The 72,089-nt window shown below is 37.2% G+C and overlaps 1 protein-coding gene across 2 annotated transcripts; it reads left to right on the top strand.

Moving 5' to 3' along the window:
• The first annotated feature begins 18,132 nt into the window (after window positions 1-18,132).
• On the top strand, window positions 18,133-70,685 carry SLCO4C1 (solute carrier organic anion transporter family member 4C1). Of its 2 annotated transcripts, none has more exons than XM_036280187.1 (13): window positions 18,133-18,505; window positions 21,889-22,152; window positions 47,924-48,106; window positions 49,970-50,066; window positions 51,463-51,584; window positions 53,200-53,315; window positions 54,508-54,652; window positions 55,057-55,252; window positions 60,891-61,044; window positions 65,023-65,213; window positions 66,773-66,837; window positions 68,266-68,403; window positions 70,280-70,685. In XM_036280187.1, exons 1-13 carry the CDS (start codon window positions 18,166-18,168, stop codon window positions 70,438-70,440), a joined length of 2,172 nt encoding a protein of 723 aa, XP_036136080.1. In that variant the 5' UTR covers window positions 18,133-18,165; the 3' UTR covers window positions 70,441-70,685. The 2 variants fall into 2 exon arrangements, with proteins under 2 accessions (XP_036136080.1, XP_036136081.1); XM_036280188.1 differs by lacking the exon at window positions 18,133-18,505 and adding an exon at window positions 21,367-21,646.
• Window positions 70,686-72,089: the final 1,404 nt, after the last annotated feature.

Genomic DNA, 72,089 nt, shown 5'->3' with positions numbered 1-72,089 from the left:
TTTACTATTTCCTTCCTTCTACTTGCTCTGGGGTTTTCTTTTTTGTTTGCTCTCTAGTTTTTAAGTTGTGAGGTTAGACAGTCATTAGAAATTTTTCTTGTTTCTTGAGGTAGGCCTGTAGTGCTATGAACTTCCCTTTCAGAACTGCTTTTGCTGCATCCCATAGATTTTGTGTTGCTGTGTGTTCATTTTCATTGGTTTCCGGGAAGTTTTTTATTTCTTCCTTGATCTTCTCGGTAACCCATTCATGGTTTAATAACATGCTATTTAGCATCCCTGTGTTCAAATGTCTTTGCTTGTTCTTGTTGCAATTGATTTCTAGTTTCATGCCATTGTGATCTAAGAAGATGCTTGATATGATTTCTGTCTTCTTGAACTTGTAGAGACTTAGTTTGTGTCCTATCATGTGGTCTATCTTTGAGAATGTTCCATGTGCACTTGAGAAGAATGTGAACTCTGTAGTTTTGGGGTGTAATTCTCTGTAGATATCTATTATATCCATTTGGTCTAGTGCTTCATTTAGAGTCTCTGTTTCCTTGCTAATTTTTTGTCTAGAGGATCTATCTAGTGATGTCAGCGGGGTGTTGAAATCCCCTGCTATGATTGTATTGCTATCGATTTCTCCTCTGAAGTCCTCCAGGAGATTTTTGATATATTTTAGTGCTCCTATATTGGGTGTATATATGTTTATCAAGGTTATATCTTCCTGTTGGATAGATACTTTCAATATTATGTAGTGGCATTCTTTGTCTCTAGTTATGGCCTTCATTTTGAAATCTATTTTATCAGATATGAGTATTGCTACCCCAGCTTCTTTTTTTCTTTCTGTTTGCTTGGAAGATTTTTTTCTATCCCTTCACTTTCAATCTATGTGAGTCTTTTGTTGTGAGGTGGGTCTCTTGTAAACAACATATAGATGAGTCATGCTTTCTTATCCAATCTGCTACTCTGTGTCTTTTTATGGGAGCATTCAGTCCATTTATATTTAAGGTGATTATTGATATGCACTTATTTATTGCCATTTTTGTTTAGTGTGGTTCTATTTTGCTTACCATTTCTCCTGCTAAATACAGCAGTCCTTTTAACATTTCTTGCAGTGCTGGTTTGGTGCTAATGTATTCCCTTAGCCTTTTTTTTTGTTGGGAAGCTCTTTATTTGACCTTCTATTTTGAATGATAGCCTTGTTGGATAGAGTAATCTTGGATTCAGTTCCTTGTTTTTCATGACCTTGATTACTTTATGCCATTCCCTTCTGACTTGTAGTGTTTCTTGTGAGAAGTCAGCTGAGAGCCTTATGGGGTTTTCTTTGTAGGTAACCTGTTGCTTATCTCTTGCTGCTCTTAGGATTCTCTCTTTGTCTTTACTTTTTGGCATTTTAATTACCATGTGTCTTGGTGTGGGCCTGTTTGGGTTCTTCTTACTTGGGGCTCTCTGTGCTTCTTGAACTTGAATGCCTTCTTCCTTCACTAAATTAGGAAAGTTTTCTGTCAGTATTTCTTTGAATATATTCTCTATCCCTTGCTAATTTTCTTCTTCTTCGGGGACTCCTATGATGTGAATATTATCATGTTTCCAGTTGTCCCACAGTTCTTTTAAGCTGTCTTCCTGTTTTTTCCTTTTGGTTTTCTGATTGGTTGATTTTTTCTAATCTGTCTTCTAATTCACTGATCTGGTCATCAGCTTCCTCTACTCTGCTTTTTAGACCTTCCAATGTGTTTTTCATTTCTGATATGTCATTTTTATCTCTTCTTGGTGGTTTTAAATTTCCAATTGGCTTATTTTCAGCATCTCTATGTCCTTACACATGCTGTTTAGCTTCCTCAAGATCATGGCTCTGAATTCTAGTTTTATTAACTTGCTTAACTGCACCTCATTTATCTCATCTTCGATAGGGGACTCTTGTTCTTTCATTTGGCTTTTGTTTCTGTTTTTCACCATTTTGGCTATCACAGTGGGCTTTGGAGTCTGCCAAATTTTCCCTGTGGGTGTTGGTGTTCTGCTGTTTGTGGCTCCCTCTCCTGGGTTTGGATGAGGCAGGAGGACCCACGTTAAACACCACTGTCAAGTCTTAACCTTCTGGTTAGAGCTGCTAGCCCAGGGAATGGTAGTTATCCTTCAGCTTTTTTGCCTGGAGGCTATTAGTAGTGGTCACCTGAAGAAGCTTGGTTTCTGAGTTGAGTGAAAAACTCCCTCAGGTGCTCAGTGTAAGAGGATTTCCCGAGGGTGGGGCAGGTGCTGGTTGTTAATGGGCCTGAATTGGCATTTCAATGGCCACTGGGTGGGGTCAAATCTCCGAGGGAGGGGCCACCGCCTCTCCCCAGGGCCCTGGGAAGGAGTAAGATGATCACAGTCCTGCCTGGCTGCACTCAGCAAAAGCTCTGAGCACCCTCCAAGTCCCGAGTCTCCAGTTTCCACACAGTTCCAGTGTTGTGTGCCCTCCCTCTGCAAGAGCCCAAGGTGAGTGGCTACTGCCAATTTAGCCTCTGTCTGGGCTCTGTGCTGTGGAGTCGCCTGGGACTTTAAACTGAGGGCGCCGCTCCCACCTATAGGCAGCCACAGCTGTGGCAGCTCCCAGCAGAGGGCATACCACCCAGCCGAGGTTGCAGGTCCCAGCCGAGGCAGCCGCTGGTCCCGGCCGAGGCCACAGGTCCCAGCCGAGGGCGCAGTTTCCAGCCGAGACCGCTTGTCCCAGCCGAGGCCGCAGCCGGTCCCAGCCGAGGGCAGAGCAGGTCCCAGCCGGGGCCGCAGGTCCCAGCAGAGGCCACAGCAGGTCCCGGCCGAGGCAGCCGCTGGTCCCAGCCGAGGCCACAGGTCCCAGCCAAGTCCGCTGGTCCCAGCCCAGGCTGCTGTGGACCGTGGGCTCCCGGCCCCCTCTTGCGTCCTCTCAAGCCTACCAGGATTGAGTCAGTGTCCCTGGTTATGTGGTCCTCCAAGCTGCCTTTCGGTTGCCCCTTCCTGATGATTTGTCTTTATTTTCGTAGTGATTCCAGTTTGGTCCTGGGAGATGGTCTTTGTAGCTTCCATTCACTCCATCGCCATTTTTTTCTCTATAGACACTCTTAAAACTCAACAATAAGAAAACATTTCGGTTTTAAAATGAACCAAAAATCTTAACAGATATCTCACCAAAGAAGGTATACAGATGGCAAGTAAGCTTATGAAAAGATGCTTTACATCACATGTCTTCAGGACATGCAAATTAAAAGAACAGTGCGATACCATTATATACCATTAGAAGGGTAACAATTTGGAACCCTGACAACACCCAGTCCTGGTGAGAATTTGAAGCAGCAGGAACTCCTCTTCATTGCTGGTGGGAACGCTAAATGGTGCAGGCATTTTGGAAGACAGTTTGGTGGTTTCTCTCAAAACTAAAGATATTCTTAACATAAAATCCAGCAATTGCACTCCTTGGTATTGATCAAAAGAAACTGAAAACTTATACCCACATAAAAATCGGCACATGGGTGTTTAGAGCAGATTTATTCATAATTGCTAAAACTTGGAAGCAAATGATATCCTTCACAGACAATGGGTAAATAAATTAGTTCATCTAGACAATAGAATATTATCTAGTACTAAAAACAAATGAGCTATCACGCCACGAAAAGACATCCAGGAAACTTAAATGCCTTTTACTGAAAGAAGATAATCTGAAAAGACTACATACTGTATGATTCCAACTATATGACTTTCTAGACAGTAAACAAATCAATAGTTGTCAGGTGTTAAGGGGGAGAAAGGGAGGCATAAGTAGAAAAGAGATATTTCTTAGGGCAATGAAACTACTCTGTATGCTATAATGGTGGATACATGTCATTATGAATTTGTCCAAAACCATGGAATGTGTAACATCAAGACTGAAACCTAAAGGAAGTAATAATGATTTGTCAATGTAGTTTCATCAATGGCATCAAATGTACCACGCTGTTGGGGGGTGGGGGTGGGGGTGGGGGTGAGGGTGAGGGTGTTGATAATTGAGGAAGCTATGCAGGTGTAAGACTGGGAACAGGGTTTATATGGACTATTTCTGTATCTCGTGTTTTGCTGTGAACCTAAAACACACCTCTAAAACATAAAATCTCTTGTCCCATCAGAGCTTTTATCATGTAATTACTCATTTTTCCTTCTTTTCTTCCTGATATAACTCTTATAACATTGATCTATACTTTTCTGCTTATTTCATGCTAGGTATAGCTAGTTATGCCTTTATGGGTATGGTTTTGTTACCCCCCAAAAATATCGTGCTCCTTGAGGGAAGAGATTCTATGTTATTCCTCTGAATATTCTTTCTTCCAAGTTCATATATATCTTGATCTCTGTGTGGTTGTAAATAAAATATAAGGATAAATATATTCTACCGAATAATGTTCAATATTTATTTTTCCTTTTACTTGGCATATAAATTTCTATAATTTTTCTTTGATTCAGCAATGCTGACATTATTCTATATTTTGAGTAATGTACTTCTTAATACTTTTTTATTCTAAAAGCATTGGAAGCAACAGGGAACATTTGTTTTTTTTTAAAGGTGAAGTATATTATAGGACTACCTAGGAAAACAGGATTTACTTGTTCTAGAAACTGATACTGAAATGGGTATGCAATGTATTACTGAGTTCATTTTTCCTCTTCCTTGTCTCTAACACTAAAAGGAAAACAATGTGTTACTTTGTTGCCAGGAACTGATAAAAGGAAACTTATCAGTTCTTATAACTTTTAAAATTTGAATGACTTATATAAATAAGTCATTGTGTAACATAATGTGTTATCTTTAATATTAGGCATGCCAAAGCTGCACAAATGTTTTTCATGTTCTACTTGGTAGGCAAGATGATGGCCCCTCAAAAATATCTATGTCCTAATTTCATGAGCCTGCGAATTGTTATGTTATGCTGCCAAGGAGAATTAAGTTTGCAGATGGGATTAAGATTCTAGTCCGCTGACCTTAAAATAGAGAGTTTATTCTGGATGACCAAATGAAACATAATCACAAAAATCCCGAAATGAGGAAGAAGGAAGCAAGACAATCAGTGTTAGAATGACGTGATGTGAGGAAGACTCAACTGCCCATTTCTTGCTTTGAAAAATGGAAGGAAGAGGGCAATAAACCAGGGAATGAAGACACTTTGATTTTAGTTCTGGATTTCTGACCTTCAGAACTATAAGGTAATAAATGAGTGTTGCTTTAAGTCACCAGTGTTTGGTAATTTGGTATAGCAGCAATAAGAAACTAATATATCCATTATATTAGTCCTCAAAAACTTGTAAGAATGGCATTATCACAGAGATAACATTCACCAAATAGTCTGTTCACTCTCCTCACTTATATTTTTCTAGTCCCTTTGAAGTCAGATGTTACTCATTCTAGCCATTGAAATGTGAAGAGGTGGAATGGGTCACTTTCAGGTCAGATGCTTTTCTTCTGCTGTGTCTGTAAGGTTCAGATGGTACCACTGGAAGATGGTAGCCCCTCGGTCAGTCTGGGCCCCTGAGTGACCATGTACAGCATAGCAAACATTCTGAATTCCTCTCTGAAAATTGAGCGAGAAATAAAATTTTTATTATGTTAAGCCACCACAATCTAAGAGGTAATTTGTTATTGCAATGTGACATAGTTGGTCATAGAAAATAAGGATGCCAAATCATAACTTAGTAAAAATATTTCTAGAGTTCTCATTTGAAGATAGAACTTACGGAGTTTAGACGCCTTTATGGCTAACATGACTCTTAGACGATCACATCCCGTCTACAGTTTAGCACACAATATTTATAATGCTAAATTGTGCTCTGTGGCTAGTGTCTGACATGAAGACTGTATGTTATTGAAAAGAGCCACAGAATCTTTATGAACAATAGTCAGTAGCAGAATAAGATGCAGTTAAACAAATTAAGAGGCCTGGGGCAGAGTTTACAGTAATGGCTGGCAAGAAGCCAATATTTTTATCAAAGAGCTTTGAGCCTGCCAAAGAATTAAAAGTTATGATTTTATCCTAGCCTAGTGGTTTCTAAAGGCAAATTGTTGCAATTTGACTCAGTTCTAGAACTTGAATGTAAATCTCATATAAATGAACCAGAGTCTGTCCCTAGGTTGTTTATTTCTTCAAAGTGGCCTCTGGAATCTGTTGGCTCAAAAGACTACTGGTACCAAACTAAAATTTTTAACACATCCAGTGATTTCAAATTGCCCAAACAAATAATGTTTTTAGCTATGCTGAGCTTGTCTGCTTTGCATATCTGTGCTCAACATTTGGTAACGACAGATAAAATAAACCCTGTACCTTCCTAAGGCTTCAAATTGCTGCTGACTTTTGAGAGCTCTCTGACCCACATCCCCTGCTCAGCTGCTGTGTGATGTCATTTAGACATGTAGGCCTCTCTTGTCGCCTCTCCCCTGAACCCCCAGAATTTCCCTGCTCTCCTCCCCTTCTGGGTATTGCTTCTCATCTGCTCCCTTTTGCTCTGGCCTCTGGACCTTATCATGCTGTGAGGGACTTCTCTCTCCCACATGCGAGCTTGTCAAAGTGTTGCCCAAAGAAAGTTCATCGCTGCTACTGCCACCTCATGGTCATATCTTTTTCCTTGATCAGCCCTGAAATTTTGAACACACTACAGAATCTTGTAGAATGTCTGATTGTATCTGTCATTGCAGGGCCCACTGAATGTTAATTGCCAAAAATACTTCAAAGTCGCTGAGAGAACTCACTAAGTGGGATTGCTTAATATTATCCATTTGGAGCATAGCAAAAACACCTCAAAACTCCATGGTTTTACTTTGATGTCGTTACATATTAAGGGGTATATTTTTTCTTAAATGTATTTGACCATAGGTTTAGATGTTTTGTAAAACTTTATTCTGATTTAGGATGATTTCATTAAGAAATATAACCGCTATTTTAAGGGACCGTATGAGCACATTATAATGCAGTGATTAAAACCATAGACTTTGTCTTCGAGACACCAGTGTTTGAATGTGTTTTTTCAATTATTTAATTTTGGGTAGTTATCTACTTTAAGCTACTTTTCTCATTGGAAGAATAGAAATAATAATTGCATAGAAACATGTGTCTTCATTATCTGTGACTACGTAACAAATTAATCCAAAGTTTAGGGGCTTAACACAACATACATCATCCAGTTTCTGTGGGTCAGGAATCTGGGTGTGGTTTACCTGGGTCCTGTGGCTCAGGGTCTCACAGGCCTGGAACCAAGGTGCCATCTGTGGCTGCAATCATCTTAAGTCTTACATAGAGTCTGCTTTTGAGCTCAGTCATATGATACTTGTATGGTTGTTGGTAGGATTCAGTTTCTCAAGGGATTTGGATCAAGGGCCTAAGTGGCTCACTTTCAGGTCCTTGCCTGTGGAACTTGCTTCACTAGCATCACAAGCAAGAAGATCCAGCGAGTATATGCTGACAAGATGGATGTCACAGTCTCTTATAGCCTAGTCTTAGGACTGACATCTCAACACTCAAAAACAACTAAGCTGCAACTTTATTCAGAACTCACCAGTTTTTCCACCCCTGTGCTTCTGTTTCACGATTTAATTCAGGATGTCACGTTGCACTTAGTTGTCTTGTCTCCTTAGTCTCCTTGATCTGTAACCATTCCTCAGTCTTTCCTTGTGATTCATGATCCTGACATCTTTCAGAACTGGTAGTTATTTTGTAGACTGTCCCTCAATTATGTCTGCTTTGATGTTTTCATAACTATATGGAGGTTTTGCATTATGGGAAGAATAACACAGAAAGGATTTCCTCTTTCCATTGCATCATATTATGGGGACATGGTGTCAAAGTAGATTGCCAGTGTTACTAACCTTGACAATTTGGTCAAGGTTGTATATGCCACTCTTCACTTCAGCCAAGTTACTATTATTTTTTTTTTATCATCCCACCCTACCACTTTTGACATATCCTGTTTGACAGAGACAAGTCACTAGGTCCAGCCAGTACATACAAGGGAAGGAGATGACATAATTGTGTAAATGAGGTAGGACTCATTGAAGCCATTTCAGAAGCAGCCCATCAAACTGTGAAAGGTAAGGATACAGTGGTAGGTAAGGTAACAATACAATAATACACATAAAGGACTTAGCATGTTACTACCAAAATAAATGGTGGCTATCATAATGATTATTATGAAAATAACTATATTGTGGCTCTTTTTCATTTTTATTTTTTTTTGTGGCTCTCTTTAAATTTATTTATTCAACACATATTTATTGAACCCTTATCATGCTAGAACTGAGAATACAAAGCCACTATGATTTAGGAGAAATACAGTAATTAACAGGTAAAGAAAATATTTGAGAATTGTGATAAGGAAAGTAATCAGAACAAGGTAATTGTGTGTGTGTATGTGTGTGTAATAAATATTTCAAGCAAGTCAGAGAAAGCCTCCTTGAGATGACATGTATGCAGAGATTCAAGGCTGAGAAAAAGTCCACTTTACCAGATCCTAGAAAGTAATATTCTAAGCAGAGAGAATAGCAAGTCCAAGGGCCAGGAGGCAAAGAAGAGAATGTCATATGAAGAAAATAGAAGACCCTTATGATTAAAGTATATTGAGCAAGAGGTAAAGTGTTATGAGATAATGTTGGAGTGATAGGCAGAAGATAAACAGATAGGACCTTACAGGCCATGGGAAGGACATTATTTTATTCTAAGTATGGTAGAAATCACTGGAGAGTTTTATAAAAGGTATTAACAAGATTTATTTGTACAAAGTTTGTCCTAATTGCAAAATTATAGAAAACTTGTAATAATGCAAGGAAGTTCCATATACCCTCTATGTGAAGTGAGCATTATATGATAATGCCAGTTTTGAATTACTCTTTATGATGACATCTATTCTCTTTAAAACATTTAACACAGTATACAGTCAGCCCTCCATATTCATAACTTTTGCATCCACAGATTCAACCAAGCACTGACTGAAAATATTCTGAAAAAGAAAGTCTCAGGATGTTCCTAAAAGCAAAACTTGAATTAGTTACCCATATCAGGCATTACACTGAATCCATGCTAATGAATCTGTTAGCATGGCCTATTGTAGCTTATCTGCAAATACAGGTTATATGCAAATACTACCCTATTTTATTTTATTATTATTATTATTTTTTTGGTTGATCCTCCCCTGAGGCTATTTTTCCATTGATTCATTTTATTTTATTTTTTTAGAGAAAGTGGAAGGGAGGGGTGGGGAGAGAGAGAGTGAGGGACATTGATGTAAGAGAGATGCATCAATTGCTTGCCTCCTGGTTGCCTCCTGCATGTGCCCTGACTGGGCTGGGGATGAACCTGCAACCCAGGTATGTGCCTTTGCACGGGAATCAAACCAGAGACCCTTCAGTGCATGGGCCAACACTATCCACTAAGCCACACTGGTCAGGGCGATACTACCCCATTTTACATAAGGGACTCCAGCTTCTGCAAATTTTGTTATCCAAGGAGGGGTGGGGGTCTTTGAACTAATCACCCAGTGATACGGAGTGACAGCTGTACTGGACTTTACTTTTCTAGGATTCAAAAATCAACAACATTTCTATACCTATTATATAATAACCAGGAGCCATAATAATTATGTCACTTCCCTCCATATATTCATGTAATATGCAAAAATGTTTCATAACTATAGAAATTATCTTCAGTGTTTATATCTGAAACAGTCACAAGTTGAAACTTATTGCCTGTTGGGAAATCATTTTCCAGATCAGCAGCTACTGTCTGGTGTCATTGTAAGTATCCTGTGGGCAATTTTATTTTACTGCTTGAATTTCACTCCAAGATTTTTGCTCTTACTCTTGACTTTAATTTGGGGCAGAGGGGCAAAGAAATATAGGTATAAGTTTCTGAAGCTTGGACATTAATAAAAGAATGTGTAACTGACTCCAAAACTTTGCCATCAACAATGATGCTTGAATAATATGACATACACATTATAGTAACTCATTGTTTATGCTTACAGTGTTTTCATGCTTATAGCATACCCATACTTATTGTTTTATTATACTATTTTAGGCAGTCTTGAGTGACATTCATGCAATATACCTTTTATATTCAGATCCATTACTTGAGAAAGTATTTGTTTATGTACAATTGTATGTACCTTCCTGTGTTATAACTCATTCCACTCCATGAATGACCTCAGAACTTCTTTTCTTATTTTCCACCCATATCTCAGAACTGAATCTTTCTCTCTTTGCTAACATGTACTTTAAATGCCTTAGACATAAAAAGAAAACAAGAGTGGGGTAAATAGGTGTGTTGTCTATTCAGTCAAAAATGCGAAGAAAGGAAGGTGATCACAACAAACAAACATCTTAGTGAGTCATGAATGACGCCAGTTAGAACAATCCATTTATCTTGCTGGCCAAAGCCTGGGGGAAACTATAAGGTTTCTATTTATGGGAATAAAATCAGGGGAATGAATAAAAGTGGTCTAGTGGAAAGACAATAGAATTCTAATGAATTCACTGTTCAGTTGTTTGATGAAAAAATTTAACTAAATTTATATTCTTGTCAGTATTTTATAAAATTAATGGATGATTACAGAGTTTTAGCATTATTGAATTTTATATTTGGAATAGACTTCAGTGATTGCCAACCTAAATCTATATAGTTTGACTACCTCCCACAGTATCCCCAATAACTGACCAGCTAGCTCTTTCAGTAACAGAAAATTATCTACTGAGGCAGTCTATTACATTTTGTATGGTTCTGATTTAAGGTGTCTTAAACATTTTTGTCTCAGAACCAACCTCCAACCCTCATTTTTATCAAATGGTCCCAACTGGAGATAGAAGCAGGAAAGATAGATTTCTTCGTTCTCAGGAGTCTTACTTCACAGAGAAAATACAAGCCACAAGCCATTAGTGGGAGCTCATTCAACTGCCAAGCCCTCTTCACCCATAAACATATCTATATCTGCCCCTGTCCTCATCTCTGCCTGGCCACCCTGTGTTCCCTTGCAAGCCCTGTGCTCAGGTGACACCCTCTCCTTTTCCTCAGGAACCTCGCAACGTGGCTCTTCAAGCTCTCACTTTGCATTGGCTTTTATCTTTCAGCATATAAATGTGTTCAAGTCTTCCTCTACCTGCATCCTTGTCTACATTAACTCTCATCCTGTTTTTTGGTTTTTTTTTTCCTTAAAACAGCTTTATTGAGATACAACTCACATACTATACAATTCACCCATTTAGAGCGTACAACTCAATGGTTTCTATATATTTCTTTCCTGATGTAGCCAAATAGTCTTGTCTCATCTCCCATTAACTTCTCAGTGCACACATTCTGCTTTGGCTTATACCTCTACTCAGGCTTTGATCACCATTCATACTCTAATTGAGAGGCAGGTATTAAAATCTTTGTGCATTTCTCTGTTTTTCCTTTTAGTTTTTGTTTTGTGCATTTGACTTGTATTTTAAGTGCATAATTCTTTAGGATTCTTAGATCCTCTTGATGCATTTACCCTTTTATTATTAGGAAATAACCCTCTTTATCCCACCTCATATATATACATTATCCCTGAAGTTTATTTGACTGTTGTTAAGGTAGACATTCCAGGTTTCTTTTAATTAGTGTAAGCGTAATATATCATTTTCAGTTTTTTACTTTTAGACTATTATCACTTATATTTAAAGTATGTTTGTTGTAGTCAGTATTTAATTGGTTCTTACATTTTATGTCAGATATGATAGTTTTTTCCTTTTAATTGGAATGTTTACCATATTTATACTTGATGTGATTAATATTGTTAGGTTTAAATCATCACTTCATAACTTGTTTTCTTTTTGTCTTATCCATTTTTGTTCCCTGTGTTTTGTTTTTCTGCATTCTTTTGTCCTCGTCCTTTAGGAGAATGTTCTAAAAGCTGTCAGAAGTTATAAAGTAGAAATGTAAGGGTTTTTGTTTTACCTATGCCTACTACTTTGAACTCTGTTCCTGAAAGCTTTTACTTGTGTTTACAAGTAAATTATTTTGCTAATTAACAGCAGCTTGCTAGCTTCCTCAGACTCACACTAGACTTCTCCCCACTCCCAGTACATTATGAAAAGAAACTTGGAATGGCTTCATTAATAATTACTAATTTATAGTAGAGTGATTTTTTTAAAGCATTTCTCAATATATAAGTCCATCAATGTTTTCTTCACTATATTTAAAGTTGTGATGTTTGTGTTATAGTATGCTTTTATAGAGTTTATAATGTTTTGAATAAATTATAATAATTATTACATATCAGTGAAAAGTTTAACTTTTAGTTATATATAGTATTGATACTACATAGTATTTTACACTACTAGTTTATTTTCATAACCTACTGGGTTAGCTTTCTTATGGGGTTACTGTATTAAATGTTTACTTGTTTCTTTTAAAAAAAATTATGATCTGTCATGTTTATGGATATACTTCCTTAATGATTTATGGTTAGTATGACCAAAAAAAGCGTAGCTGTAATTTTTCAATATAAATGTCTATCTTTGCAACTGTAATTCAAAACAATATTTTAAATGATCTAGTTCAGCACTATATTTTTTCTTATATATAATTTGTTATTTCTAATTATGCATTTTGTGGAGCATTTAAAATGGGAAAGTGAAGAATATTAAGATCACTTAGATTGCTTCATTGCTTTTATTTAGTAATATGAGATCAAGTGGTATTAATAAATTTGTAATACTAAGATTTTTTTTCACGAGATATATTTGAAATCATTTATTTACTCATCCATTCATCCACCCACCCACCCATCTGTCTGTCTATTCAAGAAATAGTTATTGCGTACCTACTGCAACTATGAATTCCAACTATGAGGATACAGCAGTGAACAAGTTTGACAGTGTCTACTCTCAGGTAATTTACATTCCTTGGAGACAGATCAGCAATATATAAACAAAAAATACATCTAGTAAAAAGTGGAAGGTGAACTTACAGTGATGTTATAGAGGGTGCTGGGTGGGTGGCCCAGGAAGGCCTCTGAGAAGGTAGCGTGTAAGTGGAGATAGGAGCACCTGAAAGTAGCCACTAGGGGGAGAGGAGGGAGGAACATTCAATTATGGCATGTTTTATCTAACCTCAACAGTATCTGCCCTTGCATTCAAGCTCTCCTAGATCCCTCTAGTTTTAATATTCTATGAGCCTCATAGTGTTATACTGGTAAAGGACTCACATCCAGTCTGCAGCTCTAAGGGAACTAATATAATATTAAAAGCTCACAGAAAGGACAATGATAAAGTACTTAACATAGGCCTATATGTAGATTTTCATCCCATAGGTGTACATGGAAGGCTAAAATATAATCATAAGATTTCTTTTAAGCATGGAATCAGAGCAAGAAGAGTTAGTGAGAGAATCTTGATAGCCTCTGTCATTTAGCCACTTTATCTTGGTTTATCCAGTGCCTGACTAGGAAGACCTACCTACTGTACATTCCAGAGAATATCCATAGGCAGGGGCATCTGCTCTTGTGCACATCGTTGGAACTTTACTATAAAATTTGGATACTGTTCTTTCTTCCATTCTCTATCTTCAAAAATATAGCAAATTGCCCAGCCAGAGTGGCTCATTGGTTGGGCACTGACCCATGTACTGGTTTGATTCCCGGTCAGGGCACATGCCCACGTTGTGGGCCAAATCCCCAGTGGGGGGCATGCTGAAGGCAGCCAATCAATGCTCTCTCTCATTGATGTTTCTATCTCTCTCTCCCTTCTTCTTTCTCTAAAATCAATAAAGGAAAAATTTAAAAAATATATAGCAAATAAAGTCCACAAAACAATAGCAATTTATTATCTTCTAAGATTTAACATGCTGTATTTTGACCATGCTGACTAGATTTAGCCTGGATTGACCAAAAAATGGCAATTTTCCACAGAATTATCACTGAGAAAACCTATTAAGTCTTTTTTGTTTATTTGTTTCACTTTGCTTTTCTGGCTTCATTGCAAACTTGAACCTCCCTCCTTCCATCATTGTGGCATAAAGGATGTAGGGGAATAGGAAAGTGGTGTTGATAACGCTTTCAGTAATAGCAATTTGTATTTAAAATGAAGCAATAGTACTTATGCTACTCTTTCAACAAAACTCTATAACACTGCAAGAACAGAACAGAGATTTCTCCTTAGTATAGGTGTAAATGTACCTTTTAATTTTTTTAATTGAATTTATTAGGTTGACACACTGGTTAAAAAAATTATAAGGTTTTAGGTGCACAATTGCACAACACACCATCTGTACACTGCATTGTGTGTTCACCTCCACAAGTCAAGTCTCTGTCCATAACCATCTGTCCCCCCATACCCTCCACCATCTGCCCCATCCCTAAAACATGACTGTATTTAGTTACCTCTCATGAAAGCAAAATTTGCTTATTGGTTAAATTACTTCATATTTCCTAGGTAAAATGGTGATCATATCTTTTTATACCTTTAGACACTAAGTCTATTTTTGGCTAAACTTTTTTTGATAGAAGGCCTAAAAGGATTACATACTAAGCCTAATTTGGATATCTGAACACTCTGGGGTATTCAGAGCAGAATTAGTCTTCAAATCTCATCAACCTCTGGAAAATATGAATCTTGATCTTTAGACTTTCTATGCAATAATTCTGACCAATAGAGAAAGACTGTAGCAATTAAAAAAAAAAAAATGCAGTGAGGGAAGATACCTCACTGAGAGAACTGACTTCATATCTTTAAAATGTGGCAGGCCATTTATTAGCAATATGACTTTGGGTGAGTTACTAATCTGCTCTTTAATATGTAAAATGTAGATAATAATAGCTACTACTCTTATAAGGATTAATAATGGGATATATAACATACATTTAAAAATGTTATTTCAAAACCAATGTCACCCTAATAAATTTTATTTAAAAATGTAGAAAGAAAAGTTATTTCCCATTGATACTCTTGCCCCCTATGTTCTAGGCCAGTCTAGCTAGACCTTTTTTTTTTTTTTTTTTTTTCCGTATGTGCCCCTAGCAGGAACCGAACCCAGGAATCTCTGGTCTGCAGGCCAACGCTCCAACCACTGAGCCAAACCCGACAGAGTGGTCTATACCGTTTTTGACTGTGAGGAAACAAGAAATAAGATATATGTCTGTTCAAAGATATATTTTTTAAATCTCAATACCTCAACTCAGTAAATAGAGCATATGTAATTGAAACTAAATTTTCACAAAATAATACATATGTGTACTTTCTTTCTTCTGAATTCTAGTTTATTTTATTAAGAAGTAATAGTGTTTGAAAACCATCCAGTGGTTCTCAACCTTCCTAATGCCGCAACCCTTTAATACAGTTCCTCATGTTGTGGTGACCCCCAACCATAAAATTATTTTTGTTGCTATTTCATAACTGTAATTTTGCTACTGTTATGTCTTAGGTGACCCCTGTAAAAGGGTCATTCGACCCCCAAAGGGGTTGCAACCCACAGGTTGAGAACTGCTGATTAAACCATCTTAATTGAACTGATGCCTACAGTTAGAATAAATAAAAACATCTTATTTCAGGAGGAGAGGGAACCTTTTTATCACCATATTCTCTTCTGTGGATTAAAGGCTATACTGGATATGACCATCATATGCTACCAAATCATTGCTATTAGAGAAGTATTAGCACTGAATCTAGAAGTAGCTTCTTGGGCACACAGTCAGCCAGGTGTTAAATGAAGATAGCAAGACTTGAAAATTCTCTCTAGAACTTAATAGTGTCATAGAATAGTAAGAAGCTAGGAAAATTCCAGGACAAGCGGACTAGAGAAACTAAGACAGTTAAACAGCAGTTTGCAGCCTCCTAGTGAGTCCTATCTTCCCTAAACCAAAGACACTAAAGAATAAATGGTTTGCTCTTCTGCTCCCCAACCAGAGGGTAGATAGTTTAAATGGCCCTACTCAGGGAGACAGATAACAGAAATTCAATTAATGTCATTTGCCAACCACACCCAAGGACACACAAATTAAGAGAATAAATATCATTTTGATACGTCAGCATAAAGCTGATGAATATTCTATTGATTCTCCCCTAAGACATCCCCTAAATGCCCAGCCTTTAAAAACCCTGTAAACAAATGACCCAGGAGCATGCCCAGGCATCCTCCAACTCCTTTCTTCGCTCTCAGGTGTGCATCTCCTAAATTCCAAAGGACCCCACAAGACTTGCAACCAGAGGAGCAATGGGCAGCAGCCGCTGTCCCAGACTAACCCCATGAACTTGTCTCCAAGGCCCCCTTTTCTTTGACTCCTGTGAACCAAGGAGGCCCAGCCTAGACTCTCCTATGCCCTTGCTAGTTTCACTGTGTTTTTGCCGCAGCCAATAAATTCTTGCTTGCTTTTCAGCCAGGTGTTAAATGAGGATAGCAATACTTGAAAATTTTCTCTAGAACTTGATAGTAGGATTAATTAAAATGTAGTGAATTACTCTAACTTCTAATAAAAGGGCTCTTATTTATAAATAATGATAGTAGTGTATTGAAAACAATATAATACAGCAGTATAGTATCCAGTAACATCTGAGACCTGGTTTGAAATACTTTATAATCAGTAATTAGATCTGAGGAATTAGGTTCCTTAACACTCTACAGTCTTATGAAGAATAACAACTTTGCATATGTGGCCCTGAGTACCCAGCAAAAAGAAAACATGTAGTCCTGGCCGGTTTGGCTCAGCAGTTGGAACATCAGCCTGCAGACTAGAGAGTCCTGGGTTTGGTTCCCGCTAGGGGCACATACCAAAGAAAAAAAAAAAAGGAAAACATATATGCTTTATTATGTTTCTTATTGGAATAAACATTTAATTTAGGGAAAGAAACATTTTGAGATCTTGATATATAGTTTCAAAACATCGTTGTTTAAAATATATTACTTTGGGATGTATTAGTCTATCTTTTGAAGGGGAGAGAGAATGGATCCTTCGAAAACCTAATCATGTCCGGATCATGTCACTGCACTTGGCTACAAATTTTCCTACTGCACTCACAATAAAAACTAAAGTCCTACAGTGGCCTACATCGTCTGCCCGCAATCATTTCTCCTCTACCCCAGCTGCACCCCTTTACCTGCTCTCCAATGATCTCATTCCACCCAAGCCACTATTTCTCCAACATGCCAGGCTCCCTCCCTTACCTCCTTCAGGTCTTAGCTCAAGTCACCTTCTCAGTGAGGCCTTCCCTGACCACCCAATTTAAAACTGCATCGTGTTCTTCCCCTTCCTCAACGCACACCTTCTAGCCTGTCCTTGCTTTATTTTTCCCCACAGCAATGAAATGTATTATATATTTATTAGTTATTACCTGTCTCTTATTGGATTGCAAGCACCAAAAGCTAGGGATATTTGTTCGTTTTTATGCAGGCTTGTAACTACTACCATATAATGGTGTTCAGTTCTTCAAAGTGTTTTTCTTATTTACTCTACAGGTAGAAATTATTTACGATTATGAACACTGTTGATCTTAGATACGCAATATGCTAAAGAAAGAATATCACATATATGTTCTTAAAGTTTCTTAATCTCTATTCCTTCAGTTTTGGGAAGTAAAACCCAAAAAGTGGCTATGTTGTGATGAGGGGTCAGGAGGGTAGGGATTTCCTTTTATTTTGTAAGGAGAATGACAGGTAAGCGTCTTACCATGATGTTCATGGAATCTAAAGCACTGTGCCTGTGGTTGCTAGATTCTTCAAGTCCAGACCTAGCCTGGTTTGGTAAGCAACTAAGGAAGAAAACCGCAGTATATTTTCTTGAACGATCTCCTGATGCAACTATGTTTACGGCTTTCCCGCCAGCACCCTGGGGGAGCTTTATGGTCACACTAGACTCCCACAACCTCTATTAGGTTCCTGGTCCCAGGGCTCCAGGCAGGAGAGCGGGGGCAGGGGGCCCAACGCAGGAGCCCCGGCCTCCTCACCTGGCGGCGGCAGGGCCGCACGCCCACGCTGCAAATTCCGGTTGGCTCCTGCGGTGACAGGTGAGACCTGGCGGAGCGCCAACTACACAGCCCGCAGCGAGCTCCCGGAGGAGGGTCCCAGCGGCTGCACGGCGACAGCTCGGGAGGGAGGCGGGGCGGCGGGAGTCCTCCCGCACGGGGGCGCTGCCACCTGCCCAGGGGCGGAGCCAGAGCGGACCTGGTTTTCTCGCTGCTCCGACGGGCTCCCGGCAGAACCCATCCCGACCATGAAGCGCGGCAAAGGCATCGAGAACCCGGCTTTCCTGAGCTCCCCAGACACCCCGCGCCGTTTCTCCGTGTCGCCCTCTCACGTCGAGGTCTCTGTCTTGTCCGCCAATTCCCAGGCAGAGAATTCGCAGCCCCTCGAGCCTCCGGAGCCCCAGAAGTCGCGGGAGCCACCTCTGCCTACAGCAACTCCCCCTGACTCCCAAGAGCGGTCCGGGGCAGAGTCGCTGTCGGAGTTCGAGGGGCCCTGCGGATGGGGGAACTTCCAACCCCAGTGTTTCCAGCTCTGCAACACGCCCCAGGGCTTTCTGCTTCACTACTGCCTCTTGGCCCTCACGCAGGGTAAGGTCCGGGGCCGCCGGTGAAGGCGCGGCCGGAGCGGAGGGAGTGGGGGGCGCGGGGAGCGTGGGGGGCGCGGGAGCGGGGGGGGGGGGGGGGGGGCGGACGCGAGGGGAAGGGCAGGTGCGCAGAGAGCCAGGTGGTCCACGCTCCTTGCGAGGCGGCCCTGCCGCGGGCTTGCGGGCGCTCCCACCCACATTAACCAGCTAGGATCAGACTTCCACATTTTAGCTTCTCCTGTTTGGCCAAAACGATGTAAAACTTGCTATACCGCCTTTTCTCTTTGCTGTCCTACCTCAGTTGAGCAGATTCGATACCTCCAGGGAAGACTGAAACCGCCCTGGGAACAGGTTGCCCTGGGGAATCATTCTACATGACAAAAGCGTGCATTTTGCTAAATCTCCAATTGAAGGGATTTTTGTGTGTTTTTTTGTTTTGTTTGTTTTTTACGGTTTCTAGGAAGGGATTAAGAAATTTGTGAGGGCAGGGTGGTTCTCAAAGGAGAAGCTTGTTGAATGTGTATAGTATAGGTTAGATGTTAAGCATGCCTGTTTTGTGAGTATATTTAGTTTGAGTTGTGTGCGGCCACAAGTGGTGTCCTGTCAGTTAGCAAAGGCTTCAGGCGCTGTTGAAGGGTGAGGTCTTTAAAACACTCAAGAGTTACGCAGTATCCGCCTTGTTCAAGGATTTCTTTTTTTTTTGTTCCCTTGGGAGCTACTGATAAGGTCCAGATTTTTACCCTCAAGAGTTTGCAATCGAAGCTTGGTTTGGAGGAATGAGTGGTAGGATACTGGAGAATGGCTCCCGTGAAAGAAAGCATAGTGAAGGTAGAAGCTGCTGGGCATGTTGAAGGTTAATTGGACTAAATAATATGTACCTATTTTTTGTCACTTAAATCATAGTTTTAAAATATTTTGTAAGGAGACAAGTAGGGACTAGTTGAAAGAAATGCTATCCAAGAAACATGGGAGGAGGAGTTGGAAATTACTCTTTTCTAAGATTAACAGAAGAATAACTATAAATATATTCTTCTTGTTCTTATTGCTGCTCCCCTGCCTCAAAGGAACATCAAGTCCCTTGCTTTGCACGAGTTAGGTGCTAAGTATTTGTTGATTGCAAGTGGGGCTAACTGAAGCTCTTCTACTAAAGGTAGTCTTATGCTAGAGTTATTTCCTTTTCCACCTTTCTTGACCCCCTCCAAGTTCACCTTCTCTCAATTTCTTTTCTTTTTTTTGTACAGATAGAGTGGGAGGGAGAGAGAGGAAGAGAGAGAGAGGGAAACATCGATGTGAAAGGGACACATCGAGTGGCTGCCACCCTCACGACCAACCAGGGCCCGTGACACACTGCAACCCAGGTACATGCCCTTAGCGGGAACCGAACCTGGGTCTCTCCGGACCGCAGGCCAATGCTCCAACCGCTGAGCCAAACCGGCCAGGGCAAATTTTTTTTTTTTTAATAAGATTTTTTTTGTGTTTGTTTGTTTTTGTTTTTTGGTGGTATGTGCCCCTAGTGAGAACCGAACCCGGGAGTCTCTGGTCCTCAGGCCGACGCTCAACCACTGAGTCAAACCGGCCAGGGCCAATTTCTTGATCTTAGCTGTACAAAATCTGTGTTTGCCAAGCATCTCAGTATCAAAAGGTTGGAGAGTTCAAAGAAGTTAGACACAAGTAAAAAGAATTCTTGTGTTTTATTTTAAAACATATTCTGAAATTTCTATATTATTCCAGAAGATATTATTTTACATTTAATGTAACATATTTTAAAAATTATTATCAAATATAATTGACACTCTTAAAAAATATTTAGCATGGAGTTGCATCTAGCCAGAGGTCCTCAATTTATTACCGTGTTTTTCAAGCATGATACTTGGAAAGACCATTTTCATCATATATTAATAGGTATTTAATTGGGGGGAAAACCCAATACTTGTCAAGTGAGTTTAGTTTACTTAACCCAATATTTCTCGGAGATAAACAGGATTTCTCCTAGAACTTAATTTTCTAATGTGCCTCCTATCTTCAAGCATTTAGAATAGAGAGACACAGTATGTAGTAGTTCATGGAATTTCTTTTTTTTTTAAGCAGAGTTCTTGGAACTTCTGTAGCATAATATTCGCATTGAGATTCATAGGCTTAAAGTGCCATACTTCCACAAGAGTTTACAAATTTACTTTTTCTGAAAAGTTTTACTATAAAGGCAAAGAGTTCTAATGGCTGACTTTTAATCAGTAGGGCAAATATGTTGAGAAGTTTAGTTTTGGTGAGTAAATATTCATATTCTCAGATAACTTGATCTCTGTGTAAACATGTCATTCCTAGGTACTTTAGAAACTTTATTTTACATTGACCTCTTAGCAATTGCAATGGACCTATAAAAGACTTATTAAACTGGCATAAAAGTATATTAGGACTTTTAAAACTTGTTATATCAATTTTCTTAAAATATATTTCCAGTGATAGTCTTGATAAAGCAACATTTAAAGAAATTATAGACATCATGGCTTGTGTATACTCTTTCTATTAATAAATAAATGAAAACAATTCATGGTATTCTCTTAAGTAAAAGGTGTAACTAATTAAAAACTTTGTAATTTGATCAGATGCCCTTTTTTTCAATTTATGGTAATGTTTAAACTGTAAATTAAATCAATATTTGGACAGGATATTTTTGTCATCAGTCAAAATTGGGTTTTCAGCTTTTCCTTGTTTACATTATATTCCTCTGTCATAGTAATAATAGGCAAATGAAGTGTAAGTTTTTTTTTTCTCTTTTACTTTGCCTATGATATAGAAGTAATACTTTTAATTTATGTTTACTTTTGCTCCAGGTCCTTTAACTTTAATGTCTATAAGAGTGTTAGAAGAAAAAAGAGGCTTGAGAGCTCAATTTCAACTTTCAAAGACTAAATCAAGGACCTCTTGTTATATAAAAATATGTTTAAGGATTGACTAACTTGGGAAGTGATTGAGCATTACTCAGACGACCTCTGGAATCGGCTGTACTTTTTGTACTCTTAAAGTGAGGGCTGTGAAAATATGCTACACTTGGAAACTCTGGCAAACTGGCCTCATGAGACTTGACCAGTCTGAGTTTTTGATTGTCATATAAAGAAAAATGAAGTTAGCTACAATTTAGGAAGTGGTAAGCATCAATTTTATTCAACACCTGAAAATTCACAAGTGTACAATTTAAAAGCAAATTGATTTTGTAGGGAAGTGTGTTTGGGGTTGCCTACCTTTGAAACTTTGAGTCTTTTAAAATTGGTACATTTAAAAATATCAAAAGAAACAAACGTCCAAACTTGAGTACATTGTGGTAGTAATCATAATCTATATGGTAAAATTGTAATAATGCCCATACTTTTTTTTTCTTCTCTCTTTTAGGTATTGTGGTAAATGGCCTAGTAAACATTAGCATTTCCACTATCGAGAAGCGCTATGAAATGAAGAGTTCACTAACGGGCCTGATATCCTCAAGCTACGATATAGCATTCTGTTTGTTGTCTTTATTTGTTTCCTATATTGGTGAAAGAGGACACAAACCAAGATGGCTTGCATTTGCATCCTTTATGATAGGACTGGGAGCACTTGTATTTTCCTTGCCAAAATTTTTTAGTGGAAAATACCAATTGGGGTCCCCCTTTGAAGGTAAGGATCTGTTGTGTTTTTGTTTGTTTTACTTTAAGAAGTAGTGTAAAACTGGGCCATTAACTATATATAACTTACCTACTTGTACAGGTAAGTAGGGTAAGGTCTGTTCCACTGTTCACTGATTTTTGTGATGGGAATTGTGTGCAGTAGATTACAGAGACAGATTGTGGTTTCGCCATCACTTTAGTGGTTCTAAAATTTTAATCCTCTGATACTCATTCCCCATGTTATACACAGTCCTCCACAAAAAGTGATGACCCGTTTTCCTTTGAGGTTGTGACCTCACTGGAATTCAAAGATCTATAGCTTTTCCCTTAGTGGTATTATTTGCTGTGCTTACAGCTCAGCACCCAGACTGTTGATTCCTGATTTGAGATAAAGAGAGGTGAAATTTATAGGAGAGCTGAAGCTTTTCCTAAGAATTGAAACATCTATGGCTCCCCAGAGGCACAGAACTTTAGGAGTTATCCAGCGTGTTGCTCCAGTTAGATGAAGTAGCACTATTCAGAGGCTCAAAAAAGAAATTTGATTATTTGTTTTTTCCCCTCAAAGAATAGTTTTTAATGGAAAAACAATTATGGTAATACCAGAGGAATGTGCTAATAAAAGTAGACCTTAGCATTTCTGTTTTCCTTCCTGGCATTTTAGTAGCAAATATAGAATAAAACCAAAGGGCTACCAAATCAGAAGTTTTCAGGGTCTAGGTAAGTGAAGAAAAGACTTAGAGTAAGAAGAAAGGAGAATTGGGGAACTGCTGCTATATAGGCATTATTTTTATTTTATTTATTTATTTATTTATTCATTCATTCATTCATTCATTCATTCATTCTTCATTTTAAAATATGTTTTTATTGACATTTTTAGAGAGAGTAGAAGGGAGAGAGAGATAGAAACATCGATGTCAGAGATGTCAGAGAGAAACATCCATCAGATTCTGCTGCCTCCTGCACGCCCTCTATTGGGAATCGAACTTGCAACCCTGGCATGTATCCTGATCGGGAATCCAACCTGGACCTCTCAGTCCATGGGATGATGCTCAATCCAGTGAGCCACACTGGCCAGGCAAGGCATTGTTTTTTTTTAAAGTTAAGATTATTATATTTGTGGGAATTTATGTTGAAAATTAATATTAAAGTGTTAACATGTCCCAAGACCAATTTCCCAATGCTAAACAGCAAAATATTTTCAGTAACAAAGTATATATTATGCAACATGATTTTAGAGGTACACTTATTATGTAAGCATACTTTATTCAGAAATAATAGATTATATAAGCATATGGACCAATAAGGTATGTTTTTTGAAATGTGGTACAGTTTGGAATGAATGAAATAAGGAGAATGTGTTATTAGTGGGAAGAATACTTATTTTGACTCTAGTACATTATCTATGATTGGACAAGATTTCATAAAGCCAACTTTACATAATTTCACTGGGGTAGTTTTAAGAGCGAGACACAAAGGCTATAGCATAACACCTTTTAAATCTTGAACTGTAAGGGAAATCTAAATTTTAGTCTGTCACACAAGAAACATGATACTGATTCTATGATAGCAAAAATATTACTATGCTTATAGCATGTAGGAAATAAACCTTTGTACTGAACCTAATTCCTCACTCTTGTATTTGGTCACATGCCCTACTTGTTCATATAGTATACAGACTTTGATAATGAACCTCTGACTGTCCTCAGCAATCTTCTTAACTTCATCTCTTGCCATATGCACCTTGAGTTGCAGCCAACCTGAACAATATTTCCCACAGGGAAATGGCCACAAATTAAGGTGTGTGGCCAGAGCTGAAGCCAAGAAGATTGTTGAAGCCAGATCATAAACTTTTAGTACATTGTTGTATGCTGTTTAAATTTTCCCCACATTCTTACTGATATTTTAAAATTATTTTAGCTGAAGTAGATCAAATAGAGGCATTGGCTGATCTGTACAATTTTTACTCTGAATTAACATTTCAATGATAGCTTATCTGTGGCAAATGAAAGCAAAAACATAAGGTTGTCCTTATGTTAGTTTGTCATTCATATAATAAATATTAATATGAATATATATGTTGCTGGGAAAATAGCAGTGAAACAGTTAATTCCCATAATCTGGATTTTATGTACTAGTGTGAAATATAAAGATTAATAAACAGGATAAAGATTGAGGTGAGTGGCCCTGGCTCGTTTACTCAGTGGTTGGAGCATTGGCGAGCTCGATTCCGGGCAAGGGGCAGGTACCTTGGTTGCGGTTCGTCTCCTGCCTGGTCGGGTTATGCAAGAAACCAGTGGATGTGTGTCTATCACATCGACGTTTCTCTCTGTCTCTCTCTCTCTCTCTCCTTCCCTCCCACTCTATCTAATGATAAATAGAAAAGTATCCTCAGGTGAGGAATACAAAAAAAAGAGAAAGAGATCGAGGTGAGTGTATAAAGGGAACAGATGGTATGAAGTAATAGTGTACAAAAGGGAAAATGTGTGGCAAAGGGAAGGCTATTTTGATAATAACTGTATAATGAGGAGCCAGCCTTGAAAGATGCTTTCCAGAATAGAGAAAAACATGATCAAGGACCTTGGAGCAGGAAAAAGCTTGGTAGGTTTTAGGACTGTCACTTTGGCCTAGCATGGTCAAAATGGGAGAACATGGCATGAGATAAGCTTGGAGAGGCAGATAGAGGCATGAGGACTTAGATTGTCCATTACGTGCAATGGAAAGTGTGAGTGAGTTTTACACAGGGAAGTGCTTGATCTTATTTAAAGTGATCATTTAGGCTTCTGTGGTTCTGAGGGACAAGATTGAGTGGGAGGAAATCATGCAGGAGGATTTTATCATAGTCAAGGTGAGACAAAGGTGATTGGGACTGGGTTGGTAGCAGAAGAGATCTAGATGAGTAACTGATTTTCAATGTATTTAAAAGGAAAAAGAGATAGGACTTTTTAGTGGAATGATTGTGAAGGAGGAATAAATAATGTCTCCTTCATATTTGCCATGACCAATTGGAGCCATTTCCTAGAATGTCAAAACTAGGTAGAACAGAATTGGGAGTGCAAATCAAGAACTCGGGTTTGGCCCGGCCTATGTAGCTCAGTGACTGAGCATCGACCCAGGCACCAAGAGGTCGCCAGTTCGATTCCCAGTCAGGGCACATGCCCAGGTTGTGGGCCCCATCTCCAGAGGGGGGCATGCAGGAGGCAGCCAGTTGATGTTCTCTCTCATCAGTATTTCTGTCTCTCTCTCCCTCTCCCCTCCTCTTTCTCTAAAATCAATAAAGAAAAAATATTTAAAAATAAAAAAACTCAGATTTGGAAGAACTTAAGTTTGAGTATGTTACACATCCAATGTCGTAATCTATATCTTTGAGCACGTATGTTTGTGTAAATGTGCAAGTTATTCTTTCATTTTCATTCCTGGAAATTTTCGAAAACACTGGGTTTGAAGGGCTTCCTCATTCTAGTTTTTCATAGATAATGTCATAAGGAATATAGCTCTCTCCCACAGTCAATAGTATATGAAAATGCCTAGTTGCTATTTTGAATTTTACATCTTTTTTTTTTCCTAAAAACAAATTTTAATAGAAATATCGCTGTGGTGTGTTTGTGTGTATGTGTAGGTGTTTACAATGTAACAGATAGAAAACTCAGGACTGAAATATTACGTATATAAAGGAACTCATACATTTAGAAACAAGGAATATTAGAAATCATAAATCCCTTATTTTGTAATGTAGAACCTTAGGACAAGGTTCCTTAATCGTGGTTTCATAGATGGTCAATAACAGCTAAAACTAATACTAGTTTTTGTGTTGTTTATTGATTTTCTTTATTACTCATAGTAAGTTTTGGAACTTATCATATAATTTAGATATTTTTACGGATTTAAACCACTTTTCCCCCATTTTTAAATAGCCAGTTATAATGGTTGTGCTTTCTTTAAAACATAACTTGTCAGCCCTGGCCGGTTTGGCTCAGCGGTTAGAGTGTCGGCCTGCGGTCCGGAGAGACCCGGGTTCGGTTCCCGCTAGGGGCACGTACTTCGGTTGCAGTTTGTCCCCGGCCCTGGTTGGTCGTGCGGGTGGCAGCCACTCGATGTGTCCCTTCACATCGATGTTTCTCTCTCTCTCTCTCCCTTCCTCTCTCTCCCTCCCGCTCTATCTGTACAAAATTTTCTCTCTCTCTCTCTCCCTTCCTCTCTCTCCCTCCCGCTCTATCTGTACAAAAAAAAAAAAAAAAAAAAAAAACATAACTTGTCTCCTCAAGTGAATTAATCCACTTTTGCAAATATGGGATCCTTTACCCAAAAATCTGAATTATTCAGTGTAGAAGGAAAGTGAAGTTATATGTGGGAAAAGAAAGCAAATTAGTTGAAAACTTCCTATGAAGAAATCAGAAGTAAGGGAATGTACAGTCTTCTTAAGTAACATTATATAAATAACCTAAAGAACATAACATTAAGAAATTATTTTATTAAAATCATACATGTAATTTAATTAGAAGCTGATGTAGAGAGAACTAACATATTCCCTGGGTGTTTCTTTGTTGTTGTTACTGTTGTTTTTGTTTGAATTTGAGGAAAACCAAAGTCAGGGCTCAGTTTGAATGAGATAATCTCTGAAAGAAAAGATTAAAGGAATGTAATATAGTTGGTAAGTAGAAGAAAATAAAATGTGAAATATCATGAGCATTATAATTTCCACAGGTATGAGAAGAACACAAAAGGAGGTTAGTACTTAGCAAAAGGTAGAAAAGTGCGTTTGGAAATAGCTTGAATTTTCTATACTGTAAAAAAATAAATTTAAGTAGGGTTGGGAAAGTATTTTTAAGGGGAGCTTTTATGGAGATATAAGCACTGGAAGTTATTATCTAACTTTGAATGGAGATAAAAACATTTATCAAAGGGAAGTTTTCATCGTTGCTATTAGATTCAGAAAAGGGGAAGAATTAAAATTAAGAGAGATAAATGCTTCTAAAGGCTATATTTTTGCATATATTAACCTGAAAAGTAAAACAATATTATAATACATTTTTAAGTAAATCCTTTTGACACTTTTGATGCATTTTAACATAACATTAGCATGACACAACATATTTTAATAAAACTTTTAAATATTTAAAAAGTGTAATAAATCTTTACCACAGGACATTTTCTTTTCATCTAAGCATTGTTTAATTCCTTTTGGATGAGTGTTAATTTAATGTTGTTAAGCAAAATAATCTTTTCTCTCTTTGGAACTTTAGGCAGGAGCTCATTAATCACTAGTAAATACTTAGGAATTGTAGAGAGTAATTACTAAATCCAGTAAAGCTCTTTTTCTTTATTGACCAATATTTGGGTAACTTTTCTTAAGTTGTATTATTTTCTTGTTTTCTCTTTTCCATCCCTTTCTCTCAAAAAAAGGTAGCTCTCAATACTTTTCATTTGCTTCAGCACTGCATTTCTAATGTGGATTGGTATTTCAGGGAGAATTTTGCACCAAAAGACTTCGGTTATTCAGGGTGACTATTAAAAAAGTTAATCAAGGAAAATGATTAGAGTGGGACTCAAAATTGTACTTAATTTTTAGTTACTCTTTTGTCTTTTATCTTGTACTCTTAAGGATTTTTTGTTGTTGTTAATGTGAAATGCTTACCTGGCTTGGCGAAGGCAGGGCTGATTCAATACAGGATGCTTTAACTTTGCTTGGCCTCTGAATGTTCTTCCTTCTTGATATTACTTCTTATGAAAATCCCTTTTATTTTTCTTATGTTTTAATTCATTGTAACTGTCAAGTGATGGTCATTGGCGCCAACAGGAATCCCCAGTTTGGGGTGCAGTGAAGGAGGAAACTTTATTCTGTGCAAGGTCATAGAACATGGCTGTGGAAAAACCCAGTTGTGATACAGCATGACTGTGAGGTGGCCCTGGGGCTAGGCCCTTCTTCAGCTAAGCAGCTCTGTTCTGATCTGCTCTCGTCTGGTCTGTGCTGGTCTCTTCTAGTCTGGTCTACCTTGCTCTGCTCAGGTGAAGGACATTTTGGTTTTTCAGCTCCAGCTGGGGAAATGCATTCTTCAGTCTTCATTCTTCAGTGGGAGGGGAAAGTGGGCTTGCCTCAGCTTATCTAGACAGAAGTTCCACCCTTGGTCCCTTGATATGTTGATCCTCATGCAGATGACACCAAATCCTCCTAGTTTGATGGTCCAAAAGGCACTGTCCTGATTGGTCAGAATGCAGCTGCTCTGATTGGTCGGAGAAGATGTTGATGGAGATGTAGCTATGATGGACATGGAAGCCTCAGTCAATGGTTGAAACAGGATTCCAGGAAGTCCTCAAGGGCTGGCTCAGATGGCAGAAACACAGTGTAGGGAGGCAGTGCAGTGCAAGAGGAAGGCAGCTTACTGCAGGCTTCTCACTTGGTAGGCCCCGGTTTAAAAATGGCTTCCAGGCTCTGTGTTTTGTTGTTATTTTTAAAATTTAAACCAGGAGCCCTTCTTGTAGGCATCTTCTTTCTCGAGGTCTATATAATTGAACTGAATAAAAAGGAGAGATGATTTCTTATATTAGAAGATAAAATGATATAATAAATTATTCAGAAAGATTTGAAAAGTTAATATGCACAATAAAAGAGCTAGAGCTAGTCAGTGCTCCAGAAGAAATAATTGCGACTTTAAAAAAAAAAATATCTTCACTCAAAGATACGTTTTTATTAATTTTTAGAGAGGAAGCGGGAGAGAGAGAAAGAGAAACGACGACGAATGTGAGAGAGAAACATCGATCAGTTGCCTCCTGTATGGACCCCGACCAGGGATCAAACCTACAACTTAGGTATGTGTCCTGATTGTGCATGGAACCCACAACCTCTTGGTGCATGGGACTACACTTCAACCAACTGTACCACCCGGCCGGGGCTATCATGATTTTTAATATCAGAAGTATTCCAGTCTTCCCCAAAGTTCCTAGATAATATGAATTACCCTGTATGGTTGTTACCCTTATTTAATGCCCATTGGGGATCCTTATTCAGTAAGTATGAAGTAGGACTTGGGAATTTATATATTTATATATATTTAATAAGTTTTTAATTATTGATTGATTTTAGAGAGAGAGGAAGGGAAAGATAAGGAGAGATGGTAACATCGATGAAAGAGAACATCAATTGGTTACCTCCTGCATGCCCTACACTGGGAACTAGGCCCACAACCTGAGCATGTGCCCTGACCAGGAATCAAACCAGTGACCTCTTGGTGCACAACACTCAACCACTGAGCCACACTGGCTGGGCAGGAATTTATATTTTTAAAAAATCACTAATCAGGTAATCTTATTAGTTCATTTTGGGAAACACATGTCCAGTTTAGTGTTTAATTATTTTGTAAGGTTTCACCTGTGGGCATAGAGAAGTTTCTTTTCATGTCAGGATTATTGCTTTATATGTTCCTTTAAAATAGGAGTTTCACAACCATCATGAAACACAAGGTACCTTTATGTAGCCACTTTTGTTGAAATTCAAATGACCAAACTTCTGAAATAGAGGAAACTCACAGAGATAAATGAGCAGAAAAGCATGTGTCAATGAGAAGTTAGCACAAACTCAGTTCTGTTCACAGTTATACTTTGCAAAAAGGTAAAAAAATGTATGGCCTTGACCAAGAAACTGTCTCAGCATATCCCAAAGTATGATCTGCATAGCATAGTTTCTGAAGGTATTAAGAATATGTTTAAAATTTGTTCTATGGTTCAGTGAGTTTGGGGGAAAAACTTAAAGAGGTGTCTCTTGCATCACTCTAAAAGTGAATGTATTTTGTGAATCTTTAGCTGAGTAAATGATATATGGAGTTCTGAACTCATTCACCAAGGGACTCTGCTGTTATGCTTGTCTCCTTTTACCTTGCTTTAGTCCATGTTTTCTCTTCCAGATCAATGTTTCAGTGAACAGGCTTTGTAAAATCCCTTCTGTGCTCTCTTACAGCTTAAGTATGTGATTTTGAAAGCTCTAGTTGAATTTAGAAACCTCATTATGGCTAGCACCTAGAACAGTATGTGATATATAGTAGGTGCTCAGGAAATGTATGTTGAGTTGTCAAATGAATTAATGAATGAATGGATCCATTCAATGGAGGAATATTAGGAATCTGATGATTTGTCCTTCCACAGAAGGCATTAAGTGTAGGTCATGACAGATAAAAGAGTTTGAGATTCTCTGTTCACCTTTTCTATAAACTTGGCCTAAAGTATGATAGGGCATTTTCTTTTTTTGGCCACTGAATTTGTGGAGAATTATGTTATCAGAGGCAAAATATTTTTGCCATACATGATCTTTTTTTGGGTAAGATTTGGGATCTGAAAATGTTACAGTGTGAAAAAGGAAGCTAAAATGAGAAGCTTATTTAAAAATAGTAGCTTTTGGTTTTTGTCTTCATTACTTCTTAAAATATTGATTTCACTCTATCTTCTGTACTTCTAAAGTGGTGCTAAGTGTCAGGATTTTTAAAATTTATTTTATTTTTTGTTAATCCTCAGCTGGGGACATTTTTCCATTGATTTTTAGATAGACTAGAAGTGGGGGGGGGGGAGGACAAATACCAATGTGAAAGACACATTGATCAGTTGCCTCCCACAGGACCCCCGCCTGGGCCAGGGACAAACCTACCATCCAGGTATGTGCCCTTGACCGGGAATTAAACCCATGACCCTTTAGTCTGTGGGTTGACACTCTAACCACTGAGCCAAATCGGCCAGGCAGGATTTTATTTTGATAGACTATTAGTAGTGATTATTCTTATTTACCTTAGTGTATACAACAAAAGGGAATGCTTGACAGAGCAGTCAAGTGACTCATTGGCATAGCTGTGTCTGACCAGATATAATGTCTGTGGGAGATAAAGATTAAGCAATGCTTTTTGTAGTGTTCTCAGAAAGGTTGGTTAAAATGTGGTTTGTGGGAAAAAAGAAATGAGGAAATTCTATTTTCTCAGTGTTCTTAAAAGTGCACAAATTAGCCAGTGTGTTTTTAATGCATTTTTTCTTAAATTTTAATGCTATTACTCTATTGGGATATCAGGAGCAGACAGAACTGAGCTTACACTCTTGCTTCAGCACTGGATGATAGTATTATTATGTGATCCTGGACAGGTTCATTCAACTCTAAAGCACGATGATGATAATAACGGTTGCCTTATAGGAGATTGTACACAAGCAGTGCTAAGGCAGTCCTAGAGTTTGGTAAGTGCTCATTACATAGGAGCAAGGGATAATAGTGACGTTCATGACAATTCAGTAATGGCTGTATTAATGTAAAAAAACTGCCTTTTTTGGTTTGCTTAGTTATTGGCAATGATAGTTACAAAGTAACCTGAATAACTAAAAATCTTTTAATATGGTACATTTTTTTTGTAGGTGCCACTTGATATTTACATACTTTCAAAGTATGGATAACCATTTTCAAAGTATATTAGAAAGGGTGTTAATTAGATATGTTTCCAGGATTATATTCTTATGAGATAAGAAAATAAAAGTATTTTAATGTAGCTCAGATTAATTGTATCCACTCGAAACATCACGTCAAAATATTGATTATTTATTTATCTATCTATCTTTATTGTTGAGAGTATTACAGATGCCCCCCCCCCCTTTTCCCCATTACCCCCCTCCACCTAGTTCCCACCCCAGGCCTTAACCACCTTATTTTCTATGTCCATGGGTAATGCATATATGCATATAAATTCTCTGGTTAATCTCTTTCCTCCGACCCCCCACCCCTTCCCTCTGAGATTTGTCAGTCTGTTCCATGTTTTCATGCCTCTGGTTTTATTTTATTCATTAGATTCCACATGTAAGTGAGCTCACATGATACTTGTCTTTTTCTAATTGACTTATTTCGCTTTGCGTAATACTTACCCAATGATATTTTCCCATTGATTTTTAGATAGAGTGGAAGGGAGAGAGAGAGAGAAAGAAACATTGATGTACTATAGGAATCCAGTGAATAAACCATTTAGTAACCACATTCTTTAAAAACGGGGGTTAAACACCCTGGCCATTGTGGCTCAGTGATTGAGCGTCAACTCATGCACCAAGAGGTCACCGGTTCGATTCCTGGTCAGGGCACATGCTCAGGTTGTGGGCCTGATCCCCAGTGGGGGACATGCAGGAGGTGGCTGGTCGATGTTCTCTCTCATCAATGTTTCTATCTCTCCCTCTCCCTTCCTCTCTCTCTCAAATCAATAAAGAAAAGAAAAAAAAAATGTCCTGTGTTTCTTGGAATTTATTATTTTTTTATTTAAAAAAATTTTAATGTTGACATTATTGCAAGAGTTCACTTTTTCCCACCCAACCCCCCTTTGCCAATCTCCACTCTCCCATGCCTCCCTCTTCCTTGGTTTTTACCAAATTATTGTCCATGTCCATGAAATATGCATATATGTTCTTTATCGAACCCCTTCACCTACTTTATCCAGTCACCCTCATCCAACTCCCCTTGGGCACTGGCTAGTCTGTTCTATGTATTCATACTTCTGTTCCCATTTTCTCTCATCTTTTTATTTGGTTGATTAAATTCCACATATTAGTGAGATTATGTGATATTTGTTTTTCTCTAACTGGCTTATTTTACTTTGCATAATACTCACCAGGCCCATCCATGCTACCACAAAGGGTAAGAGATCCTTCTTTTTAATAGCCACATAGTATTCCATTGTGTATATGTATCACAGCTTTTTTATCCACTTATCTACTGATGGGTACTTGGGCTGTTTCCAGATCTTAGCTATTGTATATAACATTGCTATGAACACAGGGGTGCATATATTCTTTCTGATTGGTGTTTCAGCCTTCTTAGGATAAATTCCCAGAAGTGGGATTGCTGGGTTAAACAACAGTCCCATTTTACATTTTTTGAGAAACCTCCTTACTGTTTTCCACAGTGCTGTACCAGTCTGCATTCCCACCAGCAGTGTACTAGAGTACCCTTTTCTTTACATCCTTGCTAGCACTTGTTTGTTGATTTAGTGATGGTAGCCTTTCTGGCAGGTGTGAGGTGATAACTTATTATAGTTTTAATTTGCATCTCTCTCTCTCTGATAATTAGTGACACTGAGCATTTTTTCATATGCCTATTGGCCATCTGCATGTCCTCTTTAGAGAAGTAGCTATTCAGGATCTTTGTTGATTATTTAATTGGATTGTTTGTCTTCCTGATGTTGAGTTGTATGAGTTCTTTGTATATTTTGGAAATTAACCCCTTATCAGATGTGTCATTGGTGAATATGTTCTCCCATGCAGTGGGTTCCCTTTTCATTTTATTGATGGTCTCTTTTGCTGTGCAAAGATTTTTAGTTTGATGTAGTCCCATTTGTTTATTTTTTTTCTTTACTTTTCTTGCTCTAGGAGATGTATCAGTGAAAATTCTCCTATGAGAGATGAGATGTCTGAGATTTTACTGCCTGTGTTTTTTTCTAGGACTTTTATGGTTTCACGACTTATGTTTAAGTCTTTTATTCATTTTGAGTTTATTCTGTTTTATGGTGTAAGTTGGTGATCTAGTTTCATTTTTTTTTTTTTTGCATGTACCTTTCCAATGTTCCCAATACCATTTATTCAAGAGCCTATCTTTACTCCATTGTATGCGCTTGCCTTCGTTGTTACATTGGTCTATATGCCTGTTCTTGTGCCAGTACCAGACTGTTTGGATTACAATGGCTTTGTTGTATAGTTTGATATCCGGTATTGTGATTCCTCCAATTTTGTTCTTCTTTCTCAAGATTTCTGAAGCTATTCAGGGTCTTTTTTGTTTCTGTATACATTTTGGGATATTTGTTCTATATCTGTGAAATATGCCGATGGTATTTTAATACGGATTGTGTTCAATCTGTAGATTGCTTTGGGTAGTATGGACATTTTAATGATGTTAATTTTTAAATTCATGAACACGGTATATGCTTGCATTTGTTTGTGTCTTTCTTTATTTCCTTTTTCAATGTCCTATAGTTTTCCTAGTACAGGTCTTTTACATCCATGATAAAGTTTAGTCCCAAGTATCTTTTTTGTTGTAATGGTAAATGGGATTTTTTTTTAGTTTCTCTTTTTAAGAGTTCATTTTTGGTGTATAAAATTTCTTTGATTTCTGGGTGTTAGTTTTGTATCCTGCTACATTGCCAAATTCATTTATTAAATCTAGCAGGTTTTTGTTGTAGTCTTTAGGATTTTCTATGTACAATATCATGTCATCTGCATATAGTGACAGTTTTACTTCCTCCTTTCCAATTTGGTTGCCTTTTATTTCTTCCTCTTTTCTGATCACTGTGGCTAGGACTTCTAGTACTATGTTGAATAAGAGTGGTGAAAGTGAACATCCCTGCCTTGTTCTAGATCTTAAGGGAAACACTTTTAGTTTTTGCCCATTGAGTATGATGTTAGCTATAGGTTTCTCAAATGTGGCCTTTATTATGTTGAGGGAGGTATGATCCCTCTATTCCCACTTTGCTTAGAGTTTTTATCATAAAAAAGTGCTGGATTTTGTTGAATGCTTTTTCTGCGTCTATTGATATAGTCATGTGATTTTATGCAATGTATTATGTTTATTGATTTGTGAATATTGAGCCAACCTTGCATCTCAGAATAAATCCCTCTTGGTCATGGTATATGATCTTTTTAAATGTATTGCTGCATCTGATTTACTAATATTCTGTTGAGGATTTTAGTGTCTATGTTCATCAGGGGTATTGGCTTCTATTTTTTTCTTTGTGGTATCTTTGTCTGGTTTTGGTATTAGATAATGCTGGCTTCCTAAAAAGAACTTGAAAGTTTTCCCTCCTCTTGAATATTTTGGAATAATTTGAGGAGGATAGGTGTTAGTTCTTCTCTGAATGCTTGGTAATACTTGCCTGTGAAGCTAGCAGTTTGTTTGTTTTTGTTACTTCTTCAATTTCATTAGTTTTCAGCCTATTCATTATTTCTGATTCTTCCTGATTGAATTTTGGAAGATTATATATTTCTAGAAATTTATCCATTTTGCCCAGCTTATCCTATTTTGTCATTCATAGTATTTTCTTACAATTTTTTGTATTTCTGGGATATCAGTTGTTACTTCTCTTTTATTTGTGCTTTTATTTATTTGAGTCCACTCTCTTTGTTTCTTGATAAGTCTGGCTAAAGGTTTATCAATCTTGTTTCTCTTTTCAAAGAACCAGCTATAGTTCTATTGATCTTTAATATTTTTTTAGTCTCTATGTCATTTATTTCTTCTCTGATCTTTATTATTTCCTTCCTTTTACTTACTCTGGACTTTTCTTGTTGTTCTCTTTCTAATTCTTATAGTTGTAGGATTAGATTGTTTATTTGAGCTTTGTCTTGTTTCTTGAGATAGTCCTGTAATGCTAAGAACTTCCCTCTCAGGTCTGCTTTTACTCTGTCCCATAGATTTGGGGCTAATGTGTGTTCATTTTCATTTGTTTCCAAGACGTTTTAGATTTTCTCTTTGATCTCATTGGTAGTCCATTCATTGTTTAATAACATGCAATTTAGTCATTGTGATCTGAGAAAATGCTTGATATGATTTCACTTCTTGAATTTGTTAAGACTTATTTTGTGTCCTAACATGTGGTCCATCTTTGAGAATGTTCCATGTGTGCTTGAAAAGAATGTCTATTCTACTGCTTTGGGATGAAATGTTCTGTAAATATCAATTAAATTTATATAATCTACTGTGTCATTTAAGGTCACTGTTTTCTTATTGATTTTGTCTGTAAGATCTATCCATTGGTGTCAGTGGGATGTTAAAAGTCCCCTACTCTGACTGTATTGCTATCAATCTCCCTTAAAGTCCTCCAAGAGTTTAAAAATATATATATTTAGGTGCTCCTATGTTGGGTGCATATATGCTTACAAGGGTTATATTTTCTTGTTGGTTTGATCCTTTTAGTGTTATGTAGTGTAGTGACTTTCTTTATCTCTTCTTATGGCCTTGTTTTGAAGTCTGTTTTGTCACATATGAGTATTGCTACCCCAGGTTATTTTTTTTTTAATTCTATTTGTATGGAATCTTTTTTCCCATCTCTTCACTTTTAGTCTGTGTGAATCTTTTGTTCTGAGGTGGGTCTCTTGTTGACAGCATAAATATGGGTCATGTTTTCATTCTCATTCAGCTGCCCTTTGTCTTTTGAATACAGCATTATTCCATTTACATTTAAGGTTATTATTGATAGATATTTATTTATTGCCATTTTTTTTTCTTTATATGTATGTTCCCTTATCTCTCAATTTCTTCTTTTTCTCAATGCAGCTCCTTTAACATTTCTTACAATGCTGGTTTGGTGGTAATATACTCCTTTAGCCTTTCTTTGTGTAGGAAACTCTTTATTTCACCTTCAATTTTAAATGATAGCCTTGCTGGATAGAATATTATTGGGCTCAGGTCCTTGCTTTTCATGACTTTTAGTACTTCATGCCAATCCCTTTTGGTCTAAAGTGTTTCTGTTGAGAAATCAGCTGACAGTCTAATGGCAACTCTCTTGTAGGTTATTTTCTGTCTCTCTCTCGCTGTTTTGAAGATCCTTTCTTTGTCTTTTTGTGGTTAATCCTCATCCCAGGATATTTTTTATTGATTTTTTTTAAGAGAGAGTGGGAGGGAGGAAGGGAGAGAGAGAAACATTGATATGAGAGAGACAGATTGATTGGTTGCCTCCTGCACAATCCCTACTGGGGCCAGGAATCAAACCTGTAACCCAGGTATGTGCCCTTGATTGAAATCAAACCCATGACCCTTCAGTCTTCTTACTGATGCTCTTAACTGCTGAGCCAAACCAGCCAGGGCCTTTCTTTGTTTTTAATGTTTGTCATTTTAACTGTGATGTGTCTTGGACTGGGTCTCTTTGGGTACATCTTGATTGGGACTCTCTGTGTTTCATGAACTTGTATGAGTTTTTTTCTTCACTTGGTTAGGGAAGTTTTCAGCCATTGTTTCTTCAAACAGGTTCTCTATCCCTTGCTTTCTCTCTTTTCCTTCCGGTTCCCCTATAATGTGGGTATTGTTATGCTTGATGCTGCTCCAGAGTTTCCTCATTTTCTTAGACTTTCCTCATTTTCTTAAAATTATTTTTTCCTTTTTGATATTCTGCTATGTTGTTTATTCTTATCTTGACCTCTAAGTTGCCGGTTTGATCCTCTGATTTATCTAACCTGCTGTTGATTCCTTCGAATATAGCCTTCATTTCAGATGTTGTGTTCTTCATTTCTGACTGATTCTTTTTTATCGTTTCTATGTACTTTTTAGTGCTTACTATCTCTGTTTATGTTCTCACTGAGATCAGCCATTCTTGCTCTCAGGTCCTTGCACATCCTTATAACCATTGTTTTAAACTCTACATCTGGTATTTTGGTTGTTTTCAATTTATTCATTTCTTTTTCTGGGTCTTCTCTTGTTACTTTTTGTTCATTTGGGGCATATTTCTTTGTCTTCCCATTTTACCGTTGTATATTAGATTGATCTGCTATGACTCCCAAACTTTTTCTGATGGCTTTATGATAAAAGTGTTTGTTGGGCTCAGTTGCACAATCTATCAGATCACCTGAGCTCTGTGCCCCAGGAATGTTTCTTGTGAGTTAAGTATGCCTTTCTGTTATAGTTGAGTCTTGAACACGGTTGGCCCTTTTGTGGGTGACCCTTCAAGCTGGCTGACTATAAGGGTAAACCTCCATCACCATGTATGGGACACTGTGCAGGGGCTGCCCCCCAAAGTAAAGTTGTTCCCAGCTGAGTATGTTGCCTGCTGAAATCCCCCTTTCGGTTTGCCTCTTATGTGGTTAGTTGGGTTGAGCCCTGGTATGGTCTGAAGGCCACCACTAGTTGTATTGGTTCTGGGTCCATTTGGGCAGGGTTCAGGTACAAGTTGATATCAGACATTTTGTGTAAACAGCTTTGGGCTACCTGTCTGGAACTACCACACTGTTCACTGTTTATAGCTGCATCTACTGGACCTGAGTGTGCATGGGAGGGGCCAATCTATGTATAAGGGTAAAACTCCTTTTGTTCAGATCTGGAGGCCGATCTGTAAAAGGACCAGAGCTCCCTGAGGTCTGCCACCACCCATCAGGTACTTTGCATCCCTCTGAGGCTGCCTGGTCTTTTTCTAGAGCCTTCTGAGGAAAGACTGTAGAATGAGCCCAGGCTGGCTGCAAACCACAGCCCCTTGCACAGGTTGCAAGCATTGTAGGACGAGGCAACTGAGATTGAGAGGATAGGGCTAGTGGGCCCCCTATGTGGGGATCATGCAGTTAGATACTCAGTGAGGGGAAAGTGGCCCCTACTCCAGAGCCAAACAATTCAGTCTCTGCCAGTCTCCAACTCTAGTTCCTCCTGAAGGGGCTCGCTGCATGTTCAGGTTGGAGGCAGCCAGCCATTCTCTCTGAAGGAGCAAGCTTAGCCGCCCCAGACTCATGGGGTGATGCTGGCCCACCCTGCAGGAGGATGTCAGGCCCACCCTTTCATCTCAGCCTCAGACAATAGCCTCCCAGGGACTCACACTTGAATGTACCAGCTCTGAGCCACTCTTCCTCCCCACTGTGGAACTGAGCCCAGCAGGATAGGGTATCTAGGACTGCACTGAGCTGATCCTCCCTGTTTCCCACATGCCTGTAGGAAGGGTATGGGTACTTCTTCCCTTTCTCTGGTTAGTGCAAGCTGAGCTTGCTGGGGATATAGGAGTGGCTTCCATCCCCCTTGATGTAGCCACATGCCCCAGCCCCAACTTGTCTGGTTCCTGGACAAAATCTTCCCCAGGAGACACTGTCTAAAAGTCCCAGCTCTGCTCTGCCCGCTGGTCCCCCTGTGCTGAACTCAGCTGGATGTGGCCCGCCATGTGATTCAACAGGTGGGAGGAGGGGCGCCACTGTGCACTTGAGTTGCGGGAGACTGGACTTCTTTCCAAGTCCAGTTTTGTCTCCACCAGGAGCCTCCCTGGAAAAAGAGGGCCCCCACAGTAAATACTGGGTGCAGCTAGAAGACCCCCTTCACATGACCCATATATGGCAGAGTGGCCTCGCCAGCAGTCAAGACTGGTCAGTGCACTCCTGAAGCTGGTGCTGTAACAATAGGAGTGTTTGTTCCTGGGAAGGTGGCACCTGGGTCTGACAGGTGGACTGAATTCCCACTGATTTTCATCACCAGATGTTATCCTCTTCCTGTCTTTGGTGCTCTGGGTTGGGATCCCTGCATCGAGTTGTGACTCCATGCTCCTGGGGAAGGGAGTTTTACAGCCACAATATTTCTCCAGCTTTTCAGGCACTGTACTTGGGTGCGGGGCTAGCCCTTTCCACATTGCCGCCCTTCTTACCAGTCTGCGTGTGGTTTCTTCTGTACATCTTTGGTTATAATCTTTCAGTTCAGTTAGTCTTCTGTTTGTTATTCAGGTTGTTTGGTTTATAATTTAGCTGTAAATCTGCTTTGGGGCTGGGAGCAGGTGAGTGTAGCTTCCACCTACTCTGTAGCCGTCTTGGAATTCATTTCTTTTCTATACTGTATGCCTGTTACTGTGTTTTTCAGTCTGTTCACCTTTATGCCCAGTTTTATTTTTATTTCTATGGGGCTTCCTAAGTTCTGCCAGTGCATGTTTAATCTTTGTCTCACCATTTCTCTTCTAAATTATTTCATTTCTGCTTTGCTGTTTTCACCCATATAAGTACTTGCTTTGTTTCATGGTGCAATGTGTGTTCACACTTTTCATCTGCTTTATGAAAATATTTCTGTGGTCAGTGTCCTAATCTTCATAAAAGTACATTGCTTTTTCTTACACTATCTTTGTATGGATGCTGTTCTACTCCTTTTGAAAATTACTTTATTGACTCAGTTAGGTTCCCATAGGAGGTGAGTGATCAGTTTAGCATCCTAGGCAGGTTGGTTACACAGGCAAAAGCTCTCATCTTTTTATTTCCTTCAAAGATAGGGTCCTGACTTGTCTTTGAGATTCCTTGTGCAACCTCTTCCCATCCACCCTTTCTATTTTTAGCAACAGCAGATACTCAAGAAGTCCCTGCTCCTACCTGGCTCATCTCTTGTTCCTCTGTCAGTTTGCAAGCAAGAGAAATCTGGACTTCACTGCTGCTCCTGACCCTCAGGAAGAGTATTTTTCTTGCTTTCTCAGTTCTGCCATCAGCTGTCCTTAGGCCTAGACAGCAGGGCGCTGTGCTGAGTCCTGTGCACAGAGGAACCCATATCACAGACACTGCAACACAAAGATAATTTTTTTTTCTTGGAAGTTTTTTTTTTGTTTGTTTTGTTTTTTAATTTATGAATTTATTTATTTTTTTGTTACAGATATTTTACCTTTTTACCCCATTGGCACCCCCCACCCCACCACACCCCCACCCTGTCCCCGGCTTAGTTGTCCATGTCCATTGGTCATGCATACATGCATATAAGTTCTGTGGTTTATCTCTTCCCACCCCCCCACCCCCCATCCCCTTTTCTGAGGGGTGTCAGTCTGTGCCCTACTTCCATGTGTCTGGGTCTACTGTATTCCTCAGACTGTTATGTTCATTCTATTCCGTATATAAGTGAGATCATGTGGTATTTGTCTTTTTCTGCTTGGCTTCTTTCACTTAGGATAATACTTTCCAGGTCCCTCCATGTCGTCTCAAAGGATAAGAGATCTTTCTTTCTTACCGCTGCATAGTACTCCATTGTGTATATGTACCACAGCTTTTTTATCCATTCGTCTACTGGTGGACACTTGGGCTGTTTCCAGATCTTAGCTATTGTAAATAGTGCTGCTATGAACATGGGGGTACATATATTCTTCCTGATTGGTGTTTCAGGTTTCTGAGGGTATATTCCCAGCAGTGGGATCACTGGATCAAATGGAAGTTCAATTTTTAATTTTTTGAGGTAGCACCATATTGTTTTCCATAGCGGCTGTCTTGGAAGTTTTTTAAGAAAGGTTTTTGAAGGGTTGATAACAGGTTAGGTGAATACAAATTATTGGAGAAGGATGTAGGGATGAGCTACACTGTCCAGGCCAGAAGATGCTGTGTAGACTTGGGAATGGTCAAGTTCAAACAAAACTGTGGTTAAGAGATGGGAAGGAGAGCCAGGGGAGACTTACAGTCACTCCCTGAGAAGGGAGAAAGAGGTTGTTTTTGTTTGAAGGTAGCCACCTCAGAGTACCTGATGTAGGTAATTATGCAGACCTGATTTCCCAGAAAACTATTTTGCTTCTCAGGAGGTATGGATACTTCCTGAAAACACTATCAGAAAACTGTGGCTGGAGGTGTGGACTTGGATCTCAGACTAACATCCTATCATGTAGCAGACAGCAGGATGAGCCCAGAGGAAAACTGTCCCTTTTAAAATTTCCAGGTTTTGAAGGCAAGTGACTGGGGAGGAGCAGACTCAGGGCCTTTGAGTGGGGAAGAGGGTTGAGCTGAGCTTGATATTTAGCTGCTGAACATTCTGCTATGTAGATTTTATTTTGCCCTTTCGTCCTGCCCATGTTAGTGGGCCAGACAGGTCACTACTTTGTCCGCTAAGTGCAATTCTAAGCCTTAATTTTATTAGCTGCACTCCGTGTTCATAAACAGCAGAGGAGCTCCCTCTTGTGTTATCTTGTCAAATCACGTGCTTTTAAGTTAGTGTTGCAAGTACTGTTTTTTTCCTAACATTTTATTTCCCATTAGAAGCTGAAATTCTACATTCAATTTGTTTCCTCAAAAAATAATAGCACAGGACTTACATAATAGGTAAAACTAGCTATTTTATAAAGAAGTTTTGTTAACAGATGCAATGTAACACGTATTTAATATTACTTAGGGGGAACGGTCTTCAGGTCCCCATAACATCTCTGAAATGCTCCCTCTAGTTAGGAGTTTTTTGTTGTTTGTTTTCCAGGAAAGGCTGATTTCATGACATTCTAAATATATTCAAATATTTGTCTTTTGCCTTTATGTTTCAATGACAGTTGAACATGTGTGAGTCATTCACTGATTACTTTGGCCATTCCTTTACTGTCTTTATGGGATTGATGTTGCTGTGAGGAAGTCTGATGTCAGCGAAGTGTTTTTCATTTTCGTCTCCACAAAGTGACTTTTCCATTGACTGTTCAAAGAAGTCTGTCTTCATCTTGAAAATCCAGTAACTTTACAAAGGAATGTCTTATTGTTGAAAGTACTGTAACAAAATATTCTAGGATGCTCTATTATGCCCTCTGAAATAATAGATCTGTCTTCATTTACTTCAGGAAAGTTTCCTAAGTTTTACCTTTGAATGCATATATTTTTACTATTTTGATTGATTTTACATATGTTTGATTTTGTTTGTCTGGATTTCATTTTTGTAATTTTCTCTGTGATCTTTTAAGTCTTAGTATTTATTCATTTAATATTGTTCATATTTCTCAAGCCTCTTGTATCTGTCCTTGTAATTCTGTCTCTTTTCTCTCTTTTGTCCATTCTGCTGTCTTTCATTTCTACAGTAGTAGTTTTTATTTTATTTCATGTCTTTCCTGAGTTCTTTCAGCCCATTTTTTTCCTTCTCTAATCTCACCACATTTATGATCTTACTAAATCTCTGTTTTCAGCTTTTGATGTTAAGAAACAGTTGCTTTTATTACTTTTTTTTAAAGTATGGCAATAGGATAATTTGTAAGTCTACATCATGGTGACATATTTCTGGAGACTATTTGCCATAGCATTTGCTTTTCCTTCTTTGTTTGCTCATGTGATTAGATGGAGCACAACCAGCTAATTCTTCTGACTAGTCCAAAGTCAACTGAGTACTGACCTTAAATTACTCTGCAGAATCCCTTTTGCCACTGTACTATACCAAAGGTGGGATGTTTTCATGCCCACAGTCTCAGGAATTAGGATGGGGAATTTTGGGGAACTCTGGGAGTTATCCATAACACAGTAGTCATGTAGGAAGGAGATGGGCTGGAGTCCTGTTCTGGACAGGCAGGGATTCTCTGTTGAGATGGTTGTTCCTTAGGAGTCAGGCTTCTACATTTTCTCCATATGCAAAGATTTCTGTTCAAATTTAGAGTCTTTCTCTGGCACCTTGCCTGCTACACACTGTTCCTTGTTTTGTCCCACTTCACTGGCTTCTCAGTGATGCTAGTAAACTGGAATCTTCATGCAGGATGCTCACATTTATTTCTGAGTGTATCGGTTTATTTTTCCTACTATATATTGTGTTTTTTCACCCCTGACATCATTTAACTTATGCATATAAAGCCTACTGATGTTTTTGTATGTTAATTTTATATTTTTCTACTTTTATAAATTCTCTTCTTGATTTTTGTAGTTTTTTCAGTTGATTGCTTTCACTGTTTCAGCAAGACGATAATAAATCAAGATAGATTTACCTCTTGATTTCCGACTTGTAAGTCACTAGTTCCCTTTTCTTTCCCTCTAGTACATTATTGAAAAGTTGCAGAGGTTTTGATTTTGTAATTCCAAATTTCCCTGTGTTGCTCCTGATTTTAGCAGTCAATATGTTTACATATGTATATATGGAGATATAGACATACTTATCTACTCATATATGTGATCATATTAATTAAATATCTATTTCTGGTTTATATTGATAATATGATTTGGTGTTGACATTTATCAAATGTCTAAAATATATGAAAGTGATCATTTTTTAAAAAAGTAGATTTACTATGTTAAATTTTCTTAGATTTTCCCATGTGCTTTTAAAAATAGTCCTGTATTTTTTAATATGTTGTTGGATTTTTTATGTTTTTATTGATTTTTTAGAGAGAGAGGAAAGGAGAAAGAGATAGGAACATTGATGTGAGAGAGAAACATCAATTGGTTGTCTCCTGCATACCCTCTACTGGGGACTGAGCCCAAAACTGGGTTGTTTTATTCTATACTTTAAACAATTTTAATAAACTTGATTTCTAGAACAATTTTAGATTTATAAAAAAGTTGTGAAGATAGTATATAGTTTCCATTTCTCCCTATTAACACCTTACTTTATATGCTTTGTTTCTTATGATTAATGAACTAATATTCATACATTATCTCTTAATGTTTGTTCTTATTAGCTGAAATCCACACTTTATTCAGATTTTCTTCTCCTCCTTCTTCTTTTTTTTGGTTAATCCTCACTTGAGGATATTTTTTCCATTGAAATTTATTTATTTATTTCGAGGGAGTGGAAGGGAGGGTGGGGAGAAAGAGAGAGAGAAACATTGATATGAGAGAGACACATTGGTTGGTTGCCTCCCACGTGAGCCCCAACTAAGGCCAGGGATTGAATCTGCAACTTACGTAGGTACTGTAGGTACCCTCAACTGGGAATCGAACCCTGTGACCCTCTGGTGTACTGGCTGATGCTCTAACCACTTTGCACACCAGCCAGCACTCCTTAATTTTTAGATAATGTTCTTTTTCTGTTCCAGGATCTGATCCAGAATACTGCATTACATTCTGTTGTCATGCTCAACTGACTCCTCGGCTGTGATGACTGCTCAGACTTATCTCTCTCTCTTTTTTTTTTTTTTTTTATGACCTTGGCAGTTTTGAGGAGCACTAGTCAGATGTAGAATATCCTTCAATTGGGACTTGCCTGGTGTTTTTCTGGTGATTAGACTGGGGTTATGGATTTTGGGGGAGAGGATCACACAAGCAAAATGCCATTTTCATTACATATCGAGGGTATGTGCTATCAACATCACTTACTGTTCTTGATGATCTTGTGCACCTGGCTGGAGTGGTGTTTTTCAGGTCAACCCACTGTGAAGTCACTCTTTTTGTTCTCACTTTCCATACTTCACTTTGGAAGAAAGTCAGTATTGCACCCACACTTTGGAAGTAGGGTGTTATGCTTTACCTCTTTGAGGGTGGAGTATTAATTTATTTAATCGTTTATTTTTCAGTTGGCTATCAGAGTATTTCCCTTGGCTTATGTGTCCCTTTGACAGAGCTCCATCATTATGGGGTTTTTGTGTTTGTTTTGAGCTTGCTGCCATGTTTTACTTGCTGCCACTATGAGGTGATGTAGGATCATCTATATATTTCTTGCCCCAGTCCTAGAATCAACCATTTCTCCTAGGGGCTCTTTAGTTAAAGAATGGGAAATAACTTTATCATCTAGAATATGGTGGTTATGTACAGTTCCTTTTGTCTGTAGCCCTGTAGACTGTATACATTTCTTAGGTCAGCACCTTTACCCCCAGCCTCTTTAGTGAGATAATTTCATACATATATATTACAGTTAGATTCTTTTTTCGCATTTCATCCTATAACTCTTTTTTTTTCTTTGTTAATCCTCACTATCACTATTGTTTTGCCTTTCCAAATTGTTATGTACTTGGAATCATAAAGTATGTATCTTTTTCAGATTGGATTCTTTTACTTAGCAATATGCCTTTAATATTCATCTATGCCTTTCTGTCTTGATATGTCATTGCTTCTTATCAATTCTAAGAAAATCAATAGAAGAAAATTACTTAGAAATGACACAGGCAGATTAATATATTAGACAATCATTTTTCTAAGTAGATAGTAGGCCTTGTTTATTGGGGAAAATGATAAAATAAGATGCTGACTGTAACAGAGCCTTTCACACAGTACTGTAAAATGGGTTAGCAACCTCAAAACTTGGGCCACTGACATAACTACAAGAGATTTGTGCTAGAGAGGGACTGCAAATCCAGTGACACAAAACTGAGCACCCAGACAGAATCCCATACATAGGCAGTGTTATAAAAGGTAGGCTCTTTGGTTAATCCAACAGAATGATCATACTAGTATAAAAAATAAATGGAGCCCTGGCCAATGTGGCTCAGCTGGTTGAGCGTCATCTTGTGCTCTGAAGGGTCGCTGGTTTGATTCCCGGTGTAGGTACATATCCGGTGTGGGTTCAATTCCCCATCAGGGTGCATGAGGGAGGCAACCAATCAATGTTTCTCTCTTCTCTCTCTCTTTCTAAAAAATCAATGAAAAAATAAAAGAAATGGATATAAAACATTAATGTGTGAGAACAATGCCTGTAAAATGATAAAAATTACCTCCATCTAAGTTACATGGGACAGCATAAGGTGGAGGCAGGGAAGGGGTAAGGGACAGTTTTGTTTTTTCTATTGATATTCTTCTGTGCTATTTAAAATGTATTTTAAAAAGTATGTGGAACCTCATGGATTACTTCTTCTTGGAAAAAGGAATAAACACACACCAAAACCCTGCAGAATACTCATGTAATAAAAATGTCTACCAGCTTACTATAAAAGGATATTTACCTATTATAAAAAAGGCAATTTACCCATTGTAATAAAGAAATAAGAAAAATAATAAACGAAGAAATACACATGTTCCATTTTGCAGTATAACAAATAATAAGATTGTCAGTCTAATCTACTACCTCTGAGAAACTGAATATTGAAACCAGGAGTTACAATTCAAATGTCTGACAGGAAGGTAACAAATAATACAGACTTAGGCCAGTTATAAACAAATTACCTGCCAAAATAATTATCAACTTCTTATAACATGAATGTGTACAATATTATAAGATATTTTAAATTAAAAAATATATTTTATGTATAAAATTTACATCTGAATATTTGATGGGTATAAACTAGTTAAAGAATCAAGGATTGGTGCTTTAGGGGCTTTACTTATTTCATCAACCAAGAAATAATAAGTCTTGATCTGATATTAAGGAAATAAAAATAGAATTAGCTGAGGCCATCATTAAAATGCAAATTACTGGCTGTTACACCAGAGTAACAGGGAGAGGGTGGGATGCATTTTTAACAAGCTTCTTTGTTCATTGACATTAGCAGATGAGCTTAGGAGATGAGTTTAGATTTACTGTAATACCTAGATTTTGAGTGTGATTTTAAAGAAGATTTTAATCAAATTTTAAAGAGAACCATTTTTCTTTGATGATTGTCAAAAGGATATCCTGTCGATCCCTATCTAGATTGCTTCAAAAAGTAAAGTTCATAAAATAGTTTGAGCTGTAAAAGAGTACTAGACATAACTTCCAAATATTACTACTTTGTGGTGAATATTAAGAATTGCTGTTTTGGCCAAAATATTTTATTACCCAAGTACACGTTTTCAATGAGTTTAAGATGTTGATTGATAAATTCAGTATGGTGGTCATGTTATATTTATGACTTGGCACCACTTGTCTCAATTGTGTTTACATTAGTTTACTTGAAAATATGTAAATTTTGGCTCTTAAAAGTATTGTTTCTCACTTTTATATTTTCTGAATTTTAACATGGTGATAGTTCATACATTTTCTTTAGTAATATATGTAGTTTAAAATAGCTAAGTACGAATTCAAGTGATTGGAAGAAATAAAGAAGGCTACTGTTAGGCAGGTATAATTTGTAAAGATAAATATTTAAATTACCAACTTCTGTGCTCGCTTATTTATTAATTAAATTTATTGTGGTGACATTGGTTAATAAAATTCTGTAAGTTTCAGGTGTACCATTCTATAATATATCATCTGTATACTGTACTGTGTTTTCATCACCCCAAGTCAAGTTTCCATCCATCACCATTTATTCCCCCTTTACTCTCTTCTACCTCCCTCCACCCACCCCCCTTTGCCTTTAGAAATCACCATACTATTGTCTGTGTCCATGAGGTTTTGCTTAATCCCTTCACCTTTTCCACCAGGTTACCCAGTTGTCAGTCTGACAGTTGTCAGTCTGTTCTCTGTTTGTTTCTATTTTATTTGTTAATTTATTTTGTTCATTAGATTCCACATAGAAGTGAAATCTAACATATAAGTACTTGTCTTTCTCTGAGTTTCTTTATATTTTCAATTTTATTTTTTTCCTCTAAAGATACTTGCTTAATAGCAAGGAATAGAACCAGTTGTACCTCTTCAAGTTCTTCACTTTCCAGCTTCCTATATGTCTTCATTTTGGGACAGCTGCTGCTGGGAACAGGAGGAACTCCTCTCTATACCCTGGGAACAGCCTTTATTGATGATTCTGTGCCTACACACAAATCTTCTCTCTATATAGGTAAGTTTGCTCTGTAATATAAATGTCTCAGTATCATTTCATCTTATTGCGTGTTTATTTATAAGTAAAGCGTAACATATGCTTATTTGACCTAATTTCATAGGAGTTTCCATGAGATATATGCAATATTACTTTTTTTGTTTTATCATTTATTGGCATATCATGTCTTCAGTTGAATGCAGTTATGAGTTTTGTTGAACTTCCAGCTCTATTTCTTTTAATGGGCATGCCAGCCTTCCTGGAAGTACCGTCCAAGCAGTAGACTTTTGAATTCCAGGCTGATTTTCACAGGGTGTGGAAATTGAGCTCTGCCATTCTATGTGAGTTATTGCATCCTATTGACTAAAGTCTCAATTAAAGAAATCATACAATGATACCTAGAAACTCTATGAAGTTTTCCAGTTCAGGTTAACCCTCTTGCTATGTAACTTGTTTTTTTCCTTTGTGATCTAATTTTTGGTAGAATAAGTTTCTCTTGAATTCCTTCCCTGATGCTCAACTATCCATGGCCCTGCAGCCAATTAATGTGTAATTTATTTGCACTTGAGTTTTCACTTTATCAATTTATTATTCTAATGTAGGGGACTGTCTTAGTCCATTTGGACTGCTATAATAGAATACCAAAGACTGCTTGGCTTATAAACAACAGAAATTTATCTCTTAAAGGCCCGGAGTCTGGGAAGCCCATGGTCTGGTTGCCCACAGATTCAGAGTTTGGTGAAGGCTTAATTTGCAAAATTAAAAAGTTATATATGATGAATTTTTAATTATCTGAGAGAAATAAGATCGGTTTAATTCTGCTGCAAGTAAAAATGGTAGATTTACTAAAAGCAAATGTTTAAATGAATCACTTTTTTTTGTTTTTATCCTCACATGAGGATATTTTTCCATTTTTTGTTCAGATTGAGTGGGAGGGGAAGAGAGAGAGAGAGAGACATCGACATGAAAGGGACACATCGAGTGGTTGCCACCCACACGACCCATGCAGGGTTGGGGACAAACTGCAACCGAAGTGCATGCCCTTAGCGGAAACCGAACCCAGGTCTCTCCGGAACGCAGGCTAAGGCTCTAACCACCGAGCCAAATCGGCCAGGGCTGAATCACTTATTTATTTATTTATTTATTTATTTATTTATTTATCCTCACCCGAGGACATTTTTCCATTTTTTGTTGTTGTTCAGATAGAGTGGGAGAGAGAGAGAAGAAGAGAGAGAAAGAAACATCGACGTGAAAGGGACACATCGAGTGGTTCCCACCCGCATGACCCAACCAAGGCCAGGGACAAACCTCAACCGAGGCACATGCCCTTAGTGGGAACCAAACCTGGGTCTCTCCGGACCACAGGCCGATGCTCTAACCGCTGAGCCAAACCGGCCAGGGATGAATCACTTATTTTTAAGAAATGGACTAATGACCAGATCTAGGTTTTTATGAGCTGCTATAGTACAAAATAAAGAATGCTTTTGGAGTGTATGCAGAAGGGAAAAGGCTTATCATTTCACATATTTTCCATAAGAACTGTAAACAATTAATATTCCCCATCCATAACGATGATCGGCAATACACTACTCCTGCCACTAGTTAATGATAAAACCCTCCAGGGATTTATAATTATTGGATTTATTGCAATTATTATAATCTTAAAACTTTTAAATTGAATTCTATATTTTAAACTCCTGTATTTTACAAGTGATACCATTCAAATGGCATTTTTTTTTTTTAGTGAAAATATGTGTGATTTTCATGTAATTCTAACCATTTTGATTTTTCTACAGTAAAATATTTGTGTTTCTTTACTGTTGTTAGACATGCAAAGCAAAGTTGTACAGATGATCATTTTCCATGTTTTTGTCCTTCTTCTAGGAATTGGCTATTCTATGTCAATATTAGGCCCTGCTATTGGCTATGTGTTGGGAGGACAGCTGTTAACCATGTACATCGATGTTGGTTTGGGACAAAGGCAAGGCAATATCTATTTTCCTTTTATTTAAATTTATTTCATCATTATAATGTTAACATCATAGAACATTTTCACAGTATTTCCTCAGTATAGCATGAGAATTTTTCAGGAAACAAAATTGAACGCACACAATTTTTATATAATATTTTGGTTGCATTGCTTCAGGAGTTAATGTCATACCATCTCAGTGTAAAACATTTATTCATAAATAAGGGTGATTAAGAGTCACCTGGTATAATTTTTTTAAAATACACATATAAGATTCCATGCATTGTTCAAAAGAAGAATTTAATAAAAATTAGTAATGATTTTAGTAGATTTAGCTGGAGGCAGCTAGCTTGAAGTACTTCTCAGACTAGGTTCTGTAGTAGCTCTGATGATATCCTAGCGATCACAGCTGTGTAGTTTTAATAAATGATAGTGGAGGATAGTTACAGGTAATGTTTATTTATCCGATATGTTCTACACAAAATAGGTCTTGTGTGCTACCTTATTTTATATGCCATTTTTATTTAATCCTCTTAATAATGTTATAAAATAGTTGATACACACAGATAGGTAAGTGGCCAAGACATGAATCAAAGTTCATCTTTTTTATTCCAAAATCCCCCTTAACTACTGAGTTTTCTTCATCTTTTCCTGAATTGAGAAGTTAATGACTTTTGAAGCCATGTTTTCTAATTTTACTACTGGGAATTATAACTATACAATCCTGTGCATGACGGTGAGCAGTGAACATGTGGTCATGGGTATGTGATTTGACCTTTGAGCTGCTAGTCCTGGCTTAACCTTTTAGAGACTATATAAAAAGGTGTCAGAGGAAACCCTTGAAGCAGAGCTGGATTTTAAGAAAGGATATTTTAATTTCAGGGGAGAATTGCATAAGCTGTGGGAGTGGTGTGTTTTGGGGAAGAGCCTATTGTTATGAAATATGAAAACCATTATAAAAAACTTAATCACTTTAAGAAGACAGTTACATTTAAATGAATGCTGTAATTGAAGCACAGTGTGCGGACTTTTCACATAGATCAATGATACGCTGTGAGGTATGTTTAATATAGTAGAGAATAAAACATAGCCAAAGTTAGACAAAGAATGTTCAGAAGTCCTATGTATGCTTTCAAATATTCAACATACTTATATTTAATATTAAATTTTTGTCACTTTTATGTCTTATTTGCCATTGTGAAATACATTGCAAACCATTATTCTTATAGCTGTCATTTATTCCTGCTATATGTTGTCTGATTCATCAAAATGGCTCCATTAAAAAATTTGGACATTGTAACAATATTCCTTTATAAATGCACTTGAATTATAAAGTATAGAATTATCATAACTGATTTATAATGAACAAGACAGAGTTGACTTTGACCTTCTGTTTTTTGTCACATAGCACTGATATCGATGAGGATGATCCCCGATGGCTGGGGGCATGGTGGATTGGATTTCTTTTGGCTTGGCTCTTTGCTTGGTGTTTGATAATACCTTTTTCTTGCTTTCCCAAACATTTACCAGGTAAAATTTTTTTCTTTAAAACTAGGGAGTTTTAATCCAATTCTAGATCAAGTGTTGCTTTCTATATGATTGGTAAGAATCCTAGAAAATTCATTGTTTATTTTTAGAATCTCAATTGTCTGCCTATGCAGACTTTTGAATAGCTTTCTCTATTTTAGGAAATATTGGGTAGCAATCTTAGTATTCATGGTTTTTCTTTTATTTTTAATTCATTATCAGTCAAATTACACATATTCACCTCCTTACTAAATTTGTTTTTTATGTATTATCTGGAACTGGAACCCTGCTTTATATATATAAGATACAATATCTTTTAAACTATCAGTTTGTATTCAGTTAGTCACTAACTTCAAGAGCCAGTCTGCCTTAAATCATTGATATTTGTTATTTGTTGTTGAAAGTGTAAGTGCTTTTCTTTCAATTGTCACCAAAGTCATGCTGTAGTATGCTCATTCCCACTATATTCCAATCCTAGACAGTCTGTCCAAAAAATAAAAGGTAATAGAAGAGAATTACTCATATTTTTCTTTCTGAGATTTTGCTTCTGTATAATCATATATATATATATATATATATATATATTTTTTTTTTTTTTCTCTCTAGGTTCAGGTATTGTTTGTAATATATGAAATAGTATAGATGATTACCATTTGGAAATGGGCGAAAGAAACGTTGGCAGAGTAGAAGCAGGTGGAACATTGCTTTTTTTTTTCTACCTTGGATGATCCAACTTATGATATTGACTGTTTTCTCAGGTTGTTTTCACAGAACCATTATTAAAAATCAAAGGGACCTGGTAATAGATGATAAATATTATTTCATCTGCAAAGTATGTTAGAATTAAAGAGAATAAAGGAAAAGAAACCTCAAAGATACTTTGTTTACTATTACTATATAAAGGATGAGAAAGAGAAGCATTTGAAGAGAAGAAAAAAAATTTAAAGAGTTTTTTTTTTTGGTACGTGCCCCTAACGGGAACCGAACCTGGGACTCTCTGGTCCACAGGCCGACGCTCCAGCTGCTGAGCCAAACCAGCCAGGGCTTAAGAGAGATTTTAAATACAGAGAATAAATATGAATTAGAGTAAAATTGTCTCATCTTAAGTTTTAGACCAGTTGGAACTTCCTTAACTAATGGTAATAATATTGGCTCTTTGGACAGCCAAATTGTAGGCATGGATATTTATACAGTTGTTTTTTACAAAGAGAGGAACTAGCTTCTCATGTTGTGGAATTTATATACTTGTAGACTTGTGTGTTAATGAAAAAGTAAGCATTTTTAAAAAATGAAGACTGGAGCCCTGGCCAGTTTTGCTCAGTAGTTAGAGCATTGGCCTGTGGCCCTAAGGGTCACGGGTTCGGTTCCCTGTCAAGGGCACGGGCCTGGGTGGCGGTTTCTGTCCCTGGCCCCAGTCGGGGTTGTACAGGAGGCAACCGATCGATGTGTCTCACATCGATATGTCTCTCTCTCTCTCTCTCTTTCTCTTTCTGTCATCCTCCCTTCCACTCTGTCTAAAAAAAAAAAAAAATCAATGGAAAAATATCCTCAGGTGAGGATTAACCAAAAAGAAAAGAAGAATGAAGTGATAGAGCAAGTACATTTACTATTTTTTTAGGTACAGCAAAAATTCAAGGTGGAAAAACTTCCCAGACTCATCAGAGTAATAGTTCCTTAGAACATACAGATGAGAATTTTGGAAAAAGTTTTAAAGATTTTCCAGCTGCTCTAAAGGTAAAACAACACAGTCTACACACACACATCCTCACACATGCATATGTAGATATATGTGTACATTACATATATACATATATATGCACATACAGATATTTCCACAATGCAGTGTTGTTTGCCTATTTACTATTATTCTAGCTCTTATAAACAACTCTCCAGATTTAATTTCGTTGAGCTTTGAGTAAATGAAAACTGTTACAGGGTAGAATGGTTGAGAGAATATGAGTTATCTCACTGGCAATATCAATATTCACTGCTTCCTCAGAAGCACAACAGTCCATCATTTCATGCCATTTCCTTTTTGTGACGGACCCATCAGCTATCACTGAATTGTGCCTGTATATTTGAGAATGCCAAACCAATATATTTGCCTTGTAAAGGAAGTGGCGGTGAGTGGTTATTGGTTTGAATTTGAGGTTAAAGAAACAAAAGTATCATGGCCTGTTCTTTTGCACTCAGCAAAAAAAAACATCTATTCAGCATCATAAAAGTTTTGCACATAAAAGAGTTAGTTTTACCTTTTCAAGATTTGAAATTATTTACTTTTCCTTAGATCATCTGCCTCTGACTCTTGTGTTCATGCGTGAGTGTGCTGTGGTTGGTTTTATGAAGTTTTTTTGCATTTAGTATTCCAGAACAACACTTTGTTTTTCACTTTATAGTTAAATATATTGAAATAAATGTCTGTGCTCCTTTCTGATAGATTAATAACATTCTGAGAAGTCTAGAAATATAAATACCTTTTGAAAATGACAACTCCATGCCTATCTAAGGTTCTGAACTACTGAGTTCTGTACTCATGGAACAGTACTACAAGTTCAATATGTAAAGACCATTCTCATCTGTGCTCACAGTCAAGTTCTTCATTTACTGGACATAGGAATTTGGAACACAATAAAAAACTCGAATAAGGGGCACACTTATTACATGGAGGTTTATAGTAAGATGGGAAGATAGACTTTCCAAGTGGGTTTTTATCACAATTTTCTGGTCCCTTGCATATGACAGGCACAGTCATTCAAAACATTCTATATATAAAGCTATTTAATCCATATTTATACTTTTATGCTGGAGGAAAAGCTGAAATGTTATGGATAATTATTTGGTTTTTATTAAAAAGTTGCTATTCTGATGTTGTGTTTTGCAATATGATCATAGTTATTCATTTGGTGAACTGTATTTTTTTCTTTAGAATTTGATGAAGAATACTGTCTTTATGTGTTTAGTTATATCAACTTCTTCAGAAGCCTTAGTTACTACTGGGTTTGCTACATTTTTACCTAAATTTATAGAAAATCAATTTGGATTGTCATCCAGCTTTGCAGCTACCCTTGGAGGTAAAACATTTTCTTTATTCTAACATACTCTAATAATTTTACTGTCCCCTGTACAATGTTTAATAGAATAGCATTTAATTTTGGATAATCGAGTCTTTGAAATTTAAACTTTATACTGATGTTGATAAAAGTTTCTGATTTTCTGACACCAAACAATCTTTTGTATGATCTTGAGAGATACAGACTGAATAGCGAAGGAGAATATGTATTAATGTTAATATTCAAAACATTAATTTTCTTAATTTCTTAATATAACTACAAAATCATTTCTTTATTTGTGTCTAATCATGAACGCTTTTACATGTTAAAACCAATTTGCTGCTTGTGTTTGATGGTTTTCAATTGTTGGTATGACTTACTGAGTTTATGTGTATGTTTGTTCACTATGTCTTCTTTTTCACTAGGGGCTATTTTAATTCCTGGAGCTGCGCTTGGTCAGATTATAGGTGGTGTTCTTGTTTCAAAATTCAAAATGACGTGTAAAAACACAATGAAGTTTGCTTTGCTCACATCTTTCATTGCATTGGTGCTGAGTTTTGTATTTATTTATGCCAGCTGTGAAAACGAGCCATTTGCTGGAGTGTCTGAATTATATAATGGGTAAATATATTTCAATGCTTTTTGACATTAATATCAGAGTAATAAACTGTGTGTATTTCCAAGCATATGATAAAATGATGAGAAGCTGGCTTTTTTGTTTTGTTTTGTTTTTTAATCAGAAGGCTTTTTTTTTTTTTAAATCTTTATTGTTGAATATAGAATGTATTACAGATGTTCCACATTTTTCCCCCATTGACCCCCTGCTCCCCACTGCCGCCCCCCTCCCGCCTTTTCCCACACTATTGTCCGTGTCCATTGGTTATGCATATAAGTTCTTTGGTTTATTTCTTCCCACCCCCCCAACCCCTTTCCCTTTGAGGTTTGTCAGTCTAGCAATGAATTTGTACTTCTTAATCCCTACACCTTTTTCACCCATTCCCCCAACCCCCCTCCCATCTGGCAACCAACAAAATGTTCTCTGTATCTATGAGAATGTTTCTGTTCTACCTGTTCATTTTGTTTGTAGATTCCATTGTTGATAGATATGTATTCATTGCCATTTTGTTTGTTCATATATTTTATCTTTTTCTTCAAAAAGACCCTTCATCATTTCATATACTAACGGTTTGGTGGTAATGAACTCCTTTAACTTTTTCTTGTCTGGGAAAGTCTTTATATGGCCATCGATTCTAAATGACAGCTTTGCAGGATAGAGTAATCTTGGCTGTAGGTTCTTGCTTTTCATCACTCTGAATATTTCTTGCCACTCCCTTCTGGCCTGCAAAGTTTCTTTTGAGAAATCAACTGACAGCCTTATGGGAACTCCCTTGTAGGTAACTAGCTGTCTTTCTCTTGCTACTTTTAAGATTCTCTCTTTGTCTTGATCCTTTTGCATTTTGGTGATGATGTGTCTTGGTGTGGGCCTCTTGGGGTTCATCTTGTTTGGGACTCTCTGTGCTTCCTGGACTTGTATGTCTGTTTTCTTCCCCAAGTTAGGAAAGTTTTCTGCCATTATTGTTTCAAACAGGTTTTCGATTTCTTGTTCTCGCTCTTCTCCTTCTAGCACTCCCAAGATGCGAATGTTGGCACGCTTGAAGTTGTCCCAGAGGCTCCTTACACTATCTTCATCTTTTTGGATTCTTTTTTCTTTTTACTGTTCTGATTGGGTGTTTTTTGCTTCCTTATATTCCAAATCGATGGTTTGCTTCTTGGATCTACGTACTCTACTATTGAATCTGTGTAAATTATTCTTTATTTCAGTTAATGCCTCCTTCAATTCTGACTGTGCATCCATCATTTATGACTGGTCCTTTTTTATGTTCTTGAGGCCCTCACTGAGTTCATTGAGTATCCTTATAAGCAGTATTTTGAACTCAGCATCTGTTAGGTTGCTTATCTCCATTTCGCTTAGTTCTTTTCTTGGGGTTTTGTTCTGTTCTTTCATTTGGGACCTGTTTCTTTGTCTCCTCATTTTGGCTGCCTCCCTGTGTTTGTTTCAGTGTATTACTTAACAAGTGGTATGGGGCTAGCTGAAACCAGATGCTGCTCGTTTGAAAGAATTTAGGAAAAACCTGAAGCAGGATCCAAGACAGGCCAATCCTATGGTTAAACAAGTGGCAACAGCTTGGGTGTGCCTGAAAGTTGGGTGGGGCAGGGCCTCAGGGAGTCAGCAGGGCGGGGCTACCAGTGTGAGCCAGGTTGCTGGAGTCCCAGATATGGAGACTGCCACCCCAGGGAAGGGCTCGCCAAAGGAACAAAGGCCTCTGACAGCACGTTTGTCCAGGAGAAAGCCCCCTCTCCAGCCCTCGCTCCAGTGCCAAACAGCTCAGTTCTTCTCTGTATGTCTCTGGTGCCCCTTGAGCTGCCTCCCCTCCAAGCTTAGAGGGAGAAAGTCCGATAAGTCCGTGCGCGGGCCCTTTAAGGAGCTGCCTGGGGCTCCAGCCGCTTCAGCTTCCCTGAGCCTCAGTTCCCGCTGGTTTTTCCAGCCAGAAGTTATGGGGATTCTCTTCCTGGCACTGGAAGTCTGAGTGGGGCACCTGGTGTGGGACGGGGACCCCCTCAGTCCTCAGGGAGGACCTTCCCAGCTGAGGTATCCTCCTGAGGTTTATCCGCCACACGTGGATGTGGGACCAGCCCGTCTCACCACCGGCCCTCCTACCAGTCTGGATGTGGCTGCTGCTTTAATTCCGTAGTTGTAGGACTTCCATTCAGCTTGATTTCAGGTGGTTTTGAATGATGGTTGTTCTGTAGTTTAGTTGTAACTTTGATGTGGTTGTGGGAGGACGCAATACCGCTTTTACCTACACTGCCATCTTGACCGGAAGTCCCGCTTTTTTCTATGTAAAAGAGGTGCTTTTTTTTTTTTTTAGTTTAAATAATTGATATCTTATTAAAAGTTGGGTATTTATTCAAAGAGCAACTATTCTGTATTGGGTACTATGCTCGGGGATACAAAGATTTAATATAGCAGAATCTTTGCCCTGAAGGGATTCACATCTTAGGGAGAATTTCACATTATGTGTTTCTATTGATTTAAAATTTTAAAAATGGGGATGCCCCCCCTATGGTGAAATTCTTGTGTGAGGTGAGTTGAAAATGGGTTGGGAGAGACATTAAAATGGAGCTCGTCCTAGGTGATACTAATCATTGCTGTATTTACATTAGAAATTCACGTTTACTATAGAGGAATAATTTACTTCTTATCCTTCTGATCTGTAAGCATATCTCTGTCTATAACTGGTTTAACTATTTTATCTGTGTTTGCCTTGTTTGCTTTCCTCTGAAATCCTAGCCCCAAGTAGGGCTCAGGGAGGGGTTGATGGCCGGGTATTTTACAGCCCACAGTGCTGCTCTGTTTCGTTACCTGCATTTGAAGCTGTTGAGGGACATGGTACTCCAGGTTAGGGAGTCCGGGATTTTGTGTAATATGGCATTCAGATAACTTAATGAAAATATACTTTGGACAAGTTTGCCACTAACAGTTATGATTTGTAGTTGCTGTTCATGTCTGTCATTCTTTTACATTAATGAGATAGGGAGTTTTTTTTTTTTTTTCCTTTATTGATTTGAGAGAGAGAGGAAGTGAGAGGGAGAGACAGAGAGAAACATCAATGAGAGAGAACATGATTGGCTGCCTCCTGCATGCCCCACACTGGGGATCAGGCCCACAACCTGGGCATGTGCCCTGACCAGGAATCAAACCAGCGACCTCTCGGTGCATGGGTTGATGCTCAACCACTGAGCCACACTGGCCGGATGAGATGCGGAGCATTTTAAAGCCATGTTTAATTCAGCTCCTTTACATGTGTTCAGCGTTTGTTAACCACTTCCTCTGGCAGAACTGTATGGCAAAAATCCATACTCTAAAGAAGTTTTCAGTGTAGCAGAAGGAATTGGGGAACAAAACAGTGAATGAACAATGCATTTGGAAAAGAGAGACACACAAAGGGCTATGGAACTCAAAAAGAGAGCTTTTCAGTTTCCTTTGACTAGATTCAGGAAAGGCTTCATGGCATAATAGAAAAATGGGGATGAAATATCCTTTAAGGAGGTGAAGAGTTTTGAAAGGTAAAGATTTTAGAAGAGGAAAAGGTACAGGGAATATGTTAAGCCAGTAAATGCTAGAAAGTGAAGACTAGGTTCAGGGACCTGTTTGGATGGATTAAGGTCATGTGCCTGGTAACAGGAGAAACATATCTGGGGCTATTGAAAGGCAGCGAGAGGAAAGTTGGGCAGACCTGGCTTTCACACCTATGAATTTCACCCAAACCTATCCCAAGAAACCACTTTTTTTTTTTTTTGCATATGTTTATTTTAGAAGAACCGAAAGTTCTGGGTAATTGAACCCAAATGTATCACCTTAACAGACAAATGATGTAGACGTGAGTCCCTTTGGTATTTTCTACTTTAAATAAGAATTAGTACCAGACTAGCTGTCCTGAGTCTAATCAGAAGGGAAAGCAAGTGAGATGGTGTCAGTCCGAGGTGAACGTGGGGGTTGGTCATCAAGAGCTGGGACACAGAGATGCTGTTTAACGTATATACGCATGAATGATGGAAAAACTAAAGTGAGTATATGCACACACTCACGTGTGTGTGTATAGATATCAATATAGGTAGAGATAGACTTTGCTGTCACAGACAAGATGTGACATTGTCAGATCATTGTTTTCCCTGTGTCCCAAATTCTTAATTTTAACTCTGTAACCTGCAGTTTTAAATGTCCATATCGTGGACAACTTAATCAAAACAGTCTCATCCAAGAAACATGTATAAGAAAAAGTATATGGAAAGCAAAGGTAAGAAATTTTAAAAATACCTCATGAGTGAGTGGGAGAAGAGGGGGTTGTGAAGATGTAGGTGTTCTAGCAGAAGGGGGCAATGAGCCTTTGCCCTTTGCCACATGGCGCAAGTGGGTTAAAAAGAGCTTTTTGGTTATAAATGAACGAATTAGGCTTTTAGATTAAGTTCGTATAAAGTCCCATTTAACAGTATATCCAGCCCGGCCTGTGTGGCTCAGCTGATTGAACGTTGTCCTTTGCACAAAGAGGTCGCCGGTTCAATTTCTGGTTTGGGCACATGCCTGGGTTTCGGGCTCAATCCCTAGTAGGGGGCGTGCAGGAGGCAGCCGATTGATGTTTCTATCTCACTTTCCTTCTCCCTTCCTCTTTCTGAAATCAATAAAACATTAAAAAAAATAATGTGGATATATTAAGGCAATTTAATAAACTTCAAGCATTGGCTATTTTTCTAATAATAGATTCCCCTTTACTTCATGAAGTAAGTTTTATAAAAATATATATACCAAACATTCCTTGATAATAGGAATGTATGGTATACTTTTTGTTTCTGCTATAGTTTGCATCATACCATTGTAAACTTTCATGTTCTCAGTAATTATTTATCAATACTATGAGACTTACACACTGAAAAATTTAAATTAAAAATTATTGTGTACAGGCTATTTCTAGAGTTTCAAGGGTAGTTTTTCTGTATTCCCTTTATTTCTGTATTTGTATTTAAACCCGTTGTTGGAGGAGATGGACTATAATGCTTGTTTTTGTGAATAGAATTATGCATGATAAAGAAATCTAGCAGCAGCTCGTGGAGTAGATCAGAAGCAGAAGCCGAGTTATTTAAAATTTTCTCTTTGACCATCCTTTCCTTCAAACTCCCCACTGATTTGTTTCCAGTTTGTTTTCTATCTTTTAATCTATTTCTTTTTGAACTTCTTGTTCTCTACCTACTCCTTAAATATTTTCCAACACAGCGATTATTATCTTTTAATACTTAGATAAAGCACTCATTTACTGATTTTGACCTCCAGCACAAGGAAGTTAGGTTCATGGTTTCAGATTTTCATCTCTCCCTTCCTCCTTTCTTTCCTTCCTTTCACTTCCTCCTTTCCCCCTTTCTCTTTCTATCTCTGCCTCTTTCTTTCTTTTAGATACATTCCCACCACTTTGGGTCCAGCAGGTAATCGGAGCTCACTGTGTATTCATGAAATAAATGGACGTCCAACACCTCTGCTTCTTTTCCACAAGAAGTTAAACTATATGTGAGGAGGCAGACATTTTGTTTTATTTATTTAGTAATACATATATGCTGAGTGCATGAATAACTGACTAAATGGAAAGAGATAACAGTGCTTCTGAACTGTTCATTAAATGTCCTAACATCTTTCGTTTCTTGTTGACAGGACAGGAAACCTGGGAAACTTGACCCATCCTTGTAATGCCAATTGTAACTGCATGCGGTCCCATTATTATCCTGTCTGTGGCAGAGACGGAGTCCAATATTTTTCTCCCTGCTTTGCAGGTTGTAAAAGTTCTGTTTCTAAAAGACATCCAGAGGTAACTTGTGTCTGCTATTTACCTTAATGAGGCGTGTGTGTGTGTATTTATGAATGGCCTTCCTGACCCCTCTAATGAAGTTACGCAATGCCTGTCCTTTACTTCTTGGCCCGCTTCCTCCGTTTAGAAGCCAGGCAGAAGGTTTCAGTCACGTAAGACGAATAAGCTTCAGAGATCTGCTGTACAACATTGTACCGACATGTCAACAATTTTGTATTGTACACTTAGGATTTGTTAAGAGGGTAGATCTCATGTTACGTGTTTTTACCCTAAAACCAAAACCAAACCAAACCAAACCACAAAACCTGACCACTCCAACAGAGAAAGTCTTTTATACCTTCTTTTGTCGAAAAATTAACTTGGCAGTCACATACATCTTTGTAACATTGCTTCTATTATAGCAGTGAAATATTATTTACCTTTTGCACTGTTTTTATTTTTTTCTCAACTATACCCCTCCCTTAAAGTCAGGGAACTTTGCCTGTTCTTGCTAATTGCAGTATACATAGTAGAAACATCGTAAATATTTGTTGCTTTTTTTTTTTTTTGATGCACCATGGATTCATTAAAAAAATCCAAATCATTAACTCATTCTTAAATACAAATTTACTTTTAATTCTGGATTAGAATGCATATACGTTTACCTAGATTTTTTTCCTCTTTATTGATTTTAGGGAGAGTGGAATGGAGAGGGAGAAAGAGATAGAAACATTGATGAGAGAGAATATCAGTTGGCCACCTCCTGCATGTCCCCCACTGGGGCTTTGGCCCACAACCTGGGCATGTGCCCTGACCGGGAATCAAACCAGAACCTCTTGGTGCATGGGTCAACACTCAGCCACTGAGCCACACCGGCTGGGCTAGATTATTATTTATTTTTTAGATAAAGCTAAATCGTTTTAAGAGAATCCAATAGAATTTTATGGTACTACATCTACATTCTAAATATTTCATCTTAGCTAAATTTAAGAGCCTTGGAAACAAATAATATTGACCTTACTAATATTATATCATATGTTAGGTATTACTACATAATGTGATAACACTAGAACAACCTGAGAGAAATATATACTGTGATAGAAGAGACCACAATAAACAAGATAACAGAACAACACAATCTTGAATATTTGAAATATTGACTAGTGAAATAGCATTTCTTTTTTTTTATATAAAGATAAATTTTAGATTACAAGAAAAGATTTCTATATAGGTAAGGTGAAATAATTATTTGAAATAATTTATAAAATTGCTTCAAATTTCTTTTAAAACATACATGTGTGTATATGTGTGTGTGGTTATACACATTTATATGTTTAATGTACACACATAAATCTATGTGCATATATATGCATATGTTTAATAATTTTTCATGTAATAAATACATTAAACATTTATCTCAATAGAGTAGGATTTGATCTTCCTACTGAGGGTAAACCAGAATGTGAAAAACAATGTACATTTTTTTCATATTACCTAGCTTACAGATTTTTTTTGTTTTGTTTTGTTTATTTCATCCTCACCTGAGGACATTTTTCCCTTTTTTGTACAGATAGAGTGGGAGGGAGAGAGGAAGAGAGAGAGAGAGAGAGAGAAACATCAATGTGAAAGGGACACATCGAGTGACTGCCACCTGCACGACCAACCAGAGCCGGGGACAAACTGCAACCGAGGTACATGCCCTTAGCGGGAACCGAACCCGGGTCTCTCCGGACCGCAGGCCGATGCTCTAACCGCTGAGCCAAACCGGCCAGGGCAGCTTACAAATTTTTAAATGATCATCTACGAACATTGAAAAATGCCTCAGAAAAAAGTCTGTGGGAAGTCATAGTAGACCTGATAGACATGACTAAGTGCACTTTTAATCCTTGGAATAAAACTAATTACATCACTACCATAAAGTGCCTGTAAAAATTAATTAACGACATCAGGAATATTTTTACGATTCCCAAACAGGATTACCATACCTTCAAACTGGTAGACATCTGGGATTGCTTCAGTTTCAAAACAGGTTTGGAAAATTAGATGTTTGGGTCAGTTATAAAGAGCACAATGCATATCATAGAAATGGAACTACTGGAAGGTAACTATTTCTTTGAGACGTAGATAAGTAGGTAGAATCTTCCTGTATATAAAATGTGATCAATAAGTGCTATTAACTAACTTTAATTAGAAGATTATGACATGGAAGTTAAGTTGTCGGAATAGTTTTACTTCCTAGTAAAACAGATACAAATATTATCCTGCACAAGCAAACCAAAAATAAATAAGTAAATAATAATAAAAATCTAATACCCAGAACATACTTGAAATGATATTGCTTATTTTGATATAATTAATTTGATACTTATTTTTTTTTTCACCAAATACTCTAATTGACATTTTAAACATTAAATTATCTTTTAGGAGTTGTTTAGGAAAAGCAAGTTATTTTGACTTTCAAATTTTCTAGTTGTTCTGGCTTTTTTATGTCCAACTATTCCATGACAACTAATTTTTCTTGGAATTTTTTTCCTTATAGAATATTTCAGGTAGGCAAATGCATTGATAATAATATAATAAATACCTGTGCACATTTGTTCACAGAAATATTAGTTTTATATTTCACCTCAGTGACCCAAAATATAAAAACAGATGCTGACTAACAGCAACTATATTTAAGCAAGTGTATAGTTTTTTATGTAGAAGAGTTGTAAAGTTTCATCAAGGCAGAAAAAAAAACGGTTCTGTTTTCTTTCTAAAAGTTTTTAAAGGCTACATTTCTTTCTTTATTTGATACATCTGATTGCTGAGTATAAAATAGTCCATTTTGGGGGTGTTATCTGCATGTTTGGGTGTCCTGAATCAGTACTATTGGCAACAGAATACCTTTAGCGTCCAGAAAAAGTCTCTGACTTGAGCCTGGCTGGTGAGGCTCAGTAGGTGAGCCTTGACCCAGGCACCAAGAGGTCACAGGGTAGATTCCCAGTGAGGGCACACGCCCAGGCTGTGGGCCTGAACCCAGTGGGGGGCATGCCAGAGGCAGCCTATCGATGTTCTCTCTCATCGATGTTTTTATCTCTCTCTCCCTCTCTAAAATTAATAAAAATAAAAAGTCTCTGACTTGAGAATAATACAAGCACCACTTCCCTTTGACGTCTCTGGCTCTGCTCTGACTTTACTGAGGCCTTAAATGTGTATAAAGATTTATAGCAAGGATGGAGTTGAGATGTAAAAAGCCTTTAAAAAATAATTACGCCTAACTTAAAATATCTGAATTTTTTTCATACAAAAGTGATACTTGTGATTTTTTTTGACCTGTTGCCTTCCAACATTTCATCTTCCTAATTTATATGTATATATATTAAGTAGACAATATGTTATTTATATATAAAATAGCCTCCTGGATAATGTAATAACTTCTAGTTTTTGATATTCATAAATATGTCATCTTAAGAGGGAGATAGTTTACTTTTGATAAACAATTCAAAATAGTCCAATAAATTATAGTAAAAAGGTTTAATTGGAAGCAGCAATTTTCCCCCAAACTCTTGTGACATATTAGTTAATATTACTGAAGCACTTATTAACATTATAGTTTGTTTTTTTAAAGTAGTATAATGGTGAGATTGTCACTATACATAGTTTTTTTGTGTCCTATAATGGAAATGAAGAAAGTGAGAAGGAAAATTATTTAAACAATTATAATCAATTCAAAGCAGTCTAGAATGTGTGTGATAATGTGTGTTATATTCTTATCAATTTTTTTTAATATAAATCCTGAGTCAGTAGGTTACAAATTGAAGTAATGGACACAAAAGTTAAATAGAGATGATTCTACTTCATCAATATGGCTACTTTCTTAGGGTTAATTACTCTTTCTCAGCATTATTTGTTGTGTATGGATTAAGACTGCATGAGGGAACCATGTCTAAAGAGCACCTAATTTACAATGATAAAACACGTTTTTAAGATGAACACTTTTTATGTCTAATATTCTAGGTATATTACAACTGTTCCTGTATTGAAATGAAAGCAGAAAGAGTACCTCCTGCAGCAAGTTTAAGTTTTGAAGCTAAAGCTGGAAAATGTGAAACTCGATGTACAAATTTGCCCATATTCCTTGGCATTTTCTTTGCTGCAGTTGTTTTTACCTTTATGGCTGGTACACCTGTGACTGTGTCCATCCTAAGGTATGCATTGTATTTTGAGAATTGCCATACCTAAGGCAACATGTTGAATGAAGAAAAAAAGGATTTAGGTTCATTTGAGTTTATATTGATCATTGGTTCCGACACCAATTCAACCCTTTTATAAGATCATTAGTTTGATGCTTTTAAAAATGCTACTTCATTGAACCCCAGATGTTATGAGGTTTAAATGAGGTCATATATGTGAAAATGTCCCAATTTGGCCCACCTGTTACATACTTGTTTAGTTTCTCTGCTTCTTTCATGAGGCTTCAGTTGTAAGCAGGAAATGGGATCAGTTGTATTTGAGTAGGATGGACATACAATGCACTGCACGTGTGTGAGAATCAGGCCGCATGCGTATCTATCTGCGGTGATGGTAGACCTTCCTGTAAACAGTGCTGGTAGATGACAAGCTGGCTGCCCCGGCTCTTCACAGGGTTTGTGCGTTTAGTTGCTCTTCCTCCTTCTGCATCGCTTTGTAAAAATATTTCCTATCTTCCTGTCCAGAAGCTCATCAACTTTTCTGTTTCTTTCTTAGCAAACTCTGGCTTTTGCTCTTTTTACTTTTGTTTCCTTGACACTCACCCTTTCACGTATTTTTTGGCGAATGGAAGTTTTAGGGACTGTCTGAAAACATTAAAGAGTCGGTTAACATTTTACTACATCGGGGTTATTTAGACAATAGAAAGTATGCTTTTTAAAAAAATGTATTTTGAAAAAATAGATGTCACCTTTCAATTGCAAATTTGTTTTTAAAGACTAGATGATCTCTTTTGTCCCAGCATCATGTCTTATTCACATTTGATAATCATTACTTAAAGAATTATTGTTGAATCAGATTGAGCCTCAGCAACTGCTTTTATTGTCTCAAATTTGTCTTCTTACCCCTTAGGTATGATTTCTGTCTCAAAGTTAGCAAGAGAGTAAGAATTATTTGCTTGAGACTTAAGTTGTGTGGCATATGAATTAAGCAGTAGTCAAAAATAGGTCTTGTTAATGAATGTCCTTTATCCTTTACATTGATTAAACTTCATATATATTCATTATATTTGTTAAAATTTATTTGACTCTTTTTAATGTTATTTTCAGTATTTTAGTTCAGAAAGTATTTATCTCTTTTTTTTTTATCCTCACCTGAGGACATTTTTTTTTTTTTTTTCATTTTTTGTTCATATAGAGTGGGAGGGAGAGAGAGGAACAGAGAGAGAGAGAGAGAAACATCGACGTGAAAGGGACACATCGAGTGGTTACCACCCACACAACCCAACCAGGGCCGGGTCCAAACTGCAGCCGAGGTACATGCCTTTAGCGGAAACCGAACCCAGGTCTCTCTGGACCGCAGGCCGATGCTCTAACCGCTGAGCCAAACTGGCCCAGGCTATCTCCTTTTTAATTCTAGAAAGTTTGAATTGTATATAAACTTACAAACAAGTTGTTTCTTTCACGTGCATCAAATTGACTTTAATCTAAAGATGCCATCCTGGTATAAAAATGAATTTGTGCACAGAGTGAATGTAATGTACAACCATTTTGGCCTCATGTGTATTTACTATCTCCAGGTGTGTTAATCAAAGGCAGCGGTCTCTAGCATTGGGAATACAATTCATGATGCTTCGATTATTAGGTATGCCATTTTTCTTAATTCATTAGTAACTTGGTTATTTTTATTCTTTAATATTATTGATTTATTCATTTATGATGTTTGCCAAGAAAGTAATTCATTGAAATACAGTAGAAAAGTACATAATTGCTGTTGAAGAAATTGTTTTCTAATATTCAAGATGTAGTATTTGTATATCACATATGAAAATAATGATTTTACTTTTTAACTACCTGATTGGTTAACTGTTGTTTTCGATTCCATTGCAAATATAACCTTAAAGAGTATATCTTAGTTATTTGAAATATATGATCATTAACCCATTTCTAATAGAGTATAGTAGGAGACATATTTTTTCTATTCATATAAAGCCTATTATCAACATAAATTATGATAGAATCTTATTTATAATAACTGTAATTTTTTCTCTCTCTGCATTTATCTTCATTTGGGGTCATGTTGTAGCAACAATGAAAAATAGTTAGGAATTGATGGAAGAAAGAATTTGTACCAGAAAATTTTATAAGGTTCCAGATGCAGGAAGAGTGGGAAAGATAAACATTATACTATACACGTAATTATGTGTGTATACTTATGTACACAGTATTATGCACATAATATTAGGATCATTTTAAAAACAAAAACCAAAAGTAGGAACGTTAGAGGTTGCCAAAACCAACTTTCCCATTTTTCAGATGAGTAACTGAAGGCCCTGAGAGATTCAAGGGTTTTCCCATGTTTAAATGAAATGGTACAAATGAGAGGAGGAAGACGATCTTCTACTCAGTCCAGCGTTCTTTTGACTCTGTCATGCCACAGGCGGGATGTCGCGCAAATCTGTGTCTAAGAAATACCACTTCAAATCATGTGTTTGATTTGTAACAATTGGAAGCTCCTTAATTATGTGAAAGTTTTGTGCTTTCTGATCTCACACAGGGGAGGGTGTGTGTTTGAGATAGCAGTACTAGGCATGTTAGAATTAATGTTTGTATGTACACATGTGTATTTGCATACACACCCATACATGTCAGGATGTGTGTGTGTGTATACATATGTACACATATACATATACATACTGTTTTTAGTACCTTGTGCATCAATAATTTAAATTTTTTTCAAGTATAATAGCTAATTTCAAAGACACACTTATTAAATTAGAAAAGTAGTGAATTAAAATATTTACTGAACTGAATGTGAATGCAATGTATGCCAGTGATTTTCATTAAAATAATTTTTAATTGATTAGAAATATATAATTGTGTATAATTATTAGAATTTTTGCCTATGTTTCTTTATATTCTTATTACTTGTACATGAACTGATTGATTTGAAAATGGACAGATTAATACCTATTCTTATTTATATGAAATAGAAGTATAATTATGGGCATAAATATCTGTAACTAGAAACTATAATCTTTACCCATGTGTTTTTCACATATAATTCCTCTAGGCTCAATACCAGGACCAATTATTTTTGGTGTCACAATAGACAGCACATGTGTTCTCTGGGACATTAACGAATGTGGAATTAAAGGAGCTTGCTGGAATTATGATAACATCAGGATGGCCTATATGCTAGTGGCTATAAGTAAGTAGTAACTTCTTAATGTGACTTTAGAGTAAATCGATGATGTCAAGAGAAAAAACAAAATATGTTACTTAGTGTTTGAAACGTTCAGTCCTCCTATTGGTCTGTCCTGTAGCCCTGAAGCAGAGATCCGGCAGCAGCCACTCTGAAGGCGTGACTGGGAGTCTGCAAGACTTAGCCAAAGTAGAAGAGAATAACATTGTAGCTTTCATTACATCCCATATCATTTAATTTTCTTTTAACAACTCCTATCAAACTTTTTTGGGGAAGTCTAACAAAAACTGAAGGGGAATTCTAAGGAACTCTGGAATGATTTCATCTAAGAGCCTGGGCTTCGGAAAGCACCCAGAGCTGCGGCAGGGAAGTGTGCTTTGGCTCCAGGCTCATAGGTGTAGATGATGAGCCAGGATGTTAACCCTGTTTGCCTTTGGCAGTCTGTTTTATATAGTCTTGGCTAAGCATAAATGAAAATTAACATTAAAGAAACAGAGCAATGCATCTAGTTTGTAACAGTAAGATAAACATTTTATTTTATTTTTTCCATTTTATATATTTATTTATTGTAAATTTATTTATTTTCCCCCTATTGACACCCTCCTCCCTGCTCCCACCAAGATAAACATTTTAAAACACCCTAAGATATTAGAATATTGTAAAAGAGAAATCCTAGATAGAACATATTTTTTACATAATGTGTGATTTACATTGTGTTCACAGTTATTTTGGCACATGTATCAAGATAGCTTATTGCTCTTATATGTGTTTAAACCCAGAGTATGCTGTCTGAATTTATGATGACAGAGAAATAAAATATCCACAGAAGAAATAAATACAGAAATAAAAAAGGAAGAGTAAATATTGATTAGAATAGGCAAATATAACCTTACCACTTTTACCTGTTAAAAAACATTTTTTATTTAATGTGTTTTTATGTTTAAAAATTTAATTAGGTTTGTATTCTTTCACCAAAAGATACAGATAATGAATTGTTCCTTTTCCTGTGACGAATATGAGAATCCCTCCTGCCCCACATACAGACCTTTACATTTTTCAAAAACATTGTAACAGTAGTACTGTAATTAATCTTTCTATAAATCTGGAAACACTTCTCTCATTCCTGTTTTCAAAATACACATTTTGAGTATCATATTAATGATTAACACAAAGTAGCTGCACTATAAAAACTACATTGTAAGGCCATTTAGCTTATTCAACTGGAACTTAAATGCTGTGCGGTAGCCAGCACTAGCTTCCCTTCATATAGGTGAGCTCAAAGTCTGAGTTCTTTGAAAACATATCAAAGCTCGTGAAGTGAATCTTGATGTTTCATATTTTTAGTTGATACCTAAAAGTACATTTGGTTGAGTATTGAATGTGATACATTCTCCTAGAGGCTTTCTCCTAAGAACTCCTAGGCTTTTTGTTTTTAGAGTTATTTCCATCATTAACATGAAAATTCTGCAACTTTGCTTCAAAGATGTTGTAAAAGCTGTTTTCCTTTGTCACTGACTTTTGGTTGCTTGTAATTTTTTATAGATATGGTATTGTATTAATAAAATTAGAAATGGAACATAGATTTATTTAATTCTGTACAACACTTTATAAGAATGTACAATTATAACCATGAATAAAATAAATGCATATTTTTGTTGTTTAGAAAGAAAATACAAGCTAGTTTATTGAAATGTATACACATTTTTTTTGTTGAAGAATATCACCTTCCTAAAGTTAAAAAAATGTAAAACATAAAACTATAATGCCTATATAGTTCATTTTAATGTAGCAAATTTCTAGTTGTAAAGAGTTTCTCAATGAGAATTGATTTTTTAATAATTAAAGGCCCAAATGCATGATTTATTTTTCTTTTTATCTTTAGGTGTTATTTGTAAAGTTATCACTCTTTCCTTCAATGGGCTTGCAGTCTTTTTATATAAACCGCCACCATTAGACACAGATGTGTCATTTCAGAATCTGAATGCAGTTTTGATGACTGTGCCAGTGGAACGGGACCTCAACAAAGCAGGAACGGAAAGATGAAGTAGAAGAAAAGGAGAGTGTTTGACAGCTGGGGAGAACTGGCCTCCGGTTAAGAATGTACATTGCCTTTGTAGCATTGTCTGCTCACTGTGGACAGTCATTTAAAAATTGATGGTTTTATAATTAAATATGTTTTCTGTATATGTATGGCATATATGTATAGACTCATTTGTTTTATTTTAATGTAAGAAACAGATCTGTGCCTTCAAAGCCCCACCAAAAGTCACATCCGTGCGTACGCGCGCACACCCATACACATACACACATCTCATTGTCTGCGTATGAAATTCCCAGCTGATAACCTAAACTAGGAAAAAAAGACTAATGATTAATTAAAATTTATTGTAGCCCTGGCCGGTTTGGCTCAGCAGTTGGAGCGTCGACCCGCGGTCCAGAGAGACCCGGGTTCAGTTCCCGCTAAGGGCACGTACCTCGGTTGCAGTTTGTCCCCGGCCCTGGTTGGTCGTGCAGGTGGCAGCCACTCGATGTGTCCCTTCACATCGATGTTTCTCTCTCTCTTTCTCCCTCTCACTCTATCTGAACAAAAAATGGAAAAATGTCCTCGGGTGAGGATTAAAAAAAAATAAAATAAAATAATAAAATTTATTGTAAAAAATTAATCAAATTTATATATAATTTTTAAAAATTATTGAAAACCGTTGAATTTAAAACCAGGTAAATAATATAATTTATTAAATTTACATATCTAATCTGTCCTTAATTTATCCCAGAAAGTTACAGAACTATTAGAACATAGGTTAATTATCTTCTTTGTGTCCCAGTATATAATGAATTTAGAAATATCAGCATTGTATATGCATATTTTCACTTTAACTCAAGAAATCCAGGAGATAATTTGTTGATACTGCTGATTTTTGACACTTACCTCTAAATATGAACCTGTGGTTGCGTTATTCTGTTACATAGCTTCCAGGGGAAGTACCAGCCTTAGCAAAGTAAAGTGCCAATTAGACACAAAAATATTTCTTTTTTTTTAATTACTTAGGTACATTTTATTGTTTTTCTTTTTGAAGAGATTTCTTAATGAACTATTGATCAATGTTTAGATGCCCAGTATTTTAATTTTTATAATTTAAAAATCTGATTACCAAGTACATTAGTTACAGCGCCTAAAATACTGCTTTGCTTACTGTATGTATGCACTATTGTTAATTAAAACAAACTCTACTTTTCAACTGATGCATTTATTTGAAAGATAAACTATTTCACATGTCTGATAACATTACAACACTCCATTTATTCAGCTCAGACTTCAGCCAACTTTGTCTGCTCAGAATGTAGAGAAAATAGATCAGCGAACATCAACAAAAATAACATCTTCCTGGTCAGGAATTTTACTGATTAAGAAAAGTGTTGATTCATACCCACTTGAAATGTTTTATGAAATAAGATTACTAATTAAATAAGGTTAGCTTTTATACAAGCAATGTGTTATATACGCTGTGATCAGAATAACAGATTGAGAGTAAAAGCCTGGTAGGAAACCAGGATCAGAAGCACTAGCAATTCACAGAATTTAAGAGATTTTTCATGGTAATCTGTGGCCAATGATGATTCAAGAATCTAGTAGCATTTATAAATTGAAATGAAAGTAGTGAATTAGGCAAGAAAGCACATTTGAATATTAG

Source organism: Molossus molossus, unplaced genomic scaffold (assembly GCF_014108415.1).
Source record: "Molossus molossus isolate mMolMol1 unplaced genomic scaffold, mMolMol1.p scaffold_m16_p_3, whole genome shotgun sequence".
In the NCBI taxonomy this organism is placed as follows: Eukaryota; Metazoa; Chordata; class Mammalia; order Chiroptera; family Molossidae; genus Molossus; species Molossus molossus.
The sequence above is the reverse complement of the archived record's forward strand: the minus strand, read 5'-3'. Positions and strand labels throughout refer to the sequence as shown.

Bases quoted from the DNA above. Each gene is read 5' to 3' on its own strand.
- SLCO4C1 (XM_036280187.1), top strand. From the start codon at position 18,166: ATGAAGCGCGGCAAAGGCATCGAGAACCCGGCTTTCCTGAGCTCCCCA. The intron at 51,585-53,199 runs GTAAAATTTTTT...CTATTTTTTTAG, and splicing joins CTTTCCCAAACATTTACCAG to GTACAGCAAAAATTCAAGGT. The intron at 66,838-68,265 runs GTATGCCATTTT...TAATTCCTCTAG, and splicing joins CATGATGCTTCGATTATTAG to GCTCAATACCAGGACCAATT.